Genomic DNA, 59,722 nt, shown 5'->3' with positions numbered 1-59,722 from the left:
GTCCCTGTCGTCCCTGTCGTCCCTGTCGTCCCTGTCGTCCCTGTCGTCCTTGTCGTCCTTGTCGTCCCTGTCGTCCCTGTCGTCCCTGTCGTCCCTGTCGTCCCTGTCGTCCCTGTCGTCCCTGTCGTCCCTGTCGTCACCATCTCCAAGCTCACCACCCTCACCCTCACCCTCACCCTCGTCACCCTCACCCTCACCCTCACCACCCTCACCCTCACCACCCTCACCCTCACCACCCTCACCCTCACCACCCTCACCCTCACCACCCTCACCCTCACCCTCACCATCACCCTCGTCACCCTCACCACAAATTACCACCAATGAGTGGCGATTATCCAATAACAACGCCGAGGCTCAGATTGAATTGAGTGAAGCACACGGCTCATGAATAACACGCACACACAAGATATACACACACAATACACACACACTAACGCACACGACACACCCTGAGGTGCCACCGTCCAATGGCAGGGTGTGTGGCAGCAGCCAATACTGCCACCTAAATTGCCTTGACATTTCTTAGCGCACACTTCGCGTCCACTTAGCGGGCGTGAGACATCTTAGGCCTGGCAACATCAGCCTCGCGACCAATCACAGCACGGCATCTCCCTCGACTGTCAACTAATCCACCAATCACGACACTTACAAGATGAAATCTGTGACGTCATCCTTCTCGACGAATCACTACACGGCATCTTGATCTGTCAACTTACAAGCAGCCAATCAGTTTCTGTATACCGGTGACGTCATCATTGATGGACCAATAGGAGCACGGGGCTCGTTGAGTGCCAGATGAAGGAGGTGACACACATCTTGAGTGTTGCTAAAGTGCCTCTCAAGCTCATTAGCAGCTTCCCTTTCCCCTCCCTTGCCCATTCCTTTACCCTCATGGCCCTCCCTTCAACTTCTTTGCCTCTCCCCTGCCCTCATTTTCCCTCTTTTCATCCCCATTGCTTACCCTCACTCTGTCTTTCTTCACACTAAAGCATCGATCACACTCAGCTCTTGCTTGCATCTCATTACTTAATTTTCACTAATATTTTTGGCAAAACTCTACGGCCACAAGCTTTAAAATTTCACTTCTTTGATTTATAATTATAACTGGTGACTATATATGTGACAATATACGCATAGTTACTTAAAATCTCCCCCTAAAAATCTCCATTGTTCAATTACTCCTTATATATAATATAAATTAAATAAAAATATTTAAATGAAAGTTTTGAGTCGGATAATGAAATTGACGCTCTTTCCGTACTTTACTTTTTAAAATACGAAAAAAACATGCATTATCAATTAATTACTGTAACATTATCAAACTGCATTAATTTCAAGTTATTGGAACATTTGAAGACTTAATTTTGAATTAAATTATATTTTGTCGCAGTGATGATTGCATTTAATGGATAATTCAAACTGAGAAGTACGCCATCAATAAGCAAAATTTTGGAAAACGCGCAAATTTTTTGGTAATACAAACGAAATTTTTGTATTTATTCGTAAATATATATATGCCCTGTTTGACTATATTTTCTTACCTATATCTATATTTGACTATATTTCTTTTTATTACGGATTTCTGCCCGGGTAAGTGTTAATGCATTCACTTCATATATGACTAGATGTATATAAATATATTGGAATATATATATTATATATATGTATGACTAGATGTATATAAGTATATTGAAATATTACATTATATTTATGAATGACATTGTACATTGTCATACATTGTATTTATGTATGTATGAAATAGTTATAATGAAAAATTACTGATGAATGAACAATGAATAATTTTGGCACTACTTGAATTAATTACTTATTAGGTCTTCATCTGAATAAAGAAAATACTGAATATTTGCCACAGAAAATCATAATTAATACAAACCTGTCAGAATACCAGCCAATTCATTCGCCTGTCAGAATGTCAGCCAAGACAGTCGCCTGTCAGAATACCAGCCAAGACAGTCGCCTGTCAGAATACCAGCCAAGACAGTCGCCTATCAGAATACCAGCCAAGACAGTCGCCTGTCATAATACCAGCCAAGACAGTCGCCTGTCAGAATACAAGCCAAGACAGTCGCCTGTTAGAATACCAGCCAAGACAGTCGCCTGTCAGAATTCCAGCCAAGACAGTCACCTGTCAGAATACAAGCCATGACAGTCGCCTGTCAGAATACCAGCCAAGACAGTCGCCTGTCAGAATACCAGCCAAGTTAGTCGCCTGTCAGAATACCGGCCAAGTTTGTCGCCTGTCAGAATACCAGCCAAGTTAGTCGCCTGTCAGAATACCAATAATATTAATAATTATTATTATAATAGGTGTCTCCGTGGATTAGGAGCTGTAGGGCTGTCGCCGATCCATAACATATCGTAGAACATTCACAGCTTGTTGCGGTCTTGAACTCGCAACTTACTACTAAATACTTCTGCTTAACCGCCCGGCCTCTTTGCCGATTCTGACCAGAAACTGGCGCACTGAGTTGGTATCGAACCCGCAACTTTCTGGCCTAATCCTGGTATTTTGGGCCCATACTTTCAAAAAAGTTAAGAGATCGCAAGTTCATCAGCTAATCATTGACGGCCTTTCAAGCAAAATCCATCAATCATAGACAGGAAAATAGAGCGAAAGTACCTACGTTCACTCAGCGAATTATGCAAGTATATGGCCCTAGGGGCCATACTTTCAACTATCTATCTGGGCCACCTATCACCAAACTATCATCACGGGGCCACCCTGCCCATGGCAAGAAGCATCATAGAATTGGTGGCTTTTTCAGCCCCATGGGCCCGATGGAGTAGCGACAGGATTTCTATAAACGCCTTGCCGATGAAGCTGAGAGGGGATGAGTTAACTTAGTATCCTTAGTATTTGTTTGGGACCCCCCCCCTCTCCTGACACATCCTTCGATGCGTTTTTTAGCACGATCCCGGGTCGTCTGGTTATGGCTCACCAACGTCGGACGTGGCAAGCAACGAAGTTTTGCATTATAGCAGGCCCAACTGAGGGCATCAGCTGGCCCAACTGAGGGCATCAGCAGGCCCAACTGAGGGCATCAGCAGGCCCAACTGAGGGCATCAGCTGGCCCAACTGAGGGCATCAGCTGGCCCAACTGAGGGCATCAGCTGGCCCAACTGAGGGCATCAGCTGGCCCAACTGAGGGCATCAGCTGGCCCGGCAGAGGGCATCAGCTGGCCCGAAAGAGAGCATCAGCTGGCCCAACTGATGGTATCTGCTGACCCATAGACAGATGCCCGCGGTCGTCACGTTCAACGTACGTTACCTCCGAGAGCTCGAGACGGGCGATCTGCCTATCGACGCCAGGGGACGGCGGACGACGAATACACGACGATGTCCTAAACTTGACATGAGAAGATAAGGGGTGACTACAGGCGGGGTGACCAGCATATATAGTGTGACCATGGGCGGGATGAGCACACGGATGACCACAGGGGTGATCACAGGGGTGGTGAACACAAGGGTTATCGATGGGGTGATCGCAGGCAAGGTGACCACAATGGTGATCGCAGGTGCAGCTAATGGTGACTCCATTGATCCTCGCGTCGCATCCTCGTGCGGTAATGAATGTCCCTGCACACCTGGCGGGGCGGCGGCGGTGGGCGGCGGTGGGCGGTGGTGGTGGTGGTGGTGGTGGTGGTGGTGGTGTTGGTGGTGGTGATGTCACATGCAAGTCACTGCGATCGTTATGTCTAATTGCAGCAACGCTTGTAACACCTGCCTTGTTACAGCACCAGTCGCTGCAACTGCCACGTGCCACGTGCCAGTGCCACGTGCCAGTGCCACGTGCCAGTGCGACGTGCCAGTGCCGCGTGCCAGTGCCACGTGCCAGTGCCACGTGCCAGTGCCACGTGCCAGTGCCACGTGCCAGTGCCAGTGCCACGTGCCAGTGCCAGTGCCACGTGCCAGTGCCACGTGCCGGTGCCACGTGCCAGTGCCACGTGCCGGTGCCACGTGCCATCACTCTTTCATTCCTGAAGTATTTCATGAATAAATAATTTAAATAACGAAACTTCAAAATATATGGTATATGTACAATATTCATACAACGTCGTCTCATAAGACCATTAATTAAGTGCCATATTTAAAGTTTAATTTAAAATCCAATTAAATACCTAACCTTTTAACACTTCGTGAATATAATTCACTTAGAAAAATGAACGCGTCATATTGTACTATAAGTGACACAAAGACACAAATTTTCATCACCGTTTAGACAAAGTCACACTCATACCTCTGAGTGTTCTCCTCAATACCAAATCAATGTTCGTTAATAACGCTTCACTTGACGCTGGGCCAATAGTGAGTCAACGAAGCTAAATAAACCCCCATTGAAGTGCATCACTCAAAGAAATAAGTGAAACTATGTCCATGTAACGATACACTTTGTGCCCTTGTGTGAGTCAACCTGACACAGCTTGGCCCGATAAATGAGCGTATCAGTGCTACGTCCGCTCTCTGTTATACAGCTGTTTTATACGTCTGTGTTACCTCGTCTGTTATACAGCTGTTTTATACGTCTGAGTTACCTCGTCTGTTATACAGCTGTTTTATACGTCTATGTTGCCACGTCTGTTATACAGCTGTTTTATACGTCTATGTTACCTCGTCTGTTATACAGCTGTTTTATACGTCCATGTTACCTCTTCTGTTTTACAGCTGTTTTATACGTCTGTGTTACCTCGTCTGTTATACAGCTGTTTTATACGTCCATGTTACCTCTTCTGTTTTACAGCTGTTTTATACGTCTGTGTTACCTCGTCTGTTATACAGCTGTTTTATACGTCCATGTTACCTCTTCTGTTTTACAGCTGTTTTATACGTCTGTGTTACCTCGTCTGTTATACAGCTGTTTTATACGTCCATGTTACCTCTTCTGTTTTACAGCTGTTTTATACGTCTGTGTTAATTACCTCGTCTGTTTTACAGCTGTTTTATACGTCTGTGTTACCTCGTCTGTTATACAGCTGTTTTATACGTCCATGTTACCTCTTCTGTTTTACAGCTGTTTTATACGTCTGTGTTACCTCGTCTGTTATGCAGCTGTTTTATACGTCTATGTTATTACCTCGTCTGTTATGCAGCTGTTTTATACGTCTATGTTATTACCTCGTCTGTTATACAGCTGTTTTATACTTCTATGTTATTACCTCGTCTGTTATACAGCTGTTTTATACGTCTATGTTATTACCTCGTCTGTTATACAGCTGTTTTATATCATGGTTTGGATTATTACTGTTACTGTTATTGCTTCCTGGTTCTTTTGCTATTGGTGTTATTGCTGTTGAAACTATTGTGACAGCAGTTGTGTTATTGTAAATTCTTGCCTGATTTTATATTTGGATTGACAAAGTTTTCTTCCACAAAAATATTTTCCCCTGACATGTTTGTTCTCATTAAAAATTTTGATTTAAAGTAAAATGTAATATTTTCACTCCTAGTTAAAATTTTTCTTCAGGTGAAATTTTTTTTTGCAAATCAATTATTCCATTCGAGCAAGTTTCTTTCCTCAACAAAATTTTCCTCGTTCAATAAATTAATATCAAGGCAAATTTTGTGCTGCAGGAAAATGTTTCCCGCTGCTCAAGCTCCGGTGGCCGAGGAGGCGTTACGCGGAGTGTCAACATTACGCCGCAAGATGGCAACTTAAGTGCACTATATTGTACAGGACGGACGACATCACGCCTATTGGAGTGTCGATATGTAACAATGTGTCGAGCTGCTGCTATCCTAAGAGGAGATGCGATTAAGGGGAGATAATTGTATGAGTCTCGGTGTGGTCACGAAGAGGAGTCCACATTGGATTGGCCCGACCCTCCCCACTCTAGCAATCGATGAGCTCGCTGGAGAGGAAAGCCCGCCAATTGTGCCATTAGGCGGGAGACCGCCGCGCTGGAGGGTGGGGGGTGTATGTGTGCTCCCTCGATGACTGATGGAACAAACCTAAGACCGACGGAACGGAAGGCAAACTGTAACAGGTTTTAGTGCGGTGAGACCGCTGTGGGTTCAGAGTAATCAAACGAAAAACCATTTGCTCTGGGTTCTGGTCTTGTACTTCCATGCTTCGATTAAGCATTCATAGTCATCGAATCGAAACATGTGTGTCTTATTCAACAATTCACGACGATTTTAATTGAAAAATATTGATTAAAATCGACACGTGTTACATATAACTTTGTTCCCGTCGTTTTTCCTCTGTTTTAAACAAATTTTCGAATACATCACGGATTCTCAACAAATACATAATGATATGTACCCTTCCTCAGTTACCTTCTCTAACTTTGTTATTTACAATGGGAACCATGCAAGATAGACGTTAACAAATCTTGTTGTACAGAAGTTTTGGGGTACTAAAACTCAAAATATAAGCGTTATTGAGTCAAAAATTCCTTTTTTGGCTATGTCGATATATGTTAAACAGCCGCCCGCCAATAAATAAATAAAATAAATAAATAAAATCACGCATAGAGTCCAGCAATGCTCTTAATCCAGCAATGCTCTGAGTCCAGCAACGCTAGAACTGAGTCCAGCAATGCTCGAACTGAGTCCAGCAATACTCGAACTGAGTCCAGCAATACTCGAACTGAGTCCAGCAATGCTAGAACTGAGTCCAGCAACGCTCGAACTGAGTCCAGCAATGCTAGAACTGAGTCCAGCAATACTCTAACTGAGTCCAGCAATGCTAGAACTGAATCCAGCAATACTCTAACTGAGTCCAGCAATACTCTAACTGAGTCCAGCAATGCTCTGAGTCCAGCAGCACTCGAACTGAGTCCAGCAACGCTCGAACTGAGTCCAGCAATGCTAGAACTGAGTCTTGCAATGCTCGAACTGAATCCAGCAATACTCTAACTGAGTCCAGCAATGCTCTGAGTCCAGCAGCAGTCGAACTGAAACCAGCAACGCTCGAACTGAGTCCAGCAATGCTTGAACTGAGTGCAACCGTGCTTGAAAAAAACTGGCAGGGTGGCCCAGTGGCAATAGTTCAGAGTACGGTGGTTAAATCAGTGAGTTGCTGGTTCGATCCCAACTACACGAGGAAATTCTGGTCAAAACCGGCGAAGTGACCGGATGGTTGGGAATAACAATATTAGAGCAGTGAGTAGAATGTTCAAAACCCCAGCTAGCAGTAAGCATTTTGGGATGTTTAAAATCGAGGACAGGAAAAATTTTACTTCTCAACGCTGACACTACAATTACAAAGAAATTCCAGCTACGCTTGAACTATGAGTAATTATATCTGACCATCGATGCACGTGGTGAATTTAACAATTTCACAATGGGTACAATATGCAGAATTCAAGCATTGTCTTTACACGTAATGGACAGCGTCTGTGTTACATGGCAGTGAGAACATAAAAATATCTATGATCTACCATGTAGACGACCTTGAAGTCATTGCCACCATGCACTGACGCCATATTGCGGTTAAATTTTCATTGACTAAATATGCCCGCCTGATCTGACTTGAACTTAATTACTGATGAATTATTTGACAAGTTATGAGACGAAACCCATGGAATGAGCATAATGGCACTTGATTGTGTTTCAAAATTTTAAGCAACTTAATAGGAAATACATTTCCTTAATTTAATTGAGCAACATATATGTATTTTCAAGTGAAAGGCTGTTTTTCAGTAACGATTCTGACACACGCCTGGAAGATGTTAGACACGAATACGTCAAAAAGTTTGTATTGACAAAATTGGTTTTTGAAATAGATATTAGTGAAGTTTCAATGAAAAAATTGAGTCAGAAGTTTTCTCAAATAATTATTAAAGCTTCTTAGGTACATACGAGAGACTCCATCTCTAAATCTATCCTATTTTCTTCATAGAAACTTGGTTTTCAGTTAAATTGTGTCATCAGAACCTTACGAAAAATATACCCCAGATAAAAAATTGACTGCTATAAGTTAAAGGGAAATGTTGAATCAGTTCTACCTAAAAGTAGTTGAAATGATTTATGCTGTAAAATTGCTAGATGTAACTATACATTTGTCGCAGTTACATTTCCAGGTCAACGATTCTGGCAAGATTTTATGGATAATAGCACAGCGTAATGGCGATACCTAGTAATAGTCATTTCAGAATCATATTAAATATTCTTATCCTTAACCAAGTGTTATTGCGATTTGTTTACATAAGTGCGTTCAAAAACAATCACGGTTTGCTGTGAGTGATAGGATATAGCGGTTTCAGCGTTTATTTGGCCGCAGGCTTGTCGCCGATTCTTAACATCGCAAAACATTGACAGAAGGTTGGGGTCTCGAACTCGTAATTCACTGCTCCAATTTTGCATTGCTCAACCACCACGCCTCCATGACGATTCTGACCAGAAACTGACTCACAGACCTGGGACGAACCCGCAACACTCATCTGCATTTATGTAATTATCATTAGGTCACAGCTTAAACAATCAAATCACAGATTAAATTACAAATACACAATCCATATTTGAAAATAATTAAAAAATATTTACAGAGTTAGTTATTTACTAGAGAGAACATAAATGTTTCGCACGATTTCGGAAGGCTCTTAGGTTTCTGAGTTACTCAAAAGAGACCAAGAAGAATGAAATTCTGCTACCCGCGAATCCCGCAGTTTTGTTTTGGATTCATTTTACCAGTGCTTTTTCATGATAGATCTTCATTCTGCAATCTAACGCCGGGGACGCGAATGGTCGATCAAGATGTCAATTCAAATTGACAAAGAAACTTTCTTCCGAAGAGTTCAAAAAATATACACAGCATGGAAAGTGAGTATAAAGATTTACATTGTTTTGAAAACTTTTCGTTAAGTGATCGTTGTGCAATTTTATTTATTTTTTGTTGCAGTTTATAATGCAGTGAATGCACTGTGATTGTATGTTTTGCAGAAACTTAGGAGTATTGAATTATTTATAGGCCTCGTATATAAATTATGGTTCTCATTTAAGTTTGCTCTGTGAAATGGCTCGGAAATTATGATTTATAGTTGTTAACTTGTTGGCCTCAGGTCAGGCCTGTAGTGTTGTCTAATATAGGCTATGAAATTATGAATGTAGGTAAAACCAATTTCATTCAAGAGAATTTTGGAAAATTCTCTGAAAATCAAGTGTAAAAATTTGCTTTCTGGTCAATTTTTAATAATTGTACATGAAATTGTACTCATTTCCTTAATTTCGTGAAAAAACTCAGCAAGGGCATCAAAATGGGATAAACTGAGAGCAAGCTACAAGGCATGGGGCCCAGGCATTATTTATAGGGTAAACGCGGTATATTCCGACACATTAAGGACGCATCAAAAAATGAAAAACTACAAAAAAAAATAACCGTATGCATTACTCAAGTTCTGTTTCCCTACTGAACATTCACACTTATTGTCACTGCAAACCTATCTCCTCCCAGAGTTTTTAAGCTACAGCAATGAGTAATATACCGCTCGATTCGCAAATAAAAGATCTAGAGATTGGTCGAAGCTTTTTTTCATTTTCGTTATAGTTTTGAAAATATTTTGAAAAAAGGGGAGGGGAAATTCAAAAGGGGGGGAGAAACCAATTTTTTTTTGAAAAATGCCCACCCCACCCACAAAAATTAGAATTTTGAAAAACAGCAAGGACCAATCGATAGATATGGTCCTTAGGCATCGAATGATATGCGTCTCGATGTTGTAGCTCAAAAATCATAGGAGGTGATAGATTTCTACAGTACCCCCTTTTTATCAGTTTTCTAAGAATTTCACGTTTTCTTTCACTTTTTTGGAAAAATTCCCATGAACAAAAAAGTCTTAGATTTATTTTTTACATATGTGTACTAAGTTTCAAAGTTATCTGTCGGTAATTAACCGAAATAGAATTTCCATAAGAAATTGACATTGCCATTGGAAATTGGAAATCTTATTTCGGTTACTTACCGACAGATAACTTTGAAACTTGGTACACATATGTAAAAACTAAATCTAAGACTTTTTTTATTCCTGTGAATTTTTCAAAAAAATGACAGAAAACGTGAAATTGTTGGAAACCGAAGTTTTTTTCTGTGTGACGAATTCATCACGCCAGGGCGTAAAGGGTTAATATAAAGGAAAAACTAGAGATGTGTCGGAATTACCCACGATGTCGGAATATCCTGCGTTTACCCTAAGTCATGATTTTGAAAAAAAAATTCATGTCAAAATTGGCAATCATTCATTGGTGGCTTTCACCCAAATTGCCATTTGCCAGAATGGTCAATTTTAAATATCAGGCAGAATTTGAAAATTTTTCAGGCTAAACCATTCTGGAAAATTGAGCTGAAGCTCAGGGTGCAGAGTTTGCAAGCTGCATTGCCAAGATAGGGATTTTCAGCCTAAAGTGTTGCCAGCCATTTTCAAGATGCGTCGCCAAGCCAAGCAATTTTAATAAGAAAATGCTGCTAACAACTTTGATTGTAAACCCTTACTCTCCATGCCCTGCAACACTTACTACACTCATTGTAACTGATTTCCGGATAAGCTTCACTGCATCCTGATCCATCCAACGTAACTACCGTAACCCTTACTGTGTGTGCTTGCGGTTGTTCGGATTTTCAACTATTTTCTAAATATGTCACCAAAGACTGGCTCTGGCAAATATCTGAAATGGAATAATTTCAATTCAAATGTTTTAGCAAGACCTTCTGAAAGTGTAAATTTTGCTGCTGATACATAAGCAAAGATTTTGCAATATTCACCCACTTTCTGCACCCTAGGCTGGAGCCATTGCATTAGAGTCGTTAGTCACTAAACATGGAGTCTGTTTGAAATTAAGATGTTTTGATGGTAAGCTTAAAAATACTTGAATCTTTATGCCAAAAGCCCATCCTTTGGCTTAGAGTTTGAGTTGTGCTATCCATTCTGAAAATGGTTAAATTCTAGGAAATGTTTAGTCATTTAGAACCACCAGGACATCCGTAGCACTCCAACGCTAATCACTCAAGGAGCAGGACAGCTGTGCGCTCCAATACAAGCAAGCTGGCAGCAGCAGGGCTGGAAAAGTCCTACTTTTTTCTAAAATATTGCGGCTCTAATCCATGGTCAGGAAGATGTGCATGGAAATTTATATTGTCATTTTATCAATCTGCGCCGTGTGCCAAGTGCCGTAATATGTTGGTAAAAATGCACTGTGCGCCATGCTCCGAAAGTTGTTTGAAGATGAATGCACGGCAACGGGCCGCAACGCCATCACACACGAACATATATCTGCATCGAGTTGACTAGATTTCTAACGTGTTGACCCAGGTTCTACAAGTCGGCACAGTTAGGAATTCATTATCCATAGATCACAATTTGGTTGAACATGAATTGCTAAACTGAAGAATAGAAGGCAACAATCCACATGGCTTGAGATTGGTGCCTTCTAATGAAAGACTGATTTTGGTAAATAGTACAAACCTGTATGTCAATGTCAGGAATGCGTTACATTCCCAACATCCTCCCAGCCGGTGAAATGGGTTTGCGCTAAAAAACCTGCTTGTATGGCAAGTGTCAGGGGTAATTTGGGATGCTTTTCTAATGCGTCTGGCACCTTACAAATTGCTTATTGAATTTTTTTGGAGATGCCATATGATAGCCCCTGCAAAGAACTAAGAAGACATTGGAAGTGAGCCTAAATTTTTTATGAAATGTTTTGTGGTAAGAAGTTATTGGCAAAAAATACTAAAATTGTCCCTTACTACCCTGTATTATATGGTATACCTATGCCAAAATCAATGTTTATGTCTTTTAAGCTCTAAAATCTAAACATCTGTAATAGCTTTGAGCAATTGTTTATTATCTAGTAATTTTTGTTATAAATACTAAATTATGTTTGTTTTCAATGTTGCTTTAACCATCACCTTGGAAGATTATCTCTATTTATAAAAATAGCGATTAAGAATGAATGAAAATAAATTAATGGTGAAGAAACGGAACCATTTTTTCAACTGCTTACATACTTACAATTGTTTACATTGACAGAGTGAGAAGGATGGCGGAGAAGCCAGCAAGTGCGATGCTCTGGTCTCGTGTGTGGGGGCTGATCAAGAGGTGATCTACAGCAAGTCAACGGCTACACAGACATGGCTGCTCGGGTACGAGCTCACCGATACTATCATGGTCTTGTGCGAGGACAAGCTCTACTTCCTGGCCAGCAAGAAGAAAGTAAGAATTTTTTGATTGTAGTGTTGAAAATAAGAAAGAGATGAGAGGTACTCAAATTTTGTGAAGAGTTGCAACAGAGTTGTCTGCTTGTTGAATTTTGTACACATGTATTGGTAAAAAAATAGATTAGACAACTTTGAATTTTGTGAAGAATTGCAACAAATTGTGTGCTTACGATTCCTTTGGAATTTGAAAGAGACGTTTAAAAGATCATTCTCCAACAATAATATTTTGTAACTTCTTAAGTTACATTTTTATAAATTTCAGTGTAGGTATACTGTAAAATGGGATAACTTTGACCACTTTTTTTTCAAAATGATGCCATTTTTTCACTAGATAAGTTAAACTTAAATTGAAACATGCAAAATACAGATCTATACTATAGCTTTACTCATCATAAATTGCTGGCTCCTGCCTCTCATAGTTTTGATGTAACTTCAAAAAAAGTGATGGTCTTTGTTACCCCAGCTCTTGGGGTTTCTTTGACCAGGTGGTAAAATCAATTTTATTTTATGGTAAAATAATTCCAAATAACTCCAGGTTATGGTGCATTGTAGTAGAACTCTTCTAGTTACATATGCAAAAGGCTAATTTTAGGAAAGTGTCATAGTTTGCAAATGGGGGGCACCGCCCCCCAATGGGCGAAATGTGACCACCTAATGGCAGCCATGACAGGGTAACATTGACCGGTTTGGAAATTAAGTTAAAATTACCATATATAAGACTCTGTAGAGTCTGAAACATAAAGAAAAAACCTTAATAGGTGTATCAAACATAAAATATGTTATATAGGTACCTACCTGTTGTAATTTTAACTTAATTTCAAGCCGGTCAATGTTACCCCGTCATGGCTGCCATTAGGTGGTCAAAGTTCCCCCATTGGGGGTCGGCGCCCCCCATTTGCAAACTATGACACTTTCCTAAAATTTGTCTTTTGCATACATAAAATTCTACTACAATGCATCAAAACCTGGAGTTATTTTACCAAAAAATAAAAAAATTGGAGGGGGTACTCCAACAGGCTTTAAATAATAGCTCTTTTTTTGTGGGTCACATTATCAAATTTTTAACCTATTAGATATGCAAACTTATTAAATCTTTCTATTGTGTTACGTAGCCTCAGTATTAGGCCTTTGATGGCCATTAACAAAATTTTTCTATGTCAAATCGTTTTTGAGTTTTGGGGTTTTTTGTTAAAAAAATGAAAAGTGGTCAAAGTTACCCCGCCGGTCAAAGTAACCCCATTTACTGTACTTTGAAAAATTGAATGAGCTTAATCCATTTAGGAGTACCTTATCTATCTAGTCATTGTGTGCTTGAAGCATTTTTTATGGTTTTAATTTTTTAATACCTATTATTAGCATATCTCTAGGTCACTTTGTTTGTGAAATATCTTGATTATATTGACAGCTTCAAATCCTAGAATCTTTAACTTTGATGAGTTTTAGTTGTTCACCATTAATTTTATTTTATAGTATGCAAATGAGGACAAATCAATGTATACAATTGATTTGTATCTTTAGTTTACTCCTACATTATGATTCTTGTACTAAGCTACAATATCACTATAGTGAGCTACATTCTTTTATGCATTCATATAATGTTGGAACTACGTCCAATGCAGTTTCAAATTCAGTAATTAAAATAGTTATCTTGCCAATTCTTTTTATTTCTATTATTTTCCTGATGATGATATCATTTTCATGTGTAGTACCATGTCATATCATTGGATTTTATTGTGCTCTCTCATTGTGTTTTTGCAGATTGAAATCCTTGACAGTTTGACAAAGAACAAAGATGACAAAGCGCCCACGGTGGTGACTTTGGTACGTGACAAAGCAGACAAGGATGCTGCCAACATCAAGACGCTGGTGGCCGCCATCAAGGCAAGCAAGAAGGGCAAGACTGTTGGGGTGTACGCCAAGGAGAAGTTCTCTTCTGAACTCGTGGACGCCTGGAGGAAAGCCTTGAAGGACTTTGAACAGGTGTGATATTGTGATAATTTGTGAAGTTGAACAGAAAATGGTTCCATACACCACAGTGGTCATGATTCAGTATTGCAGTACATTTGAAATTGTAACAATTCGAGTGTAGGCTTCAATGTGTTAATGATTAAGATATTATCCGTGTTAATGCAGTATTTAATTTTAGTGACAGATATTAACATTCACATTGCGGTATTTAATTTTGAAGGGGATAGTGATCATTTGTAATATGAAGGCTGCTTTCGAAATCATAAATATTACAGGTTATAGTGCTGTATTTGCACACAATAATGATAGGGAAAAATCAATATCTAGGCAAGATACTGATTATATTGGTGTTGGCAGGTGGATGTGAGCAACTGGATGGGTGTGCTGATGAGTGTGCGGGAGGATGGCGAGGTCAACACCATGAAGAAGTCGTCCCTGGCTACCGTGGACGTCTTCAACAAGTACCTCAAGGAGCAGCTCATGGACATCATTGACAGGTCTGTCTGATGATGATGATGCATCATTTATCATCCGATGATGATGCATCATTAACAGGTCTATCTGATGACGATGATGCATTATTGACAGCGCTATCTGATGATGCATCATTGACAGGTCAGGTCTATCTTATGATGATGATGCATAATTTGCAGGGATATCATCTGATGATGATGCATCATTGACAGTGATATCTGATGATGATGATGAATCATAATTGACAGTGCTATCATCTGACGATGACGGTGCATCATTGACAGTGCTATCATCTGATGATGATGCATCATTGACAGTGCTATCATTCAATAACTTGAATGCCGCACAATTGACAGGTCATTCATTTGATGAATAGAATGCCCCACCAACAGCAGCAATTTCTTTTCAGGTTTATCACAATGTTTACTCATGACAACAGACGATCTGTTTTATTATTGTGTCATCTCGTTTGCGCTTAACTAAGGTCAGCATTTTGAATAAAAGTTAATATATTTAATGCCCAATTTCAATAGCAATATTGAAGGTGAAACTGGTGAATTAAAGGTGTCTTAAAAACTTGTTCTTCTTATTCATAATTTTAAAAGCAACATTAAAGGCTGGATAATTGAGTATGGCTTCCAAGTTTGTTTATTTGATATCCAATTTGAATAGCAACTTTGAAAGCTAATGAAGTTAATATGTGCAGGGACAAGAAGGTGAAGCACAGCAAAGTAGCAGAGGGCGTGGAGGCGGCCATGACAGACAAGAAGTATGTTAGCGTAGACCCTCAGCTGTGCGAGCCTTGCTACCCTCCCATCATCCAGAGCGGCGGCAACTATGCCCTCAAGTTCAGCGTCAGCAGGTAACATCCTGCTGCGTATGTTGATGATGAATAATGCTGCGTATGTTGATGAGGAATGATGCTGCATATGTTGATGATGAATGATGCTGCGTATGTTGATGAGGAATGATGCTGCATATGTTGATGATGAATGATGCTGCATATGTTGATGATGAATGATGCTGCATATGTTGATGATGAATAATGCTGCATATGTTGATGATGAATAATGCTGCATATGTTGATGATGAATAATGCTGCATATGTTGATGATGAATAATGCTGCATATGTTGATGATGAATAATGCTGCATATGTTGATGATGAATAATGCTGCATATGTTGATGATGAATAATGCTGCATATGTTGATGATGAATAATGCTGCATATGTTGATGATGAATAATGCTGCATATGTTGATGATGAATAATGCTGCATATGTTGATGATGAATAATGCTGCATATGTTGATGATGAATAATGCTGCATATGTTGATGATGAATAATGCTGCATATGTTGATGATGAATAATGCTGCATATGTTGATGATGAATAATGCTGCATATGTTGATGATGAATAATGCTGCATATGTTGATGATGAATAATGCTGCATATGTTGATGATGAATAATGCTGCATATGTTGATGATGAATAATGCTGCATATGTTGATGATGAATAATGCTGCATATGTTGATGATGAATAATGCTGCATATGTTGATGATGAATAATGCTGCATATGTTGATGATGAATAATGCTGCATATGTTGATGATGAATAATGCTGCATATGTTGATGATGAATAATGCTGCATATGTTGATGATGAATAATGCTGCATATGTTGATGATGAATAATGCTGCATATGTTGATGATGAATAATGCTGCATATGTTGATGATGAATAATGCTGCATATGTTGATGATGAATAATGCTGCATATGTTGATGATGAATAATGCTGCGTATGTTGATGATGAATAATGCTGCGTATGTTGATGATGAATAATGCTGTGTATGTTGATGATGAATGATGTGTATGTTGATGAATGATGCTGTATTTATTGATAATGAATGATTTTGCATTTATTGATGATGAATGATGCTGCATTTATGAATGATGCTACATGTATTAATGATGCTGCATTTATTGATAATGTATGATGCTACTTATATTTATAGCAAATGATGCTGCATATATTGATAATGAATGATACTGTATTTATGAATGATGTTTCACTTATTAATTATGAATGATGCTGCATAGATTAATAAGGAATGAAGCTGCATTTATGAATAATGAATGATGCTACATCTACGAATAATGAATGTTACTGCATAGATTAATTATGAATGATACTGCATACTGTATTGATAAGGAATGAAGCTGCATTTATGAATAATGACTGATGCTTGCTACATTTCTACTATTGCTGGAAAAAACAACAATCAAATAAAAGAATGAAATTTCTGTCATGGGGCAATGATATGCCATGTGATTACTAAAACTCTCAATGGCAGCAGGGTTGTGATTTTTTTTATTAAAAAAAAATAAAAAATCAATGATTTTTTGCTTTTTCCATGATTTTTTTATTTATTTATTTGATTTTTTTTTATTTTTTCAGCTTTTTTGTCTTTTTGAAGTGTTAGTTTTTATGTTGCAATTAGCCTACTAACAATAACAGTATATGGATCATAATGGATGGCTAAAAAGGGCACTTATTTCCTCCAATAATGGCCAACAGGCCAAGGTGGTGTTTACCACTTTGGGATTTTTGGGCAAACAAATATTGACATGTCTATTCATTAGCTTTGTAAAGTTTGTATGGAGCAAGGTGATGAGCTAAATATTGACCATTTAACTGGCTTCAATATACAAAAACACTTCAGGAATGCAGATCTTCTAGACATTGAAGAGTCACATAACAGATAGGTAGCTGATAGCACAGTGCACAGCACTATCAATAGATCTACTAGTTTTATGTCCTATAAATCTACCATACTCTACCCTCTATACACACCGACTAGTAGCGACTTAGTGACTGACTGCACTGTTCCCATTTAATTCAGACCAATAAACCAATACCAAACATAAACTGAACGATAACCAAACAAACCTCAAATGATTTGAAACGAGACTTAAGTTATGAGAGAAGCTAACACTGTTTGAAATAAACATGTGCACAATTCAAATATTTTATATCCATTCACTGCATTTAATTATTTTATATATAGTTATGAGAAAAGCTAACACTGTTTGAAATAAACATGTGCACAATTCAAATATTTTATATCCATTCACTGCATTTAATTATTTTATATATAGTCTTATAATTGTAATTGTTTTGTTTCTCGTTTTAAATTCACATATTTAAAGATTGAAATTGAATATTTTAATTAGAATACTCGTATTAGGGTGGCAAATCTAATTGCCAATCTCAACCTCTCAATATACAAGGTGGGACAGAAACGATTGAGCAGTTTTGAGGTAAAATAAAAAAGTAATGGAGGTACATAAAGAAGAAAATTTATTTTCCTAGAGGTTAGCATAACATACCATTTAGAATACTTACGTTTTGAAAACAATATCTGGAAGATGGGGGCTGTTAGCTGCAATACACTGTTGGAGTCGTTCTCAGAGGAGGGAGTAACCATAACAGTGAATTCCAAGCGCTATGCTGCAATGTTACAAAATTTCTTGCAGCCCAGGATGGAAAACATTGTTGAAAACAAAGCATTGGGAGAGGTATGGTTCCAGCAAGATGGGGCTACAGCTCACACAGCCCGAATGTCACTCACTGTTTTGATACGCATGTTCCCGGACTCTGAGGGGTGATTTACAGTGGCCTGCGAGGTCACCTGATTTGAGCATTTTCAATTTTTTTCTTTGGGGATGTACCGAGGTTTAAGCCTAACGCTTTGCTACGCGTTGACGTGACCGCGACACGTAGTTGTCTTAGGAGGTCGCGGCGCGTCAATCGGCCTCTTCTTGTGTCAACCTCCTACTGAAATACATGTGCGTGTCCCTGATCGTGTTTCTCTGACTCGAAGACTGATACAGGGGACATCTAAAAGAAAGGGGTTCAGAAGTCGCCCTCACACCCTACCACAGCTAAGGGGATGGATTTTTGCAGCAGAGGTTATGGCCATGCCTCGCCATACATGTGAACGTGCTGTAGAAAACTTCCGAGAACGACTCCTAACAGTGTGATGCAGCTAACAAACCTTATCTTGCTGATATTTTTTTCAAAACATAAGTATTTTAAATGGTATGTTATGCTAACCTCTAGGAAAATAAACTTTCTTCTTAATGTACCTCCATTACTCTTTTATTTTGCCTCAAAACTGCTCAATCGGTTCTGCCCCACCCTGTATAAGCTAGCTAACACATTTAAATTGCATATTGTAATCAATATATAACAAATAGTCGAATAGTTAAAGACTACTTTTAGCCTTATAATAATTAGCTATATTATGTTATGTTAAATTAGCTAAGCTGCTAGCTATGTACAATGTATTGCAACACTTGATGCCTCTGTACCAAAAACATACAATTTATTGGAACCTAATACACACTAAAGGCAACAAGTTTATATACCAATTTGTCATTCATAGTACATTTATGCTAAACCATGAATAACAATACCTCAATATAAATTACTAATAATATGAATAACAATAATCAATATATTAGACTGCCACTCAATGTATTTAAATTAAATATATGAAAAAATAAAATCATGATTTTTTTATTAAAAAATCAAGTGATTTCATCACATGATTTAATCATTTTGATTTAATCATTGCCAACCCTGAATGGCAGTAATTTTGAAAGTATTTTAGACGGGTAGAAATTATTATAATTGCCCACAACTGCCAGTGAGAGTGTGTTCTTTTCTCTGGGGGGGATGATAATTATTAAAGTTGCTTGAAGCTTGTTAGAGTTACTGCAAGATTTAATTGTTTACAGCGACAAAAGCGTGCTGGAGTTTGGGGCGATCGTGGTGTGCCTGGGCGTGCGCTACAAGAACTACTGCAGCAACATCTGCCGTACGTTCCTTGTCAACCCTTCAGACAAGATGCAGAAAAACTACGAGTTTCTGCTCACTGCTTATGAGAAACTCATCGAGAAACTTAAGGTGGGAAGCTGTTGTGTAGTGTCAAACTTTGTGGCATTAGTGGAAAACTTTGTGTTGGTGGAGAACTTTGTAAGCTTTACACTGTATCAGTGTGAAACTAATGCTTTTAAACGTAGCAATACAAGTACTTCATCACTGCAAAGCTAATTCTTTACAAGTGAAGAATCACTCCTGTGTCGGTGTTCATACAACAATATTTATTATATTTTCAAAGAATTGCATCACTGTTTGAGCATTGCAGCATGCGTGAAGAGTTGATTAATAGTTGTAGCTCTACAATTCAATAATTGAATGCTATAAACTTTTTTGATATATTTACAGAAAGATGTTATCACTGTTGACCCTAATACGTTCTGTTGAAGTTTTAAACCTCTACATGATCACTGCTAACAATTTTTTAGTCATAAAGACTTCCTACTTGGTTAGAGTAAAATTCCTGCCACTTTGGTGAAAGAGTTTAGATCTTTATAGGATCACAGCATAGGCCTTTGCACCGCGAATACATGCTTAAGCAGACATACTGGCTGACTTCTAGTCTGTGGTAGGTGGGTTTGCTTGTAAAGCCGTCAGTGTTATTATGATCTTGTTTCTTTTTCTGTTAGTAGGACTTTAGCAATGAACTTCTGTATTTTCCTCAGGCCGGGCGTCGTCTGAGCTCCGTATACGAGGAGGTGGTTGCCTACGTCACGGAGCACAGGAAGGATCTCGTCGATAAACTCACTAAGAGCTTCGGGTATGGCCTTTAATGAAGCCTCAGTTTACGGTTACAATGTTTATCTAATGTCATTTGTATCTAAATTAATTATTTTTGCAATGATGTTGCAGAATTTTTTGCCTGCAATGCCTACTTGCTGAGCTCATATCCTCTCGTGCAGCTTGATGAAGGAATAGAAGAAACTTAGAAATGGCACGATGCTTGATGAACTGTTCTGTTATAGCAATCGGAATAATGTTAGTGTCGTGAAATTTCAATATCTAATGCGGTATGTATAGCAATAGTGACGACTGTAGAAATAGTGGTGATAAGCACTAGTAATGTTGGTGATGTTGTTGCAAAATGTTACAGGTCTGTAGTGTTGCTGTTATTTTAGGATATTAAATATTGGGACGGCAGAAGGAAGCGAGGTAATTGTGATGCTACAATAAGACAAAATCAATAATAATGTGGCTCCAGCTAAAGCAAGTGTGTCATGATACCAACAGTGGTGATGGTTGTGACGACCCCTTGCCATTGCAGGTTCTGTAGTCACGATCCTTGGCCATTGCAGGTTCTGTAGTCACGATCCTTGACCATTGCAGGTTCTGTAGTCACGATCCTTGGCCATTGCAGGTTATGTAGTCACGATCCTTGACCATTGCAGGTTCTGTAGTCACGATCCTTGGCCATTGCAGGTTCTGTAGTCACGATCCTTGACCATTGCAGGTTCTGTAGTCACGATCCTTGGCCATTGCAGGTTCTGTAGTCACGATCCTTGGCCATTGCAGGTTCTGCACGGGCATTGAGTTCCGCGAGTCAGCGCTGGTTCTTGGCCCCAAGAGCAGTGGCCGCCTATTGGCCGGCCAAATCTACAACGTCAGCCTCGGCATCGCTGACCTCACCAACGCTGACGCTAAGAACAGCACTGACAGCAAATACGCGCTCTTCATTGGCGACACAGTCCTTGTTAATGAGGTATTAGTGTGACGCAGTCCTCGTTAATGAGGTATTAGTGTGACACAGTTCTCTTTAATGAGGTATGAGTGTGACACAGTTCTCTTTAATGAGGTATTAGTGTGACACAATTCTCTTTAATGAGGTATGAGTGTGACACAGTTCTCTTTAATGAGGTATGAGTGTGACACAGTTCTCTTTAATGAGGTATTAGTGTGACACAGTTCTCTTTAATGAGGTATTAGTGTGACACAGTTCTCTTTAATGAGGTATGAGTGTGACACAGTTCTCTTTAATAAGGTATTAGTGTGACACAGTTCTCTTTAATGAGGTATTAGTGTGACACAGTTCTCTTTAATGAGGTACCTATTAGTGTGACACAGTTCTTTTTAATGAGGTATTAGTGTGACACAGTCCTCGTTAATGAGATATTAGTGTGACTCAGTTTTCTTTAATGAGGTATTAGTGTGACAAAGTTCTCTTTAATGAGGTATTAGTTTGACACCGTTCTCTTTAATGAGGTATTAGTTTGACACAGTTCTCTTTAATAAGGTATTAGTAATTAGTGTGACATAGTCCTCTTTAATGAGGTATCAGTGCGACACAGTCCTCGTTAATGAGATGTTAGTGGGCCACAGTCCTCGCTAATGAGATATTAGTGTGACACACTTGTCTTTAATGAGGTATTAGACACACCGGTCATAATCAAGCTATAGCGCTGAATTACATGTCCTTAGTCATCAACTATAGGGTGCAAGTCAATCTCATGGCCCATACAAGTTTAATTACTATTTTGATTACTGCACTGCATAAAGACGTTATATAACGTAAGATATTCACTCTTAATCCGTTATTCTGAGTGCCGGACTGCATATAGACATTACATAACGTAAATATTCACTCTAATCCGTTATTCTGATTACTGCACTGTATATAGACATTATATAACATAAGATATTCACTCTTAATCCGTACAGGACGGGCCGGGGACACTGCTGACGGGGGGCAGCAAGAAGAAGCTGAAGAATGTTGCGGTGTTCCTGAAGGAGGACGAGGATGGCGATGATGATGAAGATGAAGTCAAGGACACTCCCGAGATCATTGAGGGGGGCAGAGGGGGCCGGCGCAACGCTATACTTGATTCCAAGCTCAGGGTAACACGCTAATAAATCATTGATTTTGTATCAGAGTTAGAAACTTGTAACATTTATCTTATAACGATTTTAATTGCTTTTAATAAGAATATAAGATAATAGGTATCTAAATGAAAAAGTTTGTAAACCTAACACAACACTCTCAATCTACCACTGATATTTTCTACTATACTTTATATTTGCCGACCGCACATAGATTTAAATTTTTATTATGAATTTTTTCCATGTGACTTATATTGTTACCTTATACCTTATACCATGCACATGTATAAGCATCTTATTTTTTGTGCAGCAAAATAAGTCTCTTATCTGTTGTGCAATAAGACAGGGATTCGTGTAAGTCTCATTGCACCTATAATATTATATCACGGGCAGCAAGAACAATCGTCAGAGGAGAAGCGCAAGCTGCACCAGAAGGAGTTGGCGCTCGCCATGAACGAGGCTGCCAAGGAGCGCCTAGCGTCCCTCAAGGGCCAGAGCGGCGACACCAAAATCCGCAAGAGCAACGTGAGCTACAAGTCTGCCTCCTACATCCCGCGGGAGCCTGCCGTCACCTCCCTCAAGCTCTATGTCGGTCAGTGTGTGGTGCAGGTGTTTCGGCGCTAAATATACAAAGTTTATCGGAAGCGCTAGAAATCTTCACCCTACTACTACTATCTGGTGCAAGTGTTTTAGTAAAACATGATATATTTAGTTATTTAGCTAGAACGCTATGTAGCATATCATAGAATATTAAGTAAATTCTAATTCATATCAAGCAAATTCTATATAGCAATATCAAGTAGAATTTTTCAACACTAATACCATCTCAGTTATTATTCACACGAAGTGAATATCTGTGATATGCTGCAGATCGGAAGTACGAGACGGTTATTCTGCCCATCTACGGGCTGCCGGTCCCCTTCCACATCTCCATGATCAAGAACATCGGACAGACGCTCGAGGGCGACTACACTTACCTCAGGATCAACTTCTTCCACCCCGGCGCCAGCATCGGCAGGGGCGAGGTCTCCTTCCCCAACCCCGACGCCATCTTTGTCAAGGAAATGTTAGTATAATTCAGACTTCTATTCCCACTTATGGCCATCTAATAGCATGTCATTCATATTTCTATCTCACTTGACTCCTGAATAGCATCTATTCTCACTTGACTCCTGAATAGCATGCCAATCATACTTCAATGCTCACTTTTGACTCTCAAATAGCATGTCATTCACACTGCAAAGCTCATTTATGACTGTCCAAAATTGCATGTTGTTAGTATTTTAATTTAATGTAAATATTGAATCATAATGTGGTCAGCGTCCTTAATTTCTAAAATTGCAGAATAAATTTGTTACTAGTTGATGAGCAGTTTTTAAATTGTTGTTATTTTTTACGATAACTATAGGAAACAAAGTTTTTTTTCCTGCTTGGGAATATAAATATTATTTTTATCAATGTTGTGAAGCACGTCTTAGCATTTGATTGTCTCATTGGTGTGTCTGTAAGTATCTTCTCTGGATAATTCACAATGAAGATCTATACAATAATTGGAAGTGTTACTTGAATTGTGTTCTGAATCATCATGTTGCCTCTATTATATATGGCATGAAATGGTGCTTTCTGATGCGCTTACAGTGGCAGTGAGAAAAATTATCTTAGAACTTGTTCTTAATCCGATTTTGCTGTAATATTCTGATATAAAATATTAATGTAATTTTTTGTTGTGCAGCTGGAATATTCAAACGTTATTGATACGACTTATTTTTGTGTAGCTGCAATATTTGAGCCTAAATTATTGATATACCTAACCTCTTGTTGTGCAGTACATACCGCAACAGCAACAAGAAAGAGCCTGGTGAGCTGACGGCTCCTTCATCAAACCTCAACGAGGCCTTCAGGTTGATCAAAGAAGTCCAGAAGAAATTCAAGACGCGCGAGGCCGAAGAAAAGGAGAAGGAGAACCTGGTCAAGCAGGACACGCTCGTCATATCCAACAATAAGAGTAATCCTAAGCTTAAAGACCTCTGCATTCGCCCCAACATCGTACAGAAAAGGATCAACGGTACACTGGAGGCCCACACCAACGGCTTCAGGTAAGCTTTTTGTCTTCCTGATGGAAGCTCATGAGGCACGTGGTGGTGGGTTCTTATGCTGACTAATGTGAGAAGTCAGAACTGAAAGTCGTGGTGGCTGACGTCAACTTCTACAATACACTTTTTTGTTAAAGTTTATTTATATTGTAATTCTTTTATGTCACATTTTTAACTCACATTTCTGGACATTTCCAAACAAAATTCCTGTTGGATGCTATCACCGCCAATATTTAATTGCGCGTGTTATGCCCCAGTTGTGTTGATGTGCCAGGTACACGAGCGTGCGAGGGGACAAGGTCGACATTCTCTACAACAACATCAAGAACGCCTTCTTCCAGCCCTGCGACGGCGAGATGATCATCCTGCTGCACTTCCACCTCAAGGTGAACCTTCCATCTTGGCGGAACACTTCCCCTCACCCACACACACTTTTCCTTAATTCAAACACTCACCCATTCTTTTTGTGATTTTAGTATTTAACCTCAAAGTTAATATTTTACACTATTTATTCTTGACGAAGTACCTAGTTTGCTTAAAACAGACAAAAATTTCAAAATGTAACATAGTTCAAAAAGAATTTGCAACAATGTCACGTTGTATTATCACTCCTGAACAGCACACCATAATGTTAGGCAAAAAGTAGCATAGCTCTGCACTCACTTACCAAGGTTTCTCCACAGCACATCATAATTTTCGGCAAGAAAAAGCATTGCTCTGCACTAATTTACTAAGGTTTCTCCACAGCACCTAATAATGTTCGGCAAGAAGCATCAGAACTCTGCACTAATTTACTTACGTTTCTCCGCAGCACGCCATAATGTTCGGCAAGAAGAAGCACCTTGACGTGCAGTTCTACACGGAGGTGGGGGAGATCACGACGGACTTGGGCAAGCACCAGCACATGCACGACAGGGACGACCTCAGCGCTGAGCAGGCGGAGCGAGAACTTCGTCACCGCCTCACCTCTGCCTTCAAGAGCTTCACTGAGAAGGCATGTATTTCATCACCAACTGTTGTTTTATTTTGTTAATTATTGATAGTTTTTGTTATTATTACTGAGACTTCATTTGAAGACTGACAGACCTTGAAATTCAGGAATAAATTTACCCGATAGTTGTGTCGTTTTCTCGCACTACCCTCGGCCTCAAGTTCTACTCTACTTGTTAGACTTTACTTTTATAGTCTCAAAAATACTCATATGAAATAGTAAAAATTATCATACCAGCATTATAATAATCATTCATGGATGATAATGTATTTAATTATTTGTGCTCCATTCATTGCTGAATGCATTGTGAACTGTTCAGTGATGTCACGAACTGAAAAATAGAGTGCAAGCGATGCTAGAATTTAATGTAGTAATGATACTAATATTTTCATTGCAATTGATATCTAATGCTGCAGCTAATGATTGCTAATGCCTAATGTCATAATGATACTAAAATAGATGCTAATGTCTATTATCACGAATTCTAATTATGAATGCAGGTAGAGACGCTGTCTAAGAGTCAGGTGGAGTTTGACACGCCCTTCAGAGANAGTAATAGTACTAATATTTTCATTGCAATTGATATCTAATGCTGCAGCTAATGATTGCTAATGCCTAATGTCATAATGATACTAAAATAGATGCTAATGTCTATTATCACGAATTCTAATTATGTATGCACTGCAGGTAGAGACGCTGTCCAAGAGTCAGGTGGAGTTCGACACGCCCTTCAGAGAGCTGGGCTTCCCTGGCGCGCCCTTCCGCTCCACAGTCTCCCTCCAGCCCACCTCTGGTATAGTCTTCAGCTGCTTATTTATTAATTTATTTATTAATTCTCCATTGTTTTAATCGTGGAATTCATCTTAATGAGTGCCAGTTACGGATTCATTTTGTAAAGAAACTTAGTCTCTTACTAGTATCTTACGTCATGATTCGAATTTTGTCTCAATTATATGCACAGTTGTATTAATTAAGCTTTTGTGAGGATTCCAAATAAAGTCATGATTGTCCTATTCAGACAGGCTAAGTTTTGGGCGCGTCTGTCTGCATAATCCAAATGCTTGGATTATGCTTATGCCGTAACTATTTCCCTATTATTTGCACTGGTCCCTACATGTAATTGCAAATTTTGTAACTGTAAAAATTGTAATGTACAACAATCCACACTTGCACCATACAACAAGACGCACTCTATCCACCACAATCCACACTTGCACCATACAACAAGACGCGCTCTATCCACCACAATCCACACTTGCATATACAATAATACGTGCTCTATCCTCCATAATGCACGCAGGTTGCCTGGTGAACCTGACCGAGTGGCCGCCGTTCGTGATCGTGCTGGAGGAGGTGGAGTTGGTGCACTTCGAGCGCGTGCAGTTCCACCTCAAGAACTTCGACATGGTCTTTGTCTTCAAGGACTACACCAGGAAGACGGCCATGATCAACGCCGTGCCCATGAACATGCTCGACCACGTCAAGGAGTGGCTCAAGTCTGTCACTTATTTGCATCATACTATAAGATGTCATATACTATGTGATGAAACATACCACGTAGTGCAGCATAATATAAGATGCCATATACTGTGATGAAGCATACCACGTAGTGCAGCATACTAAATGGTGCCATATACTTTGATGAAACACACCGCGTAGTGCAGCATACTATAAGATACCATATACTATGTCACGAAACATACCACATAGTGCGGCATACTATAGGATGCTATAAAATGTGAAGAAACAGGCCACGTAGTGCAGCGTACTGCTACCTACCTTCCTTATGTCGCCACATACCATGCCGTGCCACATGCTAAGGGCTCCACATTGTTTGCATTTGCTACATAAACGGTTTCTTGTTGTGCAGTTCGTGCGACATCCGCTACAGCGAAGGCATCCAGTCGCTCAACTGGCCTAAGGTCATGAAGGCCATCGTGGACGACCCTGACGGCTTCTTCGAGCAGGTGGGGGAGTGGCTTGTGGTGCTTGAGGTGTGACGGGGGAGGGTTTATTTCAGGAGTGGCTTGTATTGTGGCAAGCCACTTGTGTATTGTGGCACTGGGGGAAGTGTAGGCTTGAAGGATGTGTGGGGGAGTGACAGGCTGGAGATGCTGAAGGACAGTATGCAGGGGCAGGTGTATTAGCCATGAGAGAATATTATGAGTATTAGATTTGAGCCCTGAAATAAATCTGGAGTTACTTTGATTTTCTCCGTCATTATTGTTCCCCTCCCCCAGGGCGGGTGGTCGTTCCTGGACCCCGACAGCGACGAGGAGGACGAAGCTGATGAGGACTCTGAGGAGGATGAGGCTTACAACCCAACCGACGTGTCCGACGAGGCCGCCAGCGACGCTTCTGACTCGGAGGACTACAGTGATGAGGCTTCTGAGGACTACAGTGACGACGATGGTGATGATAGTGGTGAGTTGGTGGTGGTGACGAGGAATATAGTGATGACGATGGTGATGATAGTGGTGAGTTGGAGGGACAGATGGTGATGATAGTGGTGAGTTGGTGGTGGTGACGAGGACTACAGTGATGACGTGACCACGTCAAGGAGTGGCTCAAGTCTGTCACTTTTTTTTTTGCAGCATACTATAAGATACCATATACTGTGATGAAACTTATATCACGTAGTGCAGCATACTATAAGATGCTATAAAATGTGAAGAAACATAGGTACCACGTTGTGCAGCATTATGCATACTTTAAGATGCTATATACTTCAAAAAAATACCACGTAGTGCAGCCTACCGCTACGTACCTTCCTTATGTCGCCACATTTGCTGTGCCGCATGCTAAGGGCTCCACATTGTATGCATTTACTACATTAACAGTTTGTTGTTGTGCAGTTCGTGCGACATCCGCTACAGCGAAGGCATCCAGTCGCTCAACTGGCCTAAGGTCATGAAGGCCATCGTTGATGACCCAGACGGCTTCTTCGAGCAGGTGGGGGAGTGGCTTGTGGTGCTTGAGGAATGACGGGTGAGGGTTTATTACAGGAGTAGCTTGTATTGTGGTACTGGGGGAATGGCAGGCTTGAAGGATGTGGGGGAGTGATATTGAGGAGTGACAGGGGCGGGTTTATTTCAGGAGTAGCTTTTATTGTGGCACTGGGGGAATGGCAGGCTTGAAGCATGTGTTGGAGTGACAGGCTGGAGGTGCTGAAGGACAGTGTGCAGGAGCCGCCGGATTAGCTCTGGGGTAATAGTCTTGAGTATTAGATTTGAGATCTGAAATATAGCAGGAGTTACTTTGATTTTCTCCCTAATTATTGCTCCCCTCCCCCAGGGCGGGTGGTCGTTCCTGGACCCCGACAGCGACGAGGAGGACGAGGCAGATGAGGACTCGGAGGAGGACGAGGCTTACAACCCGACCGACGTGTCCGACGAGGCCGCCAGCGACGCTTCTGACTCGGAGGACTACAGTGACGAGGCCTCTGAGGACTACAGTGATGACGATGGTGATGATAGTGGTGAGTTGGTGGTGGTGATGAGGTCTACAGTGATGACGATGGTGATGATAGTGGTGAGTTTGGACGAGCGGTGTAATTACGATAAGGGTGAGTTGTCAGGACAGGTGGTGTGATGACGATGGTGGTGAAGTGGTGACCAGTTAGGTGGTGGAGGAAATGTGCTTCAGCAGAAGTTACTATATACACACGCGAGCTAGCTAGCATGTGTATTAATAATATTATTATATATTTAGATTATTATTTTGTTATTATTACCACGCCGTGTCCTGGCAAGTATATCACTGCTCTCCGTTTTCTACCCTGTGTATTACTACGCGCACTGTTATAGCCGATGTATTACTACGCGTAGTTCACTGGCGTGTGCATGATGAACTAAATGTACTAGTAATAGTTATACCACCAGCAAGTTAACACCCTGTCTGGCCTGCAGGAGAGGCCGAGGGATCATCGGAGGAGTCAGGCAAGGACTGGAGTGACCTGGAGCGCGAGGCGGCGGAGGAGGACAGGAACAAGAACAACTACGACGACTACGAAGACGACCGCCATAAGAAGAAGACGTGAGATAACTTGATGCTTACTGCACCTGCTGGCTGTGCCTGTACCTGCTGGCTGTGCCTGCACCTGCTGGCTGTGCATGCACCTGCTGGCTGTGCCTGCACCTGCTGGCTGTGCCTGCACCTGCTGGCTGTGCCTGCATCTGCTGGCTTGAGTGCGGCACAGCTGGCTGTGCCTATGAAGGCTTGTTGTCTGGCTTACTCACCACACTTTTTATTCACTATTAACTTTATTAAAGCAGAATATTATTCACTATTCACTTTATTAAAGCATGGGCCCAAACTATCATGCTCAGTGCTATCCGTTTGGCTCGGCCCATTAGGGCTCTGTTGTTCCTGTAGAAAGCGGATGCATTTTTTTGGTGTAGTTTGAAAGTGTCGATTTGTTTGACTATAGGATAAGAATTTACATAATTATAATTATACAAAATTATATACAAAACTCTTCTGTGAAGATTTGTGATACATATCGAAAAAACGTCGCACTCCTCTGACCATGACACTTGGGCATGAGCATTGAATGCCTCTAATTCTTCAGGGTCCTTGTTTATTTTCTTTCAAGAACACCCTAGTGATACTTGAGCTGAAACGATGCAAGCGATACTTTGGAAAGAGGAAATTCTACGTACCTAAATAGGCATTTGACATTTTACACTCGCCAGCACGGGAAGGTGTTCATCCCACGCTCTGCTGTTCCATTCGCACTTCCTAACAATTTTCCCGTGAATTCGAACGTCGTGAATATGAATTATTTTCCTATAAACTCTCCACTCCAGTTTGCCTCATTAATCCGATGCGACTGCTGACTTCTGTTCATTTCTGCACGTTTTCTATTGTGGTTGTTGTGATAACATATTTAGTGTAAAAAATATGTTAATTTAAATTCTGCATATAATGACAAAATCTACTTTTGATGAAAGAACTTTGTCGCGTGTGGACTTTACTACTACTTTACTACTACTTTGTGGACTTTACTACTAAAAAAAAGGCATATTCACATGATTTTTTTTTGCAATGCACCTACGTATTTACGATGATTAATAAAACTTACCATGTTTTTTAATGATTTGGTTTTAATTCTCTTCATGTTCTAATTCTACTTATTTCTCCCCAACAGTCTGACCAAGAAGTCGTCTCACAGGTCCCCTGAGAAGTCTCATAAATCCTCGCACAAGTCTCACAAGTCCTCGTCGTCATCGCACAAGTCGTCTCACAGGTCCCCTCATAAGTCCTCTCATAAATCCCCTCACAAGTCCCCTCACAAGGACAAGAAACGAAGCAGAGATGACAGCCGCGACCACGGCAAAGATAAGAAGAAAAGCAGGTAAGACCTTGGTAATTTGTTTTTTTAGTAGTTATTCACCTATTTATTTTTAATTTATCTCATAATTGAGAAGCGTGGCCTTATCATACCTTATTTTTTATGTAATTAATTTGCCTGGTATTATCTAGCCTAATCCGTAATTTATTTAGCTTTAGATTTTATTTATAAATAAAAGATAGCGCGTTGTCGAAGCGCTATAAATTATGGCCACTTATGATTAAGAGTGCACGTAAGAAGCCTAAGTATTTACTATAGGTTTTTGAACAACATCTTGGATTCTATTTGACCATTTTCTCATATCGAGTGGTCTGCGTATGTTAGTTTCATCAGCTCTGAGTCGCCTAGCTTACTTTTTGATGTTAATTATAATTGAGCTGTCAATAAGCATCACTTTTGGCTAGAATCACTACGTTGATTTCACTCAAACTTTATTTTATTTCTATGTTATTATCACCGTGATTTGTCTGTGTTTCCTCTATCATCTCACTCGGTCAACTTTATAATTATTTAAGATATAAAAGTATTTAACACTCCATAAAAACTTCTAATATTTACTGTCCTCAGGCGCTGATGGTGAAGGACCGATGCTGCTCTCGCTTGGTCTCCGTCTGTCACCACATAGTGAAACATTTATTTTACCCTGTCATTGATAAACGGATACCAGAATTTTAGCCTCCTTGTTTTAGCCATTGTGCACATTTTTGGTTCATTTCCAGCATTGAAACTAGGAAGACATTCTCCTCACTGTTGCCCGTATCGGTGTGACCGAACCGGAGCTATTTTCTTATGTACCTTGTGTATCTCTTTAGTTGACGTAGTATAGAGTCATGTGAATTTTGCCTTCTTTATTTACCTTATGTTTTTGAAATACAAGTTATATCATGAAGTTCGATCATCCTTCCAGGGTAAATAGGAAACGACCGTCCGCGCCAGAATTGCGCATAAAAGTAAAAAGCGACTGTTACCACAAGAAAAATGATCATGCATTCTGGGTAATGCATGGAATTAAAAAACTACGAAACTATAATAAGATAAGATATAAGATATAATAAACTACGAAACTATTGTACTGCAAGTTAGTTATGTGTACTATTTTTATGGATATAATTGAGTGCTGCGTGGCAGTTGACAGCATTGAACGCCCATGGCAAGAGTCATGGTATCCACACCACAAATCCTTCATGGTATCCAAACCACAAATCCTTCATGGTATCCACGCCACAAATCCCTCTTGGTATCCACTCCACAAATCCCTCATGGTATCCACACCACAAATCCCTCATGGTATCCACACCACAAATCTTTCACGGTATCCACGCCACAAATCCGTCATGGTATCCACGCCACAAATCCCTCATGGTATCCACACCACAAATCCCTCATGGTATCCACACCACAAATCNTGTCTCTTATACACATCTAGATGTGTATAAGAGACAGCCTTCATAGTATTCACGCCACAAATCCTTGGTATCCACACCACAAATCCTACTTGTTATCCACGCCACAAATCCTTCATAGTATTCACGCCACAAATCCTTGGTATCCACACCACAAATCCTACTTTGTATCCACGCCACAAATCCTTCATGGTATTCACACCACAAATCGTCCTGAGCTTAGACGGATCAGGCGAAATTTTCACTGTTCCCTTTACCACGTTTTACAGATTTTCACTTTCAGAGCTGTTAAACAGTTGGGTACCAATTAAACCCAGTTTAGGCAACGGGCTTTATGGACTAGTTTCCAGTGCTAATATAAGAATAAATTAGTGAGAATGAAACGGATCAGGCGGCAATGCTAGAGATTAGGTTGTTTTCACTGAAGACCGTACTTTAGGGACGAAAAATGTTTTTTTTAAGCCTTTAAAAAGCCAACTGGAAGCGGAAGAAAATCCGTGAAAAATTAATAAGCGATTCAAGGACGAAACAGAAGCGGTCGCCATGCTCAAAACTTCCAGTCCACTGAAGATAATTCTTGGTAGCTGGGCTTTGGTACGAATGTCATTGATGAGTGTTTATGCATTCGTAGACGAATGATTAACCTTTAGTTTAATGACAGTGGGTATCTCTCCAGGACCAGGCATACAAGTCCGAATTACTTTGATGACGTAAATAACGCGATTCTGCATATTTTTTATGCACGGTAGTGGTCAGCTTAATAGATCAAGATTTTCTGACGCGCTAGAAACCTACCACTACTACTCGTCAGTTTGCTACAAACCTGAAAATGCGGTCAAACCGTTCAATGTAAATTGACATTGCCGACTTGGGCACAAATTAGGATGTTTGATCTATTCTCCATTTAAAAGTCATCTGATACACGAGTCAAGTTTAGTCAAAAAGTCGCCTCTGAGACTATTAGAATGAGGAGAAGTTAGGAGACTGATAACTTGAAAGTTGTTCTGTATTAAAAAAAATTAATCAGTAGTGACTAAATGAATTAAGCTTAGAACATCGATTTGAATAAGCAAATTACCTGATAAACAAGTGGTAGAAAGCTAAAGCTGAGGTAACAAGTGTTCGGACTACATGGAACACTACCTATACCACGATGTTAGCTGTTGAACCGAACATGTCGAATATAAGCAGGCGTGGTTAAACTAATATTAAATATAATATATTTATTATATTATATATAATATTATTATTCAATATTAAATATGATATATTTATACTAATAATACAAATATCATTTTTATAATTCATATACACAACGTATATATGTACAATATACATATATAACTAAAATACATATATAATAATATTACGATACTATTATTTAACAATGTAATACGCGTTCAATGATACGTAGTAGTCCTGCCAATAGTGGGAACTATAACAGCAAACTGTAAGATGTGCGAATTAAGCATGATAAATTACCTGTTGTAAGAGAATAAATAAATAAAATAAAATAAATAAATTACCTGTTGCGAAAATAATCAATGGGCTCAATGCAGCACAGCTGTTAACGGGAGAGATTTAATAAAATTACCGAGCTCTCATGACCATAGTTGAATGAATGTTTACGTTCATATAATTATCTAGCAAAATACATTAGAGCTCACCTCTCATGCTGCTCACCAAACGTACTCTTACATGGCCACATTGTTACTAGCATGCGGTATAATGGTTACTAGTATGCGGTATAATGGTTACTAGTATGCGACTACATGGTTACTATTATGTTGTATAATGGTTACTAGTATGCGGTATAATGGTTACTAGTATGTGACTACATGGTTATAAGTATGCGGTATAATGGTTACTAGTATGTTGTATAATGGTTAATAGTACGCGGTATAATGGTTACTAGTATGTTGTATAATGGTTACTAGTATGCGGTATAATGGTTACTAGTATGTTGTATAATGGTTACTAGTATGCGGTATAATGGTTACTAGTATGTTGTAATAATGGTTAATAGTATGCGGTATAAAGGTTACTAGTATGTTGTATAATGGATACTAGCATGTGACTACATGTTTACTAGTATATGGTATAATGAATAACAGTATGCGGTATAATGATTAATAGTATGCGGTATAATGGTTAATAGTTTGAAGTCAAATGGTCACGATAGAAGCTCCTCTTTGACCACGAGAACGGTCGGTCTGGTGCGATAGTGCGCTGTGCAGAATATCGACTAAATTTTATTTACAGGTGTTCAGTGTATAGCACAACTGCTCCAAAACTCAACTAGTTTGTCCTTTGAAGTGAGCAAATCAAGTTGTGTTTGGTGATCACTCGGTTTACTTTAGTATTAGCTAGCTTGTCCGATCATTTTTCTCATCACACTCACTTTCGAAACTACGTGAATGAAAGCGTTCGAAGAACGTGTATAGCCTAGTGTTTCTGTAGCACTTGGAATGTATTGCCTTCTTCCTGGTATTATGTGGTCTTATACCTTCTATTATATGGTCTTATACCTTGTATTATATGGTCTTATTCCTGGTATTATATGGTCTTACCTGGTATTATATGGTCTTATTCCTGATATTATATGGTCATAGTCCTGGCATTCGTCACTGTGTTGAAATACGAAAGTCGACCAGAAAACGCCAACTGAATTGGGGAAATTTTGTATATGTAAGTATTCCAAATTTTAATAAAATTTTCAACAACCGTCAATCCCCGTTCACCAGAGCAAAATTTTATCGATAATTTCACGTATTTTGTTGACCTAAGAATACCTGCCTAATTAAACTATTGCTGGACGTAATTATGTATCTTAACGAGAAGGTAGTTATGCATCTTAACGTATTTCACGAATATTAAAGGAACTTCATCTGCCTGTCGCTGGCACATGAAAAAAGTCACGAAAAGTTCAAGAATCAGCAACAGGCCATGGGCCTATTTCTTCATCGCCGACACTGCTATTCTAATTAGAAATAAATATGACTGGTAGGTAACTACTGGTGGGAGTGAGAGGACCAACGTGAAGACTACAAAATATAGGCAGGCAAGAGTATATAACATCGACATTATCCGCGAAAATTAGCGAATGTCTGACTTTTGTAGGCTTGACACTCGCCAGTTATAGGGACGCCTGTCGGAATAATTCTGCCGAGCTTGCATGATTATTTTGATTTGAACTTAACAAAACATCCCTTAAACTTCAAATACACTATATCATATTGATATTTATGTATATGTATGGACATTTATTTACAATACATCATTATTCGTCCCAATAAAATAGATATTTCAGGAAAATTATTGTACTTCTACAATAATTTTGAACTGAAGCAAGTGAACACTGCATGTATGGTTGGTCTCTGAGATATCGTTTAGTTTGCTTTGAAAATCACCTTTGATTGCGGCCGAAGATTTTCACAACATCGTTCAGTTACGCTCTTGTAAATTTTGTGTAAAATTCAAGTCTGCCAGCAAACTTTTCTGTCGTTAAAGCATATAATTATGAGTATGTGGGTTAAAATTTTGTGTTTGCAACTTAATGAAATGTCTGAATTTTTTGCTTCTAAAAAGTGATTTACGTCATTTTAGTAAAGCATCAAAATTAAGCTTGCTTTTCCATCTAAAATGATTATAGAAAATGAGGCAGAAAGGCTCAACAGTTATAAAGGGCTTGCAAATTTCAAAGGGTAGGAAGTCAAAATAGCAGGAAATTTTTGTGAGGAAAGCCGTCTGCGGACGTGAAATCGATGTTCCATCGATGCGCCACCGAAGATACTCTTCCAATAAACCATCATCGATCGAATCACTCGTTTTACGATGATAGTGTCGCAAATGCTGTCTACATGGTGCATACATGAACCACTCTACTGTAATTATCAATGTTTCGCCAGCATATTATAATGCATGGATTACGATCTATTTATATAGATTATAGTATAATCTATAAGACTGCATATATAAGGAACTGCAAGGGACTCCCTTGCAGGTCCCTTATAATCTATAATCTACAGCTTATAACCAGCTTTGCACAGTTTACTTTTTCATTGTTCTTCAGACGCAACGTTCAATAATCAACGTTCAATAATATCGTTTGCTTTAAATTGACCAGAATAGACGAATAGTTGAATCAGAATAGACTAATAGTTGAAGCCCATCATTCGTTGAAGACAAACCATCATTTCTGGTGCATTAATAAATCTGATTCGTGCTCTCGAAAAAGAGTCAGCTAAATATTATTATAAGAATTCATAATTTACCATAAATATCTTGAATTATTTTTTTTGTAAAATGTTCAAAGCTCAAATCCATCAAGCTCACTCACGGTTTTATGGCATGAAGTTTCTTCTCGTCATCGCCGTTGTCTTGCTAGGGCTCTCAGCGTTGATGTTCCAACACCGTTATACAGGTAAAGTTAACCTTCCTGTACGCAGAATCTGATAAAAAATATTTTTTTTCCGACTATAATTCAAAATTTATGGGATTGTATGTTCTCATACACATTATAGTTATCCACTCGTGGTATCCTAGATTAGAAGCGTGGAGTTATTTTGCGTCAAAACACGTAACGCAAACAGGAAAGAAATTTAATTTATTTTACCTACATTACATTAGTAAAATTTGTAGACAATTTTTTCAACCCTTCCAGAACCCGCTTCTGGCGTTCGACAGGAGAACCTCAGCTTGCAAGAAAATCAGTTAATTCATCCTGCATCGTTACAGAAATTGCAACATAAGGTTGGTTCTTGGGAGTGTTTTTTAGGGAAGATAAATCAAAGAGCCAACAACTTTAAAAATAAGTTAATTACGATGGAACCCTCGCATTAATAAAGATCTATGTTGTTTGTAAATACGTAGGTATTTACAAACTTAATAACGTAAATACGTAGGTATTTACAAACAACTACCTTAATATGATAGCTTCTTGAATATGTAGGTTTTACAAAGCAATCAGCGGCAGTTTTCGGAACTCTATTGCCCTCTGAATGTGGTCGCAAATTTAGAGCGTATCTGAGGTGCAGATAAAATTTTTGTGCCCCTTGGTTTTACAAACGAGCAATACTTTGAAAATTATTCAATTTTTTGAAAGGGCTGCTGTCCAGTGGGCCATACTTTCAAAATTCGCTAAGTGAACGTAAGTACTTACGCTCTATTTTCTTGTCTATGATTGGTGGATTTAGCTTGAAAGGCCGTCAATGATTGGCTGATGAACTTACGATCTCTTAACTTTTTTTGAAAGGGCTGCTGACCAGTTCTCTATTCTTCTCTCCAAACCATTGGTAGCTTTTGTTGCAACAGCAATAAGAACCTGGGGAGGCTTGCCTGTATAGATAGGAAAAGGAAATGGGCTTAAAAAATGTAAATTATTTTTGATAATAAAATAAATCAAGTAGATAGACTTGGGGATTGCATCACTCAGAGAAGTGAGGAGAGGTTGTCCGAATCCGTTGTTTTTGGGGCAAACAGTTGAGAACTTCGCTAAAAACATGGAATATTCTTGGCTAATTCCAGAGTCAAAGTTAAACATTAAGCCATAAAAACTTTCATTGCAAATTAACAGAGCATGCGGCAAGCTCACTTAGATTCTAAACATAAGGTGTTTTTTACAGTGTCACTTTCTCAATATCATATTCTACATTGTAAATAACGATATTTTTGTCATACTTGGGATACCTTGATGAGGAGGGCGAAATTTCAATTTCATTTTCGCATGCCCATTTATCCTAGTTTAATCCGTTATAAGTAATCATTGCTTCACATATAATACAAATCTCCTCAGGTACCAAAGTTATGCCGTCTATCTGTCCATCACAGCCCATGCATGTCAGTTTCTGGATAGGTAAATGTGTTCAAACGTTAATAACATGTTATTGTTCAGCTTCCATGTTTGAGTCCAGGAGATCAGTCATCACGATAATAACATAACATAACATATTGATGTCGGCGCTGAAGTGTAGGCCTGATGTGGCCTGTCGCCGATTCTTTTTGGGATCTTGCACAGTCTCCCCCTTCTCTCGTTGTGATATGTCATAATCCTGAAGGTCTCGCTCTCGAAGTTTGGCACCATTCCGGTTATCATTTTCCATGTGTACAGAATGACATACCTCTCCCGTCTCCTCTACAGTGAGTACAGACTCAGTCGCTGTAACCTCCCCCAGTAGTTAAAATTCTCCATCCCTCTGATCCTGGAAGTAAAGGTTCGTTGGACTCCTTCCAGTTGCCGTATTGCGCCTAGTGTTAACGGAGTCCAGAGCTGGCAGCAGTATTCAAGGATAGGTATTACAAGGGTTCTGAAGAGTGTGATCATCCGTAAACCATCTCGCCTTCACTGCAATTACTGTTCTGATATCATAGAGCATTTGAGCCAGGCTAGCCCAGTGGTTACATTTAAATGTACCAAGGTTGGAGCAGTGAGTTGCGGGTTCAATCCCAGCTTCCTGTAACAGTCCTGTTACACATCTGAGAGGTGGCCCTAAAAAGCTGTAGAAATTGTACGATGTCAAGAAACGGCAACAGACAAGATTTGGCTTGGTTTGTAATTGTTTGTCCCAAATATTTTAAGCTTTATCAGTAAAGAATATCTTCAGGCATTTTCACCGAAAACGAGACTTCAGAAAATGTCATAGTTTTTATATTATTATACGTTTCTACAATAATTTCAAAGATTTCACCATTTAAATTTTAGAGTTAGGTATTGTGATATCGATGAAAAGGTTGGTCATAAATTGTAGTTTGTGCTTAATTTTTGTGTTTCTAGTAATAAATAATGAATTTCTCAGATTGGCATCCTAGAACGTCGTCTGGCCCGCATGTCGCACGCCATCGAGAAACTTTGGTGCACCACGCAGGACGTGATGAGCAACGGCGGATTCTGCGTCACGGCGGAAAGAATCTACACGGGCGGCAACATAATCTTCGAACCCGAGGTGAGAGGAATCTACACGGTCAGCAAATAATCTTCGAACCCGAGGTGTGAGGAATCTACACGGGCGGCAACATAATCTTCGAACCCAAGGTGAGAGGAATCTACACGAGCTGCAACATAATCTTCGAACCCGAGGTGAGAGGAATCTACACGGGCGGCAACATAATATTCGAACCTGAGGTGAGAGGAGTCTACACGGGCGGCAACATAATCTTCGAAGCCGAGTTGAGAGGAATCTACGCGGGCGCCAACATAATCTCCGAAGCAGAGGTGAGAGGAATCTACACGGGTGGCAGCATAATCTTCGAACGATCGAGGTGAGAGGAATCTATACGGTCGACAACACAATCTTCGAACCCGAAGTGAGAGGAATCTACACGGGTGGCAGCATAATCTTCGAACGATCGAGGTGAGAGGAATCTATACGGTCGACAACACAATCTTCGAACCCGAAGTGAGAGGAATCTACACGGGTGGCAGCATAATCTTCGAACGATCGAGGTGAGAGGAATCTATACGGTCGACAACACAATCTTCGAACCCGAGGTGAGAGGAATCTAGACGGGCGGCAACATAATCTTTGAAGCCGAGGTGACGCGATTCTACAAGGGAGTCTTCGAAGCCGAGTTGAAGGGAATATCAGCCGTTATCTTCATGTCTAGAATATAGCTATATTGAATTACACACTCCCGTTTAGTTCGAAAGAAAAACGAGATTTTTCAAAATTCGCGGCGCGTTTTTGGACGGACACAGTATCGCCTAATCGATTAAAATTTATAAAGCACAAAACCCAAGTCCAATGGTCGCAAAATTTTGTAATCCATACTCGATGTAAGTATTTATGTGATATGGCACTTTCTTAATGACAACAATTCAAAGAATTTCATCACCCATCAGCCTTTCCTGATCATGCAATTGCCACGCAGCTTTGCTACTTCGTGGAGGAGTTGGTGGGCAACGCCTCGGTGGCGGACTTCGGCGCGGGACTCGGCAAGTACGGCATGTGCTTGCTGCGTAAGAACCAAACTGATTTCCGTCTCGACGAAAAACAAAAGAAGCAATACAACGATGACATGAAGTCAACCCTCAAGAGCCTCAAAGACAAGCCTCAGGTTGTGGCTTCTTGGCATGGTTAGTAAACTTCTTGTCGAAGTTCGGTAACCCTCACTATGTACCGAATACACTGGAAGAGAAAAATTATTTTGCGCATTCATTATTTGAATGATTTGATAATGAGCTTCAAATTTTATAATAGCTTGAGATACAAGATTATTCCTTCCATTTTTCTTTTCATGTGTAGTCAGCAGAAAAGGTCTACGTACGTGCCCTAATAATAAATGCCCCTACTCATTCTGATGAAATTAAACTATTTGAAATGGGGCATTCGAAACGTGTGGTTTCAATGTGTAGATAAATTAATTTTTCTCAAAAATTGCATTTTTTGAGTGCCAAAAATTTTATTATCGAGATCACTTGCCATGCCTCAATTTAGTAGGAATACTTCGAATTTAGTCGGGAAAATACTCTATAAAACAACAAATATAGGTAAAAATTTTTCAAGGCATCTCTTAGTCTCAGGGCGTGATAAAAAATTGAATGTATCGTTCCTTCCGCAAACCGTTAAGTGTTTATCAAAAAATTGTTGCACTCGAGAGCCAACACTTTTGAATAATCGAAATTACAATTCAATATGCTATACTGCTTTCTTTTCGTATCGTTTCTGTATATGAATAAGTCTGAATTTCCATGCATTTTTGGTGACATAACGGAAAGCCAATTTTGTCCTCCGCCGCCCCGAAAGTTTCGACGGGGGCTTATACTGCTTTCTTTTCGTATCGTTTCTGTATATGAATAAGTCTGTATTTCCATGCATTTTTGGTCACATAACGGAAAGCCAATTTTGCCCTCCGCCGCCCCGAAGGTTTCGACGGGGGCTTCGCCATCGAGGAGGTGAGCGGCGGCTTCATCGCGCACGCCGACCTCAGCGAGGAGGGCCTCTGGCTCGGCAGGAAGTGGGATTGGGTGATGAGCATCGAGGTTGGGGAGCACATCCCGAGCAACAGCGAGGCTTTCTTCCTCGACAACCTTGCACGCCACGCCTGTGCAGGTAACACTGATTGTTTTAATAAAATTGCACGTGTAGGTAAATAATATCGTCCAAAATGAAAGCTCAAGCTAGTATTATATTATTAATGCCTCGTCAAATCAATAAAAACGTTGCAAACGTCCCAGAGAAACGAGAGACAATTTTCACAAATAATCACAATTTTCATAGCTTATCACAAACAATTTTCGGAAGAAAACCTGGTCAACCTGTTAGTTCACCTCAGTAAGAAAGGACTTTGTTTACTCCCCATGAGATCCGTTCTTGGACGCAAACTTTTTTGAAGGAACCTCATAAAAACAATGAACCAAAAAAATTTTCACAAGGATTTGAAATACTGAGAAACATATTTTTGGCTTGTTACGGCAGTACTGATAAAAAGTTTAGATTTAGTTATATTAGAAAACACTCGATGCAAAATTTAATTAGAAACAAAAGACTTAGTATTACAACCGATAAATAAAGAGCTGCCAGTCTCTAACATGCAAGCCAACGCTTTACAGAGCGCTATTAATATTTTGTAAATTGTAGCGTACCAAGCTTACTATGCGTATGAAGAAACCTTATCTTATAACAAAATTGCAAATTCATATTCAAAGATAAAAAAGTTTAATTAGAAATTCTAATGACGGACCAAATGAAATTCCGCCTATATTAAATTTCCGTTTCTGACTCCAAGCTCCAGGAGAATAAGAAAGGATTCACTACAAGGAACTAAATAGGCTTTATGTCAAGAGGGAAGTAAAGTGTCTTGGCTGGCTCGATCACTCATGGCTGGTCACAAACATCGCACCTACAGGTAGACAATCCCCATCTGCAGAAATTTACGTGAAAAAAGGAGTCAATGTAATATCATCAGTTATATAAAAAAAATCGGTGAAATTCAATAGTTATCAACGGCCCAGTCCCAAAAGATCATCCAGTTTTAATAAATTGGTTGGGAGCGAGGTAAGCAAAGTACTGGCCAAGAAACAAGCTTCACCGTTGAAGTCTCCTGAGCTTGAGGAAGAATGTAGCGCAAGCATGAGAACCGTGTAGCGCAAGCGAGAGAACCGCTGCCTAGCAGGAGAACGTCGGAGCCCGAGTTACGGGAACCTTGCTCTCGCTGAACCACCACAACGTCAGACCAAGAGGAGAGCAGGACATATACTTTCAAAAAAAGTTAAAAGATCGAAAGTTCATCATCCAATCATTGACGGCCTTTCAAGCAAAATCCACCAATCATAGACAAGAAAATAGAGCGTAAGTACTTCCGTTCACTTAGAGAATTTTGAAAGTATATGCCCAGGACTGTGGCCAAACTAAGATGTTGCAGGAGTGCCTTCAGGGAGCTACTAGGCAAAACACCGGTGAAGCGGGGGCACCGCGCGGTTAGAGTGGTGTAGGAAGTCTGAACATTCTTGCTACAGTGATTATTCTTCAGATTGGGCTTGAGACCTGCGAGAGTATCCGATTATTATAACCAATAAATTTGAATTGAATTCTACCTGATTTTTGTACATAACTATAATAGTTGGTACGGTTATAGAATTGTTTCCGGACATTATAGCGACAGTGTCAAATTTTTTACCCGGATCAAGGGAATAATGATAATGTCCATTTCAGAGCAAGGGAATGAGAAGTCTTCGAAAAAACTGCTGGCTTATTAATATATTTCCTAACAAGCATCATTCATGTTCAGGGATCGTGCTGACATGGGCAGTGGAGGGCCAGGGTGGTCATCATCACGTCAACAACCACAACAACGACTACATCAAGCAGAAGATGCTGGACCGAGGCTTCGTCTCGGACGAAGAGGCGGAGAAGCGTATGAAGGGACGTTTAACAGGTTACTTGGCCAACACGTCCATGGTCTTCCGGCGCAAGAACCCCACGTCTTGCCTCAATGAGTGAAAAGTTTACTGTTTGTTGCTTACGATTGTTTTCGAAATTCCTGTCGCCTTACTGAACAAGCGGTAAAATAAGTTGCCACCTCACAGCATAAACGTGTCTGCAAGACTATCGACTTCGATCAAACAAAGTGAATAAAACTGATTAATAAATATGAGTTTGAGAAATATGAAACTTTATTGAACGCCCGATTTGAATTAAAGGATTCAAGCAATGTAAGATTGGCAACCATATTACTGCAAGACATAACTTCACGTACGTCTTAACCAAGTTAACTAGAACGTCTCATGCGTACCTGTGAAGCGCACTGGCTTGTCAGCCTGCAGAGCTATTGCTAGATACTAATACGTAGTTCGTATATCGTATTAGGTAATTAGTGTTCACGAGGATTAGTTGTATTACTATTATCTTAGTGCATTGTAATGCGATCATTCCTATGCTTTTTTTGTGTGATTTTGTTATTCTTTCAGTTCAGAGTGGAGTCACACTTCTCTTTAATTTATTTCGTCTTGCTTACGATGGGAGGTGTCTCGGTAATATATTCTTCAATAATTATTCCTAAATAAAATTATAGAGTGCTCGTATTGTGAATGAACCTTTCTTACAACATTTTCAACCCTCTACCGCCGGGCATGAGTAACTGGACCAATATTGTCACAAGCCTACTTCCCGCAAAGGATACGTTCTAGTGAGCGTAAAATGACTTGCACTGATGGTTGCCGCCACGTACGACGACTCTAAAATGTTCTCTGTTGCGTACAAACGTCCTCAGGTTGCTACACGCAATAGTTTACGTATAATTTAAGTTGAAACTTATGTTCCCGGAGAGTGACATACGGCGGTGGGAGGTTAAGTAAGTGAGTGTACAACATTCTTTCACTCACTGTGTTATGAATTGATACACCTTTTTGCAACAACAACCCTCTCACCTATCTTGCACAGTTTTTATCCACGGTGTTTTACTCGCGCTGTTAAGATAGTCGGGGTTTCTAGTGCCGGTCAGTTGCAGTCCGCGCATTATCCATTGTGCTGCTTGCGAAGAGCCGGCAGAGCTGGTTAGTTATAACTTATAAGTCGTATTTGTGATTCTTTTCAAGCTCTGCGTTCAATGATTATGGTAAACTCTACATTCTTTTCTTTGTAATAGGCATTTTAGACTAGTTTAGCATGCGAAAGTCAAGTCGCGTTTGCACTTGTGGGATTATTAGAGAACATTTTCAACTTGATGTCGCACTACTGCTTTGCTTACTTGGTTCTTCCATGCATGGAACAAGCGAGTTGAAGAAAAATTGCTTAACTAAACCCAGGACATAACTGGGTCTCATCTTGTGCTTTTTCGTGTTTGAAAGTTTTTGCTAGTTTATAGTATTTTTTTAATTTGGGGCCAACATTCTTTTTAACGTGAATGCATCTTGTAACTTTTATCATGGGTTCCTCGGTGCAATACGCTTATACCTGTTTCACAATCTCCTGCGATGTCCAAAAATCGTAAAACATGAATTCTGCAGTATAATTTTTATGATCAGCATTTTAGTTCAAGAAAAGTAAATTGGCAGATAGAGAGAGAGAGCCGAGCCTTCAACTGAACTCCTTGCAATTGCAACCTTGAAACGTTGGAATTATACTGAATGTTTGCTCATGAAAATTCGATCAAATTTATTGCTAATTTCAATTTTTTAAATAAATTGCAAAAAGTTGTACAGTCCAGGTTCCCACGTTACAGTGTTTCCAAATGTGTGCTAGGAACGTTCCTCCGTATGACCCAATATAACTGCATGCATATTTCCAAGTAGTGGACATACGAGTATGTCATCAGAGTATGTATATATAAGAAGAGCTGTCACGTCCCGATATTCACGCTGCAGAAATACTTGTAATAATTGCCTTAATCTGCTCGGCAAAAGTAATAGAATTTTCCATTATTATTAATTGGTGCAAGAATCTACGTGAATGGTTATGGTTAATTATGAGATTAGCGTCGAATAATCACGCATTATTTCAGTTGATATTAAGTTGTGGAAGTGAGCTTTTGATACACAGAATTTATTAATAATTGAATCTTCCTACTAGTATTACTGGTTAATTTATTCGAATCTAGAATATTACGATAGCAATCTGCGTTAATTTTGTTCGACTGCGAAGCCATTCGATTTGTGAACTAATCAATGGGTTTAGTTATACGGTAGCCGGCTGATCAGTTATTAATGATTAGCAACTTGTTGGTAATATTATTCAACAAATAATTGGCTTTAGTTTTTATTCTAGTATTCGAAAAAAATTATAAGTTTATTATGAAAGAACATTTTTTTAGGCTACCTTCAAACAGGCTTGCTAAGTTGTGTGTTTGTGTTAGGGCACTATAAGGATAGTGCCGAGAGCACACTTCGAGAGGACGAAATAAGAAATAAGGACGATAACATCTTGGGTAGAACATAAACGCAAAGTGAAAATTCAATCAAATAGCTTTACTATAACATTTGCTCGAGTGTTTCTCTCGTGGACTGCAACACGTGGTCAACTGAACAGGTGGTCAACTTGAACTAATATTAGGGCTGATAACGTTCCCATCTAATCATTTCATCCGATAACATTGTCAGGGTATCGGAGAGGTTGAACGGCATCAATCGAATCGATAGGTAATAAGGGGCGGATCACACAATGTATTTAATTGAATATAAGTAGTAGTAGTAGTTGTATCGATGCACTGATGGTAGACACAGACTTCTACTACGGTAGTAGTAGAAGTAATAGTAGTAGTAATAGTAGTAGTAGTAGCAGCAGCAGTAGTAGTACTGTAGAATTGTGTTCTAGCGCTTCAGCTATAAAGCAATTTCGCACCGGAGGTCAAAAGATAACATTGCCAGCAAGGCAGAAGGTCTCAATTATTCAAAATTAAAAATTAATCATTATCAACAAGGGGCGGAAGGTCTCATATGTCCAGCCCGCTGAAGCTGGCTCGAAAGAAGCAGCGTTAGCATCGCAAAGAGACGAAGTGACAAGGAGGGACAGGTGACAAGCAACAAAAACTAAGACACTCGAACGCTTACACGGGACGTCGCCGCCCGCACTAGGGAGACAGAGAAGAGAAATGCAAGGAATCCTACCTACATGATAACTTAATGTAAGGTATCCTACCTACATAATAACTTGATGTATGGAATCCTACCTACATAATAACAATCCCCTACAGGAGCGCGAAATCCCATAGGACTTCAGACGAGCACAAAATTGAATATAAACGAATAGACAAGGACGTAGACGCGTATCCATAACATATAGGAACAAAATAAGGTCGTTTCAAGGAGTGCAGATAGCCGACGCTTGAATCACAGGCGAATGACGGTAGAATCACAGACGACAGAAGGTAGAATCACAGACGACTGATGGTAGAATCACAGACGACTGATAGTAGAATCATAGACGACTGATGGTAGAATCACAGACGACTGATGGTAAAATCACAGGCGACTGATGGTAGAATCACAGACGACTGCGGTAGAATCACAGAAAACTGGCTGTAGAATAACAGACGACTGGCGGTAGAATCACAGACGACTGGCGGTAGAATCACAGACAACTGGCGGTAGAATCATAGACGACTGGCGGTAGAATCACAGACGACTGGCGGTAGAATCACAGACGACTGGCGGTAGAATCACAGACGATTGATGTATGAAGCTCACGCGCCTGGCAAGACTGAGCGGTTCAATAGATCTACCGACGATAACAAAATGTCGTGGTAGTTGTGCTGTTATAACTCGGGTGTACCGATAGTCTCCCCAACCAGAACTAAAATAGACACAAGAGAAATCAGTATGGCCCCTTAAATGTTTCAAAGGTTTTACAGAATATAATGAACACTAATGGCAAATGAAGAATCCCCGCGACCGAGGACAACGATGTGTTGATTTTTTCGCTGGAGAAGCGGACAGTAGCGCTCATGCAGCCATGGTGAGAACATTTGTGCCGCTCTAGTGAAGCATTTTGGGTCAAGTGAATCATGGCTTGTTTGAACAATAATGGTTCTAAGAAGAACTCAACAAAGTAGAGTCCAGACGATATTCAATTGTTCTTTGAGATATTCCAAAAATATGAATTAATGTGGAATGTTCGCCATGCCGGTATATTATTAAGTATTATTATAAGAAGGTTACTCCAACAAAATGAAGAGAGAAACGAGTATTTTGAAAGTGAAAGAAGACCTTGTTAGTCAGGGTTTAGTTGTTCCCGACGATGCATTTTTAAAGGCTGGAATAAAGAGTATTAAAACAACGTACAGAAGAGTTGTTGAAGGTGATCCCACTATCCAGTTTCACGGACCTCACTCGACGGCTTCTAACGACGCACTGGCGGGTGCGAACGAGAAGATAACGGCACCTTATACTATCCTCGTGTACAGGCTTACTTGCCGGATAGTCACCAAGCGGCCGACATTTGCCGGATCTACTTGCCGCCTGCACTGTCCCCGTGTACAAGCACCTTAATGGATTCAGATTTTGACGCCGAATGTAAATATTACCCTAGGGTTAACTAGAAATGGCTTGATCCTTGCAAACATGTCTGCATCACCGGCTTAAAGTTTGCCACCTGATCGTTTTTTAAGCTTTTATTTTACTAAATGAAGAGCCATAGACACCAATAAAAATGGTACGAGAACGCAATAGGAGAGGTTTTAAAATTAAAGCGAACAGTTTCATAACAAAATATAGAAGTTCCAAAAATAAATAATAGAATTATTCCAATTTATGTTAGTGCAACGCATGCCAAGCCAAAACTTGCCTGACGACAGGCTAGCGTTCTCCATAGTTATTGATTATAATCAATAGATTATAATCAAGCTAAGCACAGTTTAGTTTTTCTACGTTTTTTTTCAGAGGCAACGTATAATAATATCATTTTCATTTAATTTCCGTACAAGACGACACTTAATAGACTAAATGAATTAGGAAGATCGTAAATTTCGCATAGGACCACATTGTACGTCATCCATCTTTCCCTCTGTCTCCTCCAGAGTCAGAACAAACTAATGGTTGATGTCAACCATTTTGAAGTCAAACCATTATTTCTGTCGTATTAATAAAACTGATTCATGCTCTCGAAAAGGAGTCAACTACATATTTAGGAGAATTCATAATTTGACAGAGATATCTTGAATTTTTTCAAATGTATAAAGCTATCCCTGGAGCTCACTTACGGTCCTATGGCCTGAAGTTTCTTCTCGTCATCGCTGTTGTCTTGCTAGGGCTTTCAGCATTGATGTTCCAACACCGTTATTCAGGTAAAGTCAATCCTCCAGTACGCAGAATCTGCTAAGAAATATTTTTATTGAAAATGATTCGCAACTTATAGGATACCATGTTCTTTTATACATTAATAGTTATCATATAACCTATATTAGAAGCGTGTTGTTAAATTGCGTCAAAACACCGCACACAAACTAAAAAATTAGGTTTTTTATTGATAAAGTTCAGTAAACTTTCTAGACAAATTGTTTCAACCATTCCAGAGCCCGCTGCTGATGTTCGACAAGAGCTACTCAGCCTGCAAGAAAATCAGTTAGTTAATCCCGCATCATCACAGACCTTGCAAAATAAGGTTGGTTTTTTGGATCAGTTAGTTTATCCTGCATCATTACAGACCTTGCAGGATAAGGTTGGTTCTTGGGAGCGGGTTCAATACCAGCTTCCTGCAACGTTCTGGTAAAGATCTGCGAGATGGCCCCAAGGAGGCTACAATAATTGTACGATGTCAAGAATTGGCGACAGACAAGATTTGGTTTATGCAACACTTACGCCACTATCACTATTGCGGCCTGAGAGAACTCTAACTGAGTATTAGCATGGCATGTGCATTATTATCACTAATAAATCAAAGAAAAATGTCGCTTGGTTTATAATTGTTTGTCACAAATATTTGAACCTTAATCAGAGAAAAATATATTCAGACATTTTCACCGAAAACGAGTCTTCGGAAAATGTCATAGTTTTGACATTATTCAACGTTTCTAAAATAAATTCAAAGATTTCACCATTTAGAAGTTAAGAGTTAGTTATTGTGATATCGATGCAAAGGTAGGTCATAAATTGTAGTTTGTGCTTAATTTTTGTGTTTCTGATAAAAAATGATGGATTTCTCAGATTGACATCCTGGAACGGCGCCTGGCTCGCATGTCGCACGCCATCGAGAAACTTTGGTGCACCACGCAGGACGTGATGAGCAACGGCGGATTCTGCGTCACGGCGGAAAGAATCTACACGGGTTTCAAACTTAAACAAATTAACGCGAACAGTTTCATAAGAAAATACGGAAGTACAAATTTTAAATGATAGAATCATTTCAATTTCTGTTAGAGCAACATGAGCCAAGCCACTACTCGCCTGACGACAGACAAACGTTCTCTATTATTATGGATTATAATCAAACTTGCACAGTTTAGTTTTTCTACATTCTTCGGACGCAACGTATAATAATATCTTTAGCTTATAATTTCCGTACATGACGACACTTGAATGGACTAAATGAATTAGCAACGTCGTAAATTTCTCATAGCACCACATCGTATTTATCCTAATTTCCTTTCTCTCCTCCCGAGTCAGAACAAACTAATGGTTGATGTCCACCATTCATTATTAGAGAAATATATCTTAAATTTTTTTCTAAATGTATAAAGCTATCCCTGGAGCTCACTTACGGTCCTATGGCCTGAAGTTTCTTCTCGTCATCGCTGTTGTCTTGCTAGTGCTTTCAGCGTTGATGTTCCAACACCGTTATCCAGGTAAAGTCAATCTTCCAGTACGCAGAATCTGCTAAGAAATATTTTGTTTGACAATAATTCAAAATATATGTGATTATATGTTCTCATTATACATTAATAAAACTTTATCTAATATCATAGATTAGAAGCGTGTCGTTAAATAGCGTCAAAACACGGAACACACACTAAAAAGTAATTCAATTTCTTTTTCTTTTCCTTTTTAAATTTATAGACCAGTTTCTTTAACCCTTCCAGAACCCGTTGCTGACGTTCGACATGAGCAACACAGCTTGCAAGAAAATCAGTTAGTTCATACTGCATCGTTACTCACCTTGCATGATAAGGTTGGACTTGGGATCAGTTATTTCGTCCTGTATCTTTACAGACCTTGCATGATAAGGTTGGTTCTTGGGATCAGTTATTTCATCCTGCGTCATTACAGGCCTTGCAAGATAAGGTTCGTTCTTGGGAGTGTATTACTTACAGAGCATAAATCGAAGGGCAAACAACTTTAAGGAAAAAGTCACGATGAAAGCCTTACATTATTAAAGATCTATGTTATTTCAACTTATTTGTAAATACGGTAGGTATTTACAAAGCTATCAACGGCGGTTTTCAGAACTCTAATGCATTCTGAATGTGGTCGCAAATTTAGAGCTTATCTGAGTTGCAAGTAAATTTTTTGTGCCCCTTGGTTTTACAAACGAGAAGCACTTCGAAAAAAGATTCAATTTCTTGAAAGGGCTGCTGACCAGTTCTCTATTCTTCTCTCCAAGCCTTTGTTTACTGTTGTTGGAACAGCAATAAGAATCTGGGGAGGTTTGCCTGTATACTTACCTAACCTTGGGGGATTGCATCACTCAGAGAAATGAGGAGAGGTTGTCCGAATCCGTTGTTTCGGCGGCAAACAGTTGCGAACTTCACTGGCCTATTTCTTCCATGGGCCTATTTCTTCAACGCCGACACTTCTATTCTATTCTATAAGCAAACAATATTCTTGGCGGATTCCAGAGTCATTGTTAAACATTGAGCCATAAAAACCATCATAGCAAATTAACAGAGCATGCCGCAAGCTCACTGAGATTCTAAACATGACATGTTTTTTTGCGATGCATGTCACTTTCTCAAGGTCATACTCTAGATTGCAAATAACGATATTTTTGTCATAATTGGGATACCTTGATGAGGATGGCAAATTTTTAATTTCATTTTCGAAGACCTATTCATCCTAAGTTAATCCGTTAGAAGTAACCATTGCTTCACAAATAATACAAATCTCCTTGCATGCCAAAGCTATGCTGTCATCATTCCATCACAGCCCATGCATCGGCCAGTTTTCGAATAGGGAAATGAGTTCAAACTTCAACATAATGTTATTGTTCAGCCTCCATGTTTGAGTCCAGGAGATCAGTCATCACGGTAATGAACCAATGAATAAAATCACACCAGATACAATCTGTTAGACATTATAGGTGTTATGAAAATGTAGCGCTCGTGATTGATAAATATAGCTTCCTATCCAATATACGAGTATCAGGAACTTGTAACAGGACCGACGCTGGCTCCAAATAGATCGAAGCCGGTGGAGCACAATTTCAATCCGTTGGAACGGAAAAGTGTGTCAGGATCCAATTCGCACGTTCTGCCAATAAATTATTATAGAAAATAACAATTAGCGAAGCTCGTTGGTGACCGAGACACTTGGCGTTATCCGTAAACCATCTCGCCTTCACTGCAATTCCTGTTCTGAAATCATAGAGCATTTGGGTTAGGCTAACCCAGTGGTTTACAGTTAAAAGTACCAAGATTGGAGCAGTGAGTTACGGATTCAATCCCAGCTTCCTGAAAAAGTTCTGGTACAGGTCTGTGAGGTGGTCCTAAAAAGCTGTAGAAATTCCGCGATGTCAAAAAACGGCAACAGACAAGATTTGGCTTACGCAACACTTGCACCACAGTCACTATATTGCGGCCTGAGAGAACTCTGAGTATTAGCATGGCATATGCATTAGTATCACTAGTAAGGAAAATGCAAATGTCGCTTGGCTTGTAATTGTTTGTCACTAATATTTGAAGCTTTATCAGTGAAGAATATATTCAGGCATTTTCACCGAAAACGAGACTTCAGAAAATGTCATAGTTTTTATATTATTATACGTTTCTAGAATAATTTCAAAGGTTTCACCATTTAAAGGTTACAGTTATTTATTGTGCTAATGATGCAAAGGTAGGTAATAAATTGTTGTTTGTGCATAATTTTTGTGTTTCTGATAATAAATAAATAAATAATGAATTTCTCAGATTGACATCCTGGAACGGCGTCTGGCCCGCATTTCGCACGCCATCGAGAAACTTTGGTGCACCACGCAGGACGTGATGAGCAACGGCGGATTCTGCGTCACGGCGGAAAGAATCTACACGGGCGGCAACATAATCTTCGAGCCCGAGGTGAGAGGAATCTACACGGGCGGCAACATAATCTTCGAACCCGAGGTGAGAGGAATCTACACGGGCGGCAACATAATCCCTAAAGCTGAGGTGAGGGAATCTACACGGTTGGCAACATAATCTTCGAAGCCGAGGTGAGAGGAATCTACAGGGCGGCAACATCATCTTCGAAACCGAGGTGAGACGAATCTACTCGGGCGTCAACATAATCTTCAAACCCGTGTTGAGAGGAATCTACTCGGGCGGCAACATAATCTTCGAACCTGAGGTGAGAGGAATTTACACGGGCTGCAACATGCACAATCTTTGAAGCCGAGGTGACGCGATTCTACACGGAGGTCTTCGAAGCAGAGTTAAAGGAAAATCAGCCATTCATGTCAGGAATATAGTTATATAGAATTACACATTCCCGTTTAGTTCGAGAGGAAAACGAGGTTTCTCAAAATTTGCGGTGCGTTTTTCGACGGACAAGGTGTCTCCTGATCGATCAAAATTTAAAAAGCAGAAAACCCAAGTCCAATGGTTGCAAAACTTTGTTTTCCGTACTAGTTTTAAGTATTCGATGTAATATGACACTTTTTAGCGACAACAATTCAAATCATTTCATCACTCATCAGCTTTCCTGATCATGCAATTGCCTCGCAGCTTTGCTACTTCGTGGAGGAGTTGGTGGGCACCGCCTCGGTGGCGGACTTCGGCGCGGGGCTCGGCAAGTACGGCATGTGCTTGCTGCGTAAGAACCAAACAGATTTCCGCCTCGACGAAAAACAAAAGAAGCAATACAACGCAGACATGGAGTCAACCCTCAAGAGGCTCAAGGACAAGCCTCAGGTTGTGGCTTCTTGGCATGGTTAGTAAACTTATTGTCGAAGTTCGGCAGCCCTCACTATGTACTAAATACACTAGAACAGAGAAATGATTTTGCGCATTCATTATTTGAATGATTTGATAATGAGATTCAAATTTTATAATAGCTTGAGATATAAGTTTATTCCTTCCATTCTTCTTTTCATGTGTAGTCAGCAGAAAAGTTCTACGTGCCCTAATAATGACCCTACTCATTCTGATGAAACTAAACTATTTGAAATGAGGCATTCGAAATGCGTGGTTTCAATGTGTAGATGAATTAATTTTTCTTAAAATTTGCATTTTATGAGTGCCAAAATTTTTATTGTCGTGATCACTTGCCATGCCTCAATTTAGTAGGAATAATACGAATTTAGTCAGGAAAATACTCTAAAAAACAACAAATATAAGTAAAAATTTCTCAAGGCATCTCTTATTCTCAGGGTATGATAGAAAATTGAATGTATTATTCCTTCCGCAAACCGTTCCGTGTTTATCAAAAAATTGTTGCACTCGAGAGGCAACTAAACAGTTTTGAATAATCGAAGTAATTTATTCAATATGCTATACTGCTTTCTTTTCGTATCGTGTCTGTATATGAAAAAGTCTGCATTTCCACGCATTTTTGGTGACATAACGGAAAGCCAATTTTGTCCTCCGCCGCCCCGAAGGTTTCGACGGGGGCTTTGCCATCGAGGAGGTGAGCGGCGGCTTCATCGCGCACGCCGACCTCAGCGAGGAGGGCCTCTGGCTCGGCAGGAAGTGGGACTGGGTGATGAGCATCGAGGTTGGGGAGCACATCCCGAGCAACAGCGAGGCTTTCTTTAAACACCGGTGAAGCGGGGACACCGCGAAGTTGGAGTGGTGTAGGAAATCTGAACATTCTTGCTACAGTGATTATTCTTCAGATTGGGCTTGAGACCTGCGAGAAAATCCGATTATTATAACCAATAAATTTAAATTGAATTCTACCTGATTTTTGTACATAGCTATAATAGTGGGTACGGTAGTAGAATTGTTTCCGGACATTATAGTGACAGTGTCAAGTTTTTTACTCGGATCAAGGGAATAATGATAATGTCCATTTCGGAGCAAGGGAATGAGAAGTCTTCGAAAAAAACTGCTGACTTATTAATATATTTCCTAACCGTCATGAGCGTCATCATTCATGTTCAGGGATCGTGCTGACATGGGCAGTGGAGGGCCAGGGTGGCCATCATCACGTCAACAACCACAACAACGACTACATCAAGCAGAAGATGCTGGACCGAGGCTTCGTCTCGGACGAAGAGGCGGAGAAGCGTATGAAGGCTCGTGTAACAGGTTACTTGGCCAACACGTCCATGGTCTTCCGGCGCAAGAACCCCACGTCTTGCCTCAATGAGTGAAAAGTTTACTGTTTGTTGCTTACGATTGTTCTCGAAGTTCCTGTCGCCTTACTGAACCAGCGGGTGAAAATTAGTTGCCAACGCAGAGCATAAACGTGTCTGCAAGACTATCGACTTAATCAAACAAAAAGTATACAACTAATTAATAAATATGAGTGTGTGAAACATAAAACTCTCTTGAACAACCAATTTGAATTCAAAGAATTGAATCGCTGTAAGATTGTCATCCATATTACTGCAAGACATTCACGTATGTCCTAACCAAGTTACCTAGAACGTCACGTATGTCTTAACCAAGTTACCTAGAACGTCTCATGCGTACCTGTGAAGCGCACTGGGTTGTCAGGCTGCAGAGCTAATGCTAGGTACTAATACGTAGTTCGTATGTTCATGTTTGGTAATTAGTGTTCACGAGGATTTATTTGTATTACTATTTTTTAGTGTATTGTAATCCAGTCACTCCGATGCTTTTTATTTGTGCGATTTTATTGGTCTTTCAGTTCAGAGTGGAGTCACACTTCTCTTTAATTTATCTCGACGGGCGGTGTCTCGGTGTTAGATTCTTCAATGATGATTTCTAAATAAAATTAAAGAGTGCTCGTATTGTGAATGAACCTTTCATACAACATTCGTAAGTAACTGTAAAACAACATTCTTTCACTCACTGTGTTATGTATTGAAACACGTTTTTTTGCAACAACGATCCACTCACCTATCTTGCACAGTTTTTATCCACGGTGTTTTACTCGCGCTGTTAAGATAGTCGGGGTTTCTAGTGCCGGTCAGTTGCAGTCCGCGCTTTGTCCATTGGGCTGCTTGCGACGAGCCGGCCGAGCTGATCAGTCATAAGTCGTGTTTGTGCTTCTTTCTGAGCTCTGCATTCAGAGAGGATGATGAACTGTACATTTTTTTTAAATTGGCATTTTAGACAAGTTTAACATGCGAACTGTAATTCGCGCTTGCATTTGTGGGATTATCCGAGAAAATGTTCAACTTGAAGTTGAACATTCACTCGGATAATCCCAATACTAATGTTCAACTTGATGTTGAACATTTGCACTAGTAACTCATGCACTACTGCATGGTTACTTGGCTATCCCGTGCATAGAACAAGCGAGTTCAATAAAAATTGCTTGACTGAACCCAGGACATGTAACTGTGTCTCATCTTGCGTTTTTTGTGTTCTAAAGTTATGTGCTAATTTCTAGTAGTTTTTTTTATTTGGGGTCAACGGTCTTTTTAGAGTAAGTGCATCTCGTAACCTTAATTAAGAGTTCCTCGGTATATGTAAGTACAAGGACAGCTTTTCCAGTCTCGTGTATCAGGTCCCAGTATTCAAGCTGCAGAAACTTGTAATAATTGCCTTAATCGGCTCGGCAAAAGTATTCGAAAATATCAGAAGTTTATTATGAAGTAACATTTTTTAAGCTAGCTTCTAACAGGCTTGCTCAGTCGTGTGTGTGTGCGTACGTCGTGCGAGCAAGATAAGATAGTGACGGAAGCACAGATCAAGAGAACGAACTAGGAAAAAATGACGATAATATCTTGGGTAGAACATAAACGCAAAAAGAAAGTTCAATCAAATAGCTATACTATAAGATTTGCTCGAGTGTTTCTTTCGTTCAGGAAGTGGACTGCAACGCGTACAATATATGTAGCCACTAGCCAATGTGATCAGCTTGAACTGATATTGGGGAGATAACGTTCCCATCTAATCATTTCCACCGATAACATGTCAGCATCGCTTAATTAAAGTTTGCTACCTGATCGGTTTCAAAGTTAAGTTATATCATCAGGGAGTGGAACAGTTCTTCAGATTACGGTAGATTGAAAGGCAAGTTTCAGGAAGTAGTTTTTCTTTATTAACAACGTTTCGAATACAACAAACATTCATTTTCAAGTTAGAAGAAGCATTAAATATTGAAATTTTGGTGAATTTCTGTAGATATGTGAAAAGGATACAACAGTTAAATTTTGAACCAAAAGTTACTGTGAAAATTCTCACGACACGATATTGGACAGCCGTTTCTCCTACCATCTGAGACAAGCTCAAAACCAGACCAGGCCTCAAAGTATTACAATCTAGCAGCATCATCTCAAGATCGTCGATGAATTCGACAGGCTCCGAGACACCCTTGGCAACAAAGTCAGACCCCGGACTAAACCGAACAACGGCTGCAAAAAAGCGAGAATTCCCCACGAGGCCGGTGCATTCTATGAATTTTACTTCAAAGAAGGTTGTAGACTTCTTCATGTTATGGATTACATTAGAGTTATTGGAGTAACAACTGCGACATTGAACTGCCGTTTCTCCTGCCACCAGAGACAAGCTCACAACTCACAACCATACCCAGGTCTCAAAGTATTATCAACAAACAACTTCACCTCAAAATCGTCTATGGATTCAACAGGCTTCGTGAATCCCTTGACAACAACGTCAAATTCCAAACTAAGAGCAACAAAGGCCCCTGCAAAAACGAGATAGTTATCTGAGAGCCCAGTGTAGTCTATAAATTTTGCTTCAAATAAGGTTGTAGACTTCTTCCTGTTTTAGACAACATCGGACAGATTGGACTAACAATCAAGACACCGAGCTGCTGTCTAGTTAGCTGCCTTCAAACTGGAGGGCAAGTGAACCACATGAGACAAGCTCACAACCAGACCGTCACTCGGATTGTGCTGAAGGTACTCACCAGCATTGTGATCAAGCAGTGGCCCGACAATTAACAACCGATCGGCGATAGTTGAACCCGTCATCATCTCTACAGATTGGACTCCAGCTATCGTCAGCGTGATAAATGCATATATTACATAAATAAAATCATCTCACTACCGGATTTATCTAAACTCTGGGAAAGTTTTCCGAGTAATTTTGGTTCAAAATATTACTGTTGTATCCTATATTTACATATTTTATGTACTTATTTCCACTAAAATTTCAATATTTAATGCTTCTTCTAACTTGAAAATGAATGTTTGTCGCATTCGAAACGTCGTTAATAAACAATAACCATTTCCCGAAACTTGCCTTGCAATCTACCAACGTCATCTGAAGAATTGTTCCACTCTCTCATAATTTAAATCAACGAATTCTCTGGTCTTCAATCGCACGTGTATAAACAAGTAAATTCTGGCAGATAATACTATATTCTGATAAATGTAGAGCCACAGATACCATTAAAAATAGCACGAGAACGCAATAGGAGAGGTTTTTCAAACTTAAACAAATTAACTCTTATCAGTTTCATAACAAAATACAGATGTGCAAAAAATAAACAATAGAATTGTTCCAATTTATGTTAGTGCAACATGTGCCAAGCCAATACATATGCTTGGCCAATACATATGCCTGACGACAGGCATATGTTCTTTATAATTAAAGATTACCATTTATAGATTGTAAAATCTAATAATATATAGATATATAATATAGAATTATAGATTATAATATCTGTGCAAGTCTGATTATAATCAGACTTGCACAGTTTAGTTTTCTACATTCTTCGGACGGTACGTATAATAATATCGTTTGCTCTTAATTTTCGTTCATGACGACACTTGAATAGACTAAATGAAATGAATACACTAAATGAAATTATTTTCGTTTTTAGCAAGATCGAAAATTTCTCATAGCACCACATCATCATCCATCTTTCTCCTCCATAGTCAGAACAAACTAATGGTTGATGTCAACCATTTTGAAGTTAAACCATTACTTATTCTGGCGCATTAATAGAAGTGATTCGTGCTCTCGAAAAGGAGTCAACTAAATATTTAGGAGAATTCATAATTTCACAGAGATATCTTTAAATTTTTTTTAAATGTATAAAGCTATCCCTGTAGCTCACGTACGGTCCTATGGCCTGAAGTTTCTTCTCGTCATCGCTGTTGTCTTGCTAGTGCTTTCAGCATTGATGTTCCAACACCGTTATTCAGGTAAAGTCAATCCTCCAGTACGCAGAATCTGCTAAGAAATACTTTTTTTTTTGAAGATGATTTGCAATTTATAGGATACCATGTTCTTATATACATTAATAGTTATCTTATAACCTATATTAGGAGCGTGTTGTTAAATTGCGTCAAAACACCGCACACATACTAAAAAATTAAGTTTTTTATTGATAAAGTTCAGTAAACTTTCTTGACAAATTTGTTCAACCATTCCGGAGCCCGCTGCTGATGTTCGACACGAGCTACTCAGCTTGCAAGAAAATCAGTTAGTTAATCCCGCATCATCACAGACCTTGCAAAATAAGGTTGTTTTTTGGATCAGTTAGTTCATCCTGCATCATTACAGACCTTGCAGGATAAGGTTGGTTCTTGGGAGCGGGTTCAATCCCAGCTTCCTGCAACGTTCTGGTAAAAATCTGCGAGATGGCCCCAAGGAGGCTGCAATAATTGTACGATGTCAAGAATTGGCGACAGACAAAATTTGGTTTATGCAACACTTACGCCACTATCACTATTGCGGCCTGAGAGAACTCTAACTGAGTATTAACAGGGCATGTGCATTATTATCACTAATAAATCAAAGAAAGATGTCGCTTGGTTTATAATTGTTTGTCACAAATATTTGAACCTTAATCAGAGAAAAATATATTCAGACATTTTCACCGAAAATGAGTTTTCGGAAAATGTCATAGTTTTGACATAATTCAACGTTTCTAAAATAATTTCAAAGATTTCACCATTTAAAAGTTAGAGTTAGTTATTGTGATATCGATGCAAAGGTAGGTCATAAATTGTGGTTTGTGCGTAATTTTTGTGTTTCTGATAAAAAATGATGAATTTCTCAGATTGACATCCTGGAACGGCGCCTGGCTCGCATGTCGCACGCCATCGAGAAACTTTGGTGCACCACGCAGGACGTGATGAGCAACGGCGGATTCTGCGTCACGGCGGAAAGAATCTACACGGGCGGCAACATAATCTTCGAGCCCGAGGTGAGAGGAATCTACACGGGCGGCAACATAATCTTCGAACCCGAGGTGAGAGGAATTCACGCGGGCGGCAACATAATCTTCGAACCCGAGGTGAGAGTAATCTACACGGGCGGCAACATAGTCTTCGAACCCGAGGTAAGAGGAATTCACGCGGGCGGCAACATAATCTTCGAACCCGAGGTGAGAGGAATCTACACGGG

At 39.6% G+C, this 59,722-nt stretch overlaps 3 protein-coding genes across 4 annotated transcripts in view; all 3 read left to right on the top strand.

Moving 5' to 3' along the window:
- The first annotated feature begins 8,581 nt into the window (after positions 1–8,581).
- Positions 8,582–31,646, top strand: LOC108676508 (FACT complex subunit spt16). 2 transcript variants are annotated; one of them, XM_047880505.1, is made up of 22 exons: positions 8,582–8,782; positions 11,980–12,162; positions 13,926–14,147; positions 14,493–14,632; positions 15,316–15,471; positions 19,417–19,585; positions 20,224–20,318; positions 21,071–21,257; positions 22,214–22,390; positions 22,766–22,964; positions 23,243–23,438; positions 24,199–24,468; positions 24,740–24,851; positions 25,277–25,459; positions 25,957–25,986; positions 26,174–26,249; positions 26,757–26,952; positions 27,327–27,423; positions 27,697–27,880; positions 29,365–29,491; positions 30,606–30,812; positions 31,377–31,646. In XM_047880505.1, exons 1-22 carry the CDS (start codon positions 8,717–8,719, stop codon positions 31,381–31,383), a joined length of 3,279 nt encoding a protein of 1,092 aa, XP_047736461.1. In that variant the 5' UTR covers positions 8,582–8,716; the 3' UTR covers positions 31,384–31,646. The 2 variants fall into 2 exon arrangements, with proteins under 2 accessions (XP_047736461.1, XP_018020078.1); XM_018164589.2 differs by lacking the exon at positions 25,957–25,986 and having other exon boundaries at positions 8,583–8,782; positions 26,144–26,249.
- Positions 31,647–36,296: 4,650 nt separating this feature from the next.
- Positions 36,297–43,726, top strand: LOC125177902. Its single transcript, XM_047880506.1, has 6 exons — positions 36,297–36,635; positions 36,876–36,964; positions 39,007–39,153; positions 40,079–40,283; positions 41,074–41,259; positions 42,938–43,726. Exons 1-6 carry the CDS (start codon positions 36,518–36,520, stop codon positions 43,147–43,149), a joined length of 957 nt encoding a protein of 318 aa, XP_047736462.1. The 5' UTR covers positions 36,297–36,517; the 3' UTR covers positions 43,150–43,726.
- A 14,536-nt stretch (positions 43,727–58,262) lies between these two features.
- The window catches only part of LOC108676514, a 7,643-nt gene continuing 6,183 nt past the window's right edge, over positions 58,263–59,722 (top strand). The window contains exon 1 of the mRNA XM_047880508.1: positions 58,263–58,515. Coding sequence (XP_047736464.1) covers positions 58,401–58,515 — 115 coding nt within the window. The 5' untranslated portion in view covers positions 58,263–58,400. The remainder of the gene's footprint in view (positions 58,516–59,722) is intronic.

Source organism: Hyalella azteca, unplaced genomic scaffold (assembly GCF_000764305.2).
Source record: "Hyalella azteca isolate HAZT.00-mixed unplaced genomic scaffold, Hazt_2.0.2 contig5520, whole genome shotgun sequence".
NCBI lineage: Eukaryota > Metazoa > Arthropoda > Malacostraca > Amphipoda > Hyalellidae > Hyalella > Hyalella azteca.
This window is presented reverse-complemented; position numbering and strand designations above follow the sequence as displayed.

Bases quoted from the DNA above. Each gene is read 5' to 3' on its own strand.
- LOC108676508 (XM_047880505.1), top strand. From the start codon at position 8,717: ATGTCAATTCAAATTGACAAAGAAACTTTCTTCCGAAGAGTTCAAAAA. The intron at 12,163-13,925 runs GTAAGAATTTTT...GTGTTTTTGCAG, and splicing joins TCCTGGCCAGCAAGAAGAAA to ATTGAAATCCTTGACAGTTT. The intron at 15,472-19,416 runs GTAACATCCTGC...AATTGTTTACAG, and splicing joins CTCAAGTTCAGCGTCAGCAG to CGACAAAAGCGTGCTGGAGT.
- LOC125177902 (XM_047880506.1), top strand. From the start codon at position 36,518: ATGTTCAAAGCTCAAATCCATCAAGCTCACTCACGGTTTTATGGCATG. The intron at 36,965-39,006 runs GTTGGTTCTTGG...TGAATTTCTCAG, and splicing joins TACAGAAATTGCAACATAAG to ATTGGCATCCTAGAACGTCG. The intron at 41,260-42,937 runs GTAACACTGATT...ATTCATGTTCAG, and splicing joins TGCACGCCACGCCTGTGCAG to GGATCGTGCTGACATGGGCA.